This window comes from Castanea sativa, chromosome 5 (assembly GCF_040712315.1).
Source record: "Castanea sativa cultivar Marrone di Chiusa Pesio chromosome 5, ASM4071231v1".
NCBI lineage: Eukaryota > Viridiplantae > Streptophyta > Magnoliopsida > Fagales > Fagaceae > Castanea > Castanea sativa.
This window is the reverse complement of record NC_134017.1, coordinates 22,058,662-22,130,750: the sequence shown is the minus strand read 5'-3', so window position 1 is coordinate 22,130,750 and position 72,089 is coordinate 22,058,662. Positions and strand designations below refer to the sequence as shown.

Here is a 72,089-nt window from a genome sequence, read left to right as displayed (position 1 = left end):
GAGATTTTTTAGGATCTAAACAAGCAAAGACATTATGAGCAAAATGTTATTATAGAACCAAATAGTGCAAGGAAAATTAAGATAGTGTGAGAGAGAATGGGAGAATAAAATAAAATCTAACATGGTAATGAATGCCCTAAAGGCTGCTATATCCAGTCTCCCATTACCTTCTATAACATTTCATTGTTAGGTAACTAATTTGTTAGAAAATTTCAAAAGAAAACAAAACCCCATACATAGGAAGTATAAACACACCCTTAAATAACATCCAAGCACCAATGTTTGTGGAAAGTGGATGTAAATATCAAGGAAAGAAAGATAATAAATTTAACCACCCCCACAAGGAAGGCATTTGAGGAAAAGCAATGAAGTTCCCCTAACACATTTCAGAAGGAACCAACAAACACCTAAAGACAAATCATATTATAAAGCCAAATTGATTCCCCTACTCACTAGAACTGCAAATCCAAATTGTACATCCTAGTTAATGGTGCATTTATCCTGTAGATAAAGATTTCACATGTTATCAGATTATGAAGCAGTAGACCACAGCCAAATCATATCATTACTTCAACACATTAAACTTTCAGCAATATATTATTGTAGTGCTAAATGATCTCAACAAGCCCAGCAAAAAAAATCGAAAAAAAAAATTACCTGAAGAATGTCCAAGCAAATATTTCCATAGACATCCACATTGGGAAGGAAGCAGCTGGTTTCGAACTTGACCTTCAGGGGCTTAAATGGATAGTCATTTGAAAATGAAAAACCCACCTCTTACTTTTTAAATAACAACAACTATTCTAGTAGTCTCTCATTTTAATTCATGCCTGGGATTCCATAAAAGGCCATAGATAAACTGGGGCTCTATCTGTATCATATGCTATACAAGGATCTTATGAGAATTGGGCAGTTCCTTAGCAAGGCCTAAGCTTTGTGGCTCTTGGTTCTGCATAGATTTTTTTCAGGCCTTTGGCTCACTGGGGTCACATGGAGCCCTTGGGCCTTCTCAGTTTATCTAGTCTATCCAGTTCAACTATCCCTAAAAAACTGCCAACAATATCAACAAAATTATAAGGTAAAATAAGACATGTTTTAACATTAATTTTTCAAAAAGAAAAGAAGCAGCAAATAATTGTCAACCAAATCTGCAATGCCCTCCAAAAGCAAGATAGTTCATTCTAATAAATCACTATTGAGATGTGGCATCACAAAATCACAATTTACCAAAGAATGGATATTTCTTAAGTGAAAGCAATATAAACAAGACAATATGAATACCTGTTGCATATCAAATCCACAATTATCTGCAAAACACAGGAGGAACATCACTATTTCCAATTAACATCAATTAATTAGACTATTAGACAGAAGGAATAGTCTACCAAGAAAATGTAGGACCAAACGCATCAAGCAAACCCTTCAACACTTGTTTGCCCCAAACGCATCATAATTTGGTACATTTGAACCAGATGCTTCCATATCAGTAACCCCTCACAGCAAAAGAGGGGACAAAACAATTTAAAACCAGGATTTTATAATGTAAAAATCCAGAAGGCAAAATTATGCTTTGATACATTATGTTTGAACTGGTAGTAAACTTGCACTAAAACATAAACCACAGTTGAAATGTTCACATAGAAGCTCTAAATAGAAAAAGTAATATTAAAAAAAAAAAACAACAAAACAAAAGCTGCGTCAATAACTCACACACAAAGCTAACTGCTCAAAGCAACAGACAACATGGTGACCTTTCTTTCACTTTGATATAATCTTGATTTTTATCAAGTAACAAATAGAAAAATATAGAATGATCCAAAGGGCATATATTCATGTGGACTGGAAATAGGAGCCTAAAATAATGAAATGAAAGAAAGTAACCAAAGATTGGACAGTGAACAATAACAACAACAAAAAATAAAAACATAGCCTTAAGATTCTTATGTACAAATTTTCAAATCCTCACTTTTCACCAAATAAGTTATAAATCCTATACAGACACAGACACAATCCAAAAATTTCAGAGTCAGCTATAAATCCTAAACAACCTAATCAGGGCTGGCCACACGTATTCAAATTTATCATTGCGCTTCATTTTTGCATTTATTTCATTTAAGTAATCAAGCATTGTAAATGAACCTTAGCAGAAAGCAACCAATTAGGTCTAAAAGAAACATTGACAGCAAAGAGCACATAATTTTTTTATTTTTAAGAAAAAAAATTCAAATATTGGGTTATAAAAGAAACATTATGATGAGGGACGAAGACGCTGACCATCCCTGGACGATCATCACCTCGGCAGCCGTCCAGGAGTTATCCTCAGAACAAGGGTAACGGGCAAGGCCGTCCTGAGGATGATGGCGAAGCTCCATCCCTCGTCCATGGGATGCGCACAGCTTATCCCGGGAGGGCTCGTCCACATAAAGACTTGTGGACGAGGATGCTATTGAGATTATCAGGCACACTCAACGAAGGAATTCCAGGACGAGGATATCATACTTAGGAAAATCTCCGAATATAATATGATAATCCCTTATCCTACGCATAACTGTCATATATCCGTTGTGAAATATAAATGTAACTCCTAAACGGTTATGGCAGTTACATTTAATCCTTTTGCCTCCTCGAATCTAGGGGAGGTTCCAGTATTCAATAACCGTTTATGAGAACGCTATATAAACACTGATTCTGACAAAACAAAGGTACGTGAAACTTACTCCAAAAAAGTTGGAACTTCAAGAATAATAGAGAGAACAACTAACTTTGCCATCGGAGGGTTTTTGGCCGGCAGCCCCGGTCGCCTTTTGATTCGCTTTTCTTTTTCTTTAGGCCGCAGAGGGAGCAAGTGGTTCTTTCAAGTCCAAAGCATCCAGCCCACTGATCTTTTTTATATCATCACATTATAAAAATGAACATATTTGCACTAAAACCCAAACTGCAAATGAGAAGCAAAATGTGGCAAAACAAGGAATAAAGTTAATACAATAGTTATCAAATCCAAACTACCTAATCTTCACTCACAGGAATCAAATTGTGAGTTCAAAGATAGCGTTTGGTTGCACAAATTTTTTTTTTGAAAAACCTTACGTTCTTTCCCAACAACAAAAGAAAAACCCATCTCAATTATAGAAAAATTTAGGTTAAGTCACTAGGTTCTTACCATTAAGGCCATCAAGTCAGATTGCAACCTGTTTCATAAGACAATAACGAAGGAAACAGCATTAGAAACCCTACAAACCCCATAAAAATAAAATAAAAAGGCAATTCAAACATCCAAGTTTTCAAAATCTAAATTCTCTGAGATTCAAAAATAAACAAAAAGCCAATACCCTCAAAAACCCCATTTAGCTTTCTAAGCAACCCTTTTACAAACAAACTCAGAAACAAAAACCCAATAACCCATAACAAATGGACAAACCCAGACCCCAAAATAACCCATTAATCCTCTAAGAAACCTTTCAACAAACAGCTTGCCCACATACATTCAATAATCATCAACATATAATTGGAAAAAAAAAAAAACCCAAATTCTTGACAAACCCAAATAAACCTTTTGAGAACAGACTGAGTACCAACGGTCAGGAGGGTTTGGTCGCCATATGTATAGATGCACCGGTGAAGAAGAAAGAGAAGAAGCAGCGGAGGAAGAAAGAAAGAGAAAAGAAAGAAAGAAAGAAAGAAAGAGATGAAAGGAGAAAAGGAAAAAGAGCCGTTGGGTGTTGTGCTCGGCTATGACGTTTAAATAACTAGTGCAGGGGCTTAGCTGGGCTGGGCTTTGTTTTTTTGAATTTTCAATAAAGGGGTCCTATATAAAAATAAAAAAAATAAAAAAAAAATAAAAAATAAAAAAAACTAATGGGCCGGATAGTATAACCCAGCCCAACCGTCTCCTTTCTACTGTTTGGTTATGGGTTTGTATAAAAGTTTAGACATGCTTAGTATAAATGTTATTCCTATTGTTTACACTTGGTTATAATTTCATTTTATCATCTCGCTTCTTTTATCACCGTTAGTCTCATTATATAATTTAGCTTTAGGCCACCATGCCATTAAATTTACCACTTATTTAAATTGATGTAAAGAATTCGGTTAATAATTCGAGTGATGATGGGTTATTTAATTTGTACTATAAGTTAATAATGATGACGGGGTTGTTTAGACCCCAAAAACACAGGTTAATTAATTTTTTGTGGTCAAGTTGTTAAGTACACCAATTATGCAAGCCTTTTAGTCAAGTAGTAGAACTTTGAAGTACTAGTTGAAACTTTAAAAAACCTTTGGTCATTATCAGTGAGCAGTTGGTTAAACTTTAAAAAGCCTTTGGTCGTTATTAGTTGCTCAAATTATTAATTTTTTAAATGTCAAGTACCACCAAAGATTTCTTTCAAATTTATTAATTTTTATAGTACACCTATAAATGGCAACACAAATTCTTTCCCCCCTGTATTTAAGACTACGGTTATAAAAGGCTATGCTTTTTGTTGTTGTTATTTATCTGACTGTTGGATCATGTTAAATTTTAGACCATCTTGTAGGTCGTATTTTTCCCTTCGAAACGATAGTTTATAGGCCAAAATTAGAGTTAAAATGGATAGGATATCTCAAAAATATACCGAAAACCCAATTAAAATCTTCACTATTTTTCAAAGAAAAACTGGCAATTTTTTACCCAACTTCGCACAATAAACTGTACCGATTGGGCAAGAACTGGAAGGAGTGGGCTGAACCATCTTGAAGAACAAGGCCTTGGCTAATTTTCACCAAAAGGGCTCGATGATATCTGCTTTGGATTGGAAGATATGAAATTATCAAAAAAAAACGTTCTTAATTTTTTAGTTTTGCATCACCTTCCTTCTGAGCGTGATATCTCGACAATCGTAATCCAAATCAAACGAGGATAGGACTGTTGGAAACTAGACATTCAAAGATTTTCATGCATATAAAATTTAAAGAAAACAGAACTCGGAAAGGCCGCCAAACAGCCGCGTGAATATCGGGCCAGAAATCAGAAAAAGACGAAAAAATGGCTGATGAAGTGGCAAAAGTAGGAGACTAGCATTGGTGTATCCTGATACACTAATGCTAGCCCCCCATTTTCCACCTTCCCCTATAAATTACCCCCCATTTTTGAGAGAGAAAAAAAATGTATATATATATATATAGAGAGAGAGAGAGAGTTTTAGGGAGAAAAATAGTGGAAACAAATAGAGAAATAGAGAAGAAAAGTGAGGGAAATTTTAAAAAAAAATTTTAAAAAAAAGGAATGAGGAAATTCTATAAAAAAAAAAAAGCCTTAGAAAATCAAAAAAAAAAAATCTCTCTCCTCTCTCTCTCTAGGAAACCCTCTACACAAAAAAGACTTATCATTTTTTTTTGTAAGCTTTGTGGGTAAGGCTATAGGGATGGGTTAGTTCCTTAATAACTAAACCCATCCCACCCCTTTTATTATATTGTAATAATCATTTCCATATATATAAAATCATTTCTTTTTTGCTTGTTGTTCATAGTTGCTTTATTTTTACTATGTCACTGTACTTATTGTGTATATATCTATCTCTTTATTTCAATGTTCATATTATCGTTGTTGGTTTATATTATTGTGTTGGTATCCCTACATGGGTATTAGACAATCTTCTAGGCTATGTATGGGAAGTACCCTTAGGGGGAAGAAATCTCATCTTACCTATTTATTATTGTTTTTTAATTTCATGTCATCCCGTGTACTTTCAATTAATTCTCATCCCATTCTATTTTATGTCATCCCATTTACTTTCAAGCAATCCCCATCCCTTTTTTATTTTATTGTCATTCCATTTAATTTCTTGCACATCCCCTCTCCCCCTTTATTTTATTGCACTCATATATATATAGGATATATATATATAGACACCTAAAAAAAAGATTTTACATCTTCACTCTTGAATGGTTTTTAAATCTCCGTTAGAGCACAATATGAGTATGTCTCATAAGAATGACGATGGCTTAGAACTCCCATTTCTTTATGTTGAAGAGTCCATAAAGCTTGAAAGAGATTAAAATCCGTTTACGAGAGAGAAAAAAAAAATCAATACTTCAAGCTCTTTACTTTTATGTCATTTAAATTCCAAACTCTTTACTTTTATGTCAATTAAATTTCAAACTCATTATTTTCCTTGCAATTTATTTTTGTTGTTCGTCTACATTCCTCGTCAATAACTATCTTTAAAAAAAAAAAAAAAATCTATTTTCAAAAAATATATATATAAATCAAAATCTGTTTTTTTAAGGGAAACCCGAAACCTTAAAAAAAAAAAAGTGATAACACAAATGTTTTCAAAAACGTTTTTCCAATCTGTTTTCAAAAAGGCTTTTTTTAATAAATGTTTTCAAAAGTGCCTTTCAAAATGTGTCAAGAATATTTTTTTTTATCAAAAAAACGTTTAGAAAAAAAGGGGGAATGATTCTTGATACATGTTTTCTTTGTTATTCCTAAGGAAGCCGAAAGAAATGTTTTCCAAGATAAATATGATTTACCACGTTGGAGTTTTCTTTAAAAAATATGTTTTTTTTCCTCTTCCAGCACCTTGAGTACTGGTTTTTCCCTTTCCAACCAATGCACCTTTATATTTATTTGACTCCAAACGAGATTCGGCTTCTCCAGATTCATTAGAATTTATTGAAAGAGCTGTTTTGGTGGGGAGGAAGATTGAGAACCACTACAAGGCCGCTGGCTTAACTACTGTGCAGGAGGTTGACCTCTACTTTGAACAGGACCTTTCTGAACAGAATGGAGTTGTGTTGAAGAAGAAACTCTATTGACTTGATTATGAGATGGGCCCTGTTGATAATTCATTTGTCCTAGGATAGAAAAACCCCTTCCCTGAGCCATAAGTGGAAGAGATTGTGTAGGATTGACTAATGAGGATCCAGAAAGTGGCATTTGCATATTAGACAAAGGCTTCCCAGCACCAGTGTTGATGGAATCATCAATGTAAAGATTGTCCATGCCAACAGATTCAGCTATATTCTTCCCCTGCAGCAATGAATTGGTTTGTTGGACAGAAGAACCGTCATCCATCACAGTTGGGTGAAGATCTCTGTAGGAACTACCTGAGTTCGAGCTTGAGAACACTTGTCTCCTCTTAGGAACAGGATCAGATTCCACATTTGAGGTGGACGAGAAAGCTCTAGCAGAGTTAGTGTAAGAAGTACTCTAAGAGGCTACCCAGATCTGAAACATCAGCAAACAGTAAATTTTAAGCCTAACCTGTTGAACATAGGGGAATTTTTTTACTGAAAGCCATTAAGCTCAAAGTTTAATTTCACTGTCTGTTTTCAGTTTGAGGTGCCTGACTTCTGTTTCTATAGGCAGGTTCATAGCGTCTGGGCCCTCTCACCCTCACACCCTTAGGTGCCTGGATCTGATTATTATTTTTAAATGCTTTAGACCTATTCCCTCTTAAAAACCCTCCATCAATACTCGACTTTTACCACAGCCTCGATAATGACCCTTGGAATTCTCTGACCCTAAAATCATCATATCATATATTGTATATGTTGATTCCTACAATATAGTATATGATATGTCAATTTGTCAAAAAGAGTTGGAATTTGTCAATTTGTCATGTAATTACTGCTATAATTATTGCTTCTTTGTGTATTATTGTTATTTCCTTTTATGCATGTTTTGATCTCATGTTGGATCGATAAAGAGTTGCAATTGTCAATTAACCATCTTCTATTTCATTTATTGTTAAATAAATTTCTTTTTCGTTTGTTACTGCCTGATTAGCGATTACTAAACCAAAAAAAAAAAAAATCAGAGAACAGAGTCAGTATTAGGCAGACTTCCCAATAATGACAATCCTCCCACCATCATCATGTCAGAATCGCTACCTGTAAGTTTCTCTCTTCATTTTTCAATTTGATCATTAAATATGATCATAATTTGATATTTTATTTGGAGTGGTTTTGATTTAGGTCTTTTCAGTTTGTGCATTAAATATGATCAAGTTATTTTATATTTGTTTGGATTGGTTTCAGTTTAGGTCTTTGTGTCTCTCTCACCAATGGCTGCCATATTTTTAAAGAAGAAAAGGAAGAATGGAGTCTTCAATTGAGATAATGAACCTGTTAAGAATGTTACACTATTTAGACATAGAAGAAAAACAAAGATTGAAAGAGAGATAAATCTCAGGGCAGCCACCATCGTCATAAAGCTGGAACTATTACTGGTAAAGGTTTTTTTTATTCTTTTTAAAATAATGTGGTAACTATGATTTATGTTTGGGTGTTTGGTACTATAGGTTCGATTTAGGCATTTGGGCTAGATTTGATTTTGATTAAGTTTATTGGATTAGATTTGGTTTATGGTTAGGGTATTTGTGTTGCTTTGGTTTGGTTTGGTTTTGGATTTTCAAGTTAAAATTGTTTTGGGTAATTTTTCAATCGCATAGAGAGCAGAGTATTTTTGATCTTTTCAATTTCTTTTATGCTTCTTGAATGAGTATTCCTGGCGAAGAGTTTCGAATCGTTCCACTCAGCGTTTATTTATTTAACTCTCTCTTGGATTCAATTGTAAATTTCATTTGTCATTGATTAATTTCTACGTTGCTGGATATTGCTTATGAGTTATTCTTTTACACATTTCTTATATGAGTTATTCTGCTATTTTTTCTATTCGTTTATAGGACTTCTTCTAGATGTTCTTTACATATATCTTATTTGAATTTTCTTCAACAATATATTCCCAAGGCCATAACATAATTTTTTCCCTTCTTCAAATATTGTTTCTACCAGTAGTTTAACTTTTCCCACAATTGCTTTTCCTATTCAAATACTGTTACTTTGATTGCATGGTTAATTGATGGGGTTATGCTCCTCCTTTGGATGCTTTCCTTTGGCGTATATAACCTTTGGCTTTCTATTTGTTTTCTAATTTATTTTGTGGTTTTTTTTAATGTTTAACTGAAATGTCTTTCGTTAATGTTTCCTTTACCTTTCTGCTTTCTCTATTTCTTATTGTGTTGATTATAGGGTTTAATCAAGATCATCAAAATTCCTTGAGAGAGAGAGAGAGAGAGAGAGAGAGAGAGAGAGAGAGAGAGAGAGAGAGAAATCTAAGGAAATTTACCACTGTCAAACCAGTGCCACCCTGTTTTACAACTTAAAGCCACCATCTTAACTTTCAAAATATTATTATTAAAGTTTTAAATTTTATTTCCAAATTTACTGCTAACATATGGCTTTGGTTTTGAATTGGATGCAAAATATAATTAAGGCTTTGGTCATTAATTTCCTTTGAAGCACTATTTGTGTGTGATTTGTTTGGAGGAAAACAAGGGGTTGGTTATTAATTTGAGTATGAGTGTGGGTTTATTTTTGCAAATCTGAATGTATATGTCAATTGCAAATATGATTGCATTTTATCTTTGAGAAAATTATTGTTGATGAGAAATGGTGATTTTAAAGAGTTGGGAGTTTGGTCCTGCCAAACTAAAGAACCAAAAAGATACAGTTACATGGTACTATACTTAACCTCCATCTCTCTCTCTCTCTCTCCCTCTCTCTCTCTCTCTCTCTCTCTCTCTCTCAAATATCTCTCTATAATTTCATTCATTTTGTGCTTTTCAATATTAAAGTTTTGTTCATCTTCTTATGCAAAAACTAATAACAAAAGCCCTTCATTCCAGGTTGATATGAAAGGTTTGGATGGAATACTAGGAGCTAGCTATGTTGGGATAGAAATCATTCTATAATTATGATGCTCCTAAAGCTAAGAAGCCAATAACCGGGACAACCAACTATTTGCAAAGGTGGTGATGTTGATGTTGTAGATAGAGGAAAAGGAAGGTTATAAGAAGCCTATATATGAGATAAAGAAAGGGTATTTCTTTTTCCATTGTTAGAGCAATCACATCAATGAGTGTAAAATAGAAAAATGTGTAAAATTTACACAGTTTTGCACAAAAATGACCCACATTAATCCATATATAATCGTGTAAAATTATAGGTTTGCTATATAGTGACCGTGTAAATTTATAGCAAACCTTTAAATTCACACTAACACTATTTATTTTATTTTATTTTTCTTTATGTATCTTGAAGATGAAGGAAGAAAGTAGATGATGGTTGTTGTGAATGAAGAAAGAGAAATAATTAAAAAAATCAAGAAAATTTGATATTTTAATAAAATGTAATGTCACTAGAAAACACATCAGACTTGAATTGGGTTGAATAGAAAGTATTGACTTTTTTTATAAAAAAAAAAAAAGAAAGAAAGAAAAAAAAAAGCGACCCCAAAAAAAAAAGCCTCTATAATAGAAGTTGCTTTGTTAGGAATACCCCGCGCATTGTGCGGGTTAAAGGCTAGTTATAATAATGTTTATGCATCAGAAAGGCAGGTGAGAGAGAGAAAGAGAGGGAACAGTTAAAACAATAATCATCACACAGATTGCACATTTCTAAAACCATCACCTTGTCATAATGCTTTTCCTGCAAATTCATCTCTTCAAACTTGTCATGCCCCACTTACGATCTTTGGACTCCCGCAAAAATTGTTAAAAAGTGTTGTTTTTTGTCAACCCGTTAGGGTGAAGTCCAGCGGTTGCAGACTTGGGATGAACTAAAGTCTCAAGCATTCTTGGTTTGATCCCCACTAGGAGTTTCTCTGGATTACTTGACACACAATTCTTGCAAGTGGGGTCATGTATCCGCGGTTTAATCCCTAGGGGTGGGTCCAAAGGCCCTGCCTTGGTTCACTTCATAAAAATAAAAAATAAAAAGCGTTTTTTTTTATTCTATCACCAGATACTTGGATAAATTTGGTATTAAATGAAAAGGAGAAAAAATAAAAAGAATATTAATACTTGAGATTTGACAGTAGGTGTGATAGATGAGCAACTATGAGGGCAGCAGTGATGTGAAAGAACAGATGAGATAAGTGTGAGTAAGGGGGGATCCGGATCCTCTCCATTTCCCTTTGAAATGGAGAGGCTCCAGTACACAGTGGGGATTTCGTCCAAAATGATCCACGCTCAAAAACTGGACATGTCATTTAAAATGTTAACACCACACTTACCTGGAGTTCAACGCACTTAACTGGGGTTTAACTCAACCGGACAAAAAAAAAACTTTTTGGAGGGAAATTGAGAAACAGAGGTAGATACATCAGTGCACTGGAAAACAAAAAAAAAAACATTTTAGAGGGAAAAGTGAAACAAAGTTAGTCCATAGCTTCACAGATTTTAACCAAAAAAAAAAAAAGCTTCACTGGATCCTCATAGAAGTATATCCGTGCACTGGAAATGGAGAAACAAAGGTAGATACATCAGTGCACTGGGAAAAAGAAAAAAAAACCTTTTAGAGGGAAAAGTGAAACAGAGTTAGCCCACGTTCAAAGCTTCACAAATTTTAACCCAAAAAAAAAAAGCTTCACCGGATCCTCACAGAAGTATATTCGTGCACTGGAAAACCAAAAAAAAAAAAAAACCTTTTAGAGGGAAAAGTGAAACAGAGGTAGCCCACGTTCAAAGCTTCACAGATTTTAACCAAAAAAAAAAAGCTTCACAAAAGGTTTAGAGAAGACATCTCTGTTTCTATGTTGCCAAACAGAGGTACATCAGTAAAACTTGTTTATTCTTATCTTATTTGATGTTTGATAATTTTTTTGCATTTATATTGTTGTCTTGGTGAGTTTATATGGTTGTTTTGGTGGCTGGATGCAAGTTAGAGTCTATCTGAATTTTTATTTTTAATTTTTTGAGATAATGATTGAATCTTTATAATGGCTAGATGATTCTAGGAGTATTTTTAATTTTTTGAGATAAAGATTGAATCTTTTTTTTTTTTTGAGATAAAGATTGAATCTTTTTTTTTTTTGAGATAAAGATTTAATCTTTATTAGTACACACAGAGAAACAAGCTTACGTGGGCCTAACATAAGAAAATGAACATTGAAAATTTCTTGAATATATTGTTGTTTTGATGGCCACCAATAAAAGCTACACACAGAGAAACAAGCTCACGAGTTTATATTGTTGTTTTGATGGCTGAACGCAAGTTAGAGTCTTCCTTAAAAATTTCATATAATTAAATAAGATTGAACATTGAAATTTCTGTTTAGACCCCAATGTGAATTAATGAGCAAAATTATCAAATTATATTGGTGAAGTGATCCACTCAGACAATTAATTTTTCACTATAGTTAAGCAATTAACAAATCAATAAGTAATATAAAAAGCACAATTAAGCATGACATAACATTTGGTGACGAAGTGGAAAATCAAAGAAGAATATCTTTAATGGAGAAACCACTTTGGAAAGTAGATTAGGAAAGTATAAACTAAAAAACTAACTAGATTTTCAAACGGATAAAATTACATCAATAAATTTGAATTTATTACCATAAAATGTTATGGAATGGATCAACACTAAAATCCTTACACACATGAATCCTTACACACATGATCCTAATTCATAGTGTAATCAATAAGTTTAGTGGCACAATTTTTTTTTAAAAAAAAAAAAATATATATATATATATATATATATATTTCCACAGCTGTTAATATAGTCTATTATAATCGGTTCATAAGAAAATAGTATCAATGATGAGTTTATGTGAAATTAAAAATTGATTACTTGTACGCTTAATGTGGATTATGGACATATATAGAGAGGTGATCAAAAGGATACTGTTGTGGTGTTGATCACAAGGTATAGATATTTCAATTAATAAATTTCTCTTTTGAAAAAAAAAATCTCATAATAAATAAGTTCTTTAATCATAATAAGAAGATTGCTTTATAATGATTCTTGATGGCATATTATGGATGCAAGATTTCAAAGAACATGTTTATTACTGTCATGTTTAAATTGATTGGCCTTTGAGTGAGTTGAGTTGAAATCATGCTTGGTCATCTTGAATTTTTATGTTTAGTAACAAAGATATATAACATTTCTCTCATATGAGGTACATCCTCATTAGTATGTTGATCATTCATTACATCCTCATTTTTTTTACATCATCTCTGTTTTGAAAACAAATGATAGGTGAAAGTTATAATAAATTTATGTTCAATTTTTTCTAGGGATAATGATGGGAATACATGTTCCTTCTAATGTGCCCATGGAATCTACCACATTTAAAGGGATGGAGTTTGAAGCGGATGAGATTGCATATGGTTTTTATAATGAATATGGTAGAAAGGCTGGTTTTAGTATTAGAAAAGAGTATGTAAATAAATGTAAAAAGACTGGAGGGGTTACTTCAAGGAGATTTGTGTGCGTGAAGGAGGGAGTTCGAGGCAAAAACAAGAGAGATCAGAATGTAAAGAATTTACGAGCAGAAACAAGATGTGGTTGTGAAACACGTTTGGTTATTGTACTTAATCGAGATAGTAAAAAATATGTGAAGAGTGAATTCATAGCTGAGCATAACCACTATCTCCACCTTCCATCAACTATGCACATGATGCCATCACAACTGAAAGTGGCTGCAACTCATGCTATTGAAATTGATTTGGCACATGAATCGGGATTAAGATTAAAGCAATCTTATGAGCTTCTTAGTAAGCAAGTTGGTGGATATGATAATCTTGGTTTTACCAAGCAAGATCATAAAAACTACTTACGCACTAAGCGACAGAGAGACATGGAGCATGGGGCAGCTGCTAGCTTGGGAAGATATTTCAGTTGTCAGCTTAAGAAAAATCCTTCATATTATTTCGCTACTCAATTGGACTGTGAAGAGTTGATTACTAATATCTTTTGGGCCGATGCAAGAATGATCATTGACTATAGCCACTTCGGTGATGTAATAATGTTTGATACAACGTATAGCACAAATAGAGATGCAAGGCCACTTGGAGTATTTTTGGGTCTCAATCACCATAGAGAAACTGTTGTATTTGGAGGAGCACTTTTATATGATGAAACGATTGAATCTTTTGTATGGTTATTTGAGACATTCTTAGAAGCAATGTCTGAAAAGAAGCCAATCACTATTTTCACAGATCAAGATGCAGCAATGTCAGCTGCAATAAAAGTAGTCATGCCTAAGACATATCATGCATTGTGTAGTTGGCATATGTGGCAGAATGCTAAGAAACACTTGAGTCATTTACTAAAAACTGAGCCTCAATTTAACGCTGATTTCTTAGCATGTATCTATAAGTATGACGGTGAAGATGAGTTTCTTATAGCTTGGAATGAAATGCCAGATAAGTACGATGATCGTGAAAATAAATGGCTAATTGATCTATTTAAATTGAAGGAAAAATGGGCCTAAGCATATATTAAGAGAACTTTCACTGCAGGAATGAAGACAACCAAGCTTAGTGAGAGTTTCAATGCTGACTTGAAGGATTGCTTGCGTACTGATCTTAATATAGTAGAGTGTTTCACTCATTTTGAAACAATTGTCAATCAAAAGCAAAATAAGGAGTTAGAAGTAGAATACAACTCTAGACAGAAATTTCCAAGATTAAAGCTCAAAAGCTCTCCTATGCTTAACCAAGTAGCAACAGTGTACACGCCTAAGTTGTTTGATTTATTTCAGACAGAAGTTGAAGAGGTAGTGGCACTTTCCATCCTAGAACGCAATGTGAGTCAAACACATAGTTATGTGGTTGGAGTTTTCAATCAAAATGGAAAATATGAGGTCATGTGGAATCCATTAGATGAGACTCTATCTTGTAGTTGCAGAAAGTTTGAGTCATTTGGTATTTTATGTAGGCATGGTTTGAAAGTTCTTGATGTATTGGATATCAAGTTGATTCCTAATAGATATATCATGAAGAGGTGGAGAAGAGATGCAAAAGATCGAAGCGGAAAAAATTGCACAACACATAACATTAAGCTGGATACTCAACTGGAATATGTAGATTGGTATCAAGATTTATGTCCAAAATATATTCAATTGGTGAATGAGGCATGTGAAACTAAAGAAGGCCATAATATTCTAAGGTTAGCAATTGCAGATTTGAAAAAAGAAAAACTTTGTGACCTTAGGAATTGCAAAGCTAATGTACAAGAAGACATCATTAGGCCTTCTACCGATTTTGCAGACAAAGAAGATCAATTATGTGCTTCGATTACGATTGTACCAAAAGGGATAAAGAAAAGAGAGGTTTATCGTAATAAAAAGCGTAGGACGGAATCATGGATAGAAAAGATGAGGAAACCAAAGGAAGGCACATCAAAGAAGCAAACAAAGAAAAGAGAAGTGCAGGAGGTAATCTTCAATTATCCTTATTTTCACCATTCTATTTTATTTTTACACATTAATATAGTATACTATTATTGTTGCTAAACTAGTACAATTTTTACAGGAAATATATGCACATGACATCATGGCACAAAAGAAAACTGAGGATATATCTTCTGGAAATATTACTAGTTTTACACAACTTTTAATGGTAAAGATATTTACAATTATATATTTTATTTTGATATTAATAATAGTTTAGATGCATGATTTGATAATTTTAATGCTAAGCTTGTGATATGTGTAATGTGTAATTGGATTTTTTGTAGTCGGTTTCTACAAGTTCTGCAGCACATCAGGGAGCCTCATCAGCAAGTGTTGCATTAGCATCACATTTAAAGAGTACATCAAGTGTTGTAGGCTCCAACGACAAAATTAATGGTGCAGGAGGTCTCTTGACTCAAGGAAGTGTTGCATGTGGAGGTCCCTTGACTCAAGAAAGTATTACAAGTGGATGGAATCCGATGATTCATAAAGTCAAGCCATTTTTCTAGTTTAGGATCATGTTTTATAATCTATGACACATGTTGAGATTAAGTGCTCTTGTTTAGTAATTTTCCTAGTTTAGGACTAGAGTTTTGATGGTCCAAAACTTAGTCACATTCAAATGTTTAGATTTTTTATTATTTGGAAAGAATACTTAATCTGCATGTCTGATGTATCTCTGCAAGGTATTAATTTCTGCATAATTATTGTTACTGTTACTGCATAATTACTATTACTATTACTACATAATTAATGTTACTGTTACTGCATAATTAGTTAAGCATAATTAGTTAGTTCATAATTACTGTTACTGCATAGGTCTGGTATTGCACATTCTGCATAATTATGTTTTTCTGCATAATTGTTATGCTAGGCAAGAGTTTTTTTTATATATAAGTGTTGCTGTTTGGGGAAAAAACTTATATAAATAAGCCAAGTTTTGAGTTGTATGCATATTAATTGGTGTGTCAATTTTTCTTTTGCATGAGTTTTAGAATCCTTATCTGCATGAGTTTTACAATCCTTTTCCTCTCCTTATAAGCACTCCACGTAACCAACTAACTACACACCTTGGCCCAACCAACTAACAACCCACAATAGCAGTACAATTTATCTAGACTGTATACTCCCACGCACCCACATGCAGGCACACACGCACACCCCAGCAGCTATACCCGCACCACCTGTGCACACCCACACGCAGAGTCCCCTACACACCCTTACACACACAGCAGCTTTACCCGCACCACCTGTGCACACCCTTACACACACAGTTGTCACACCTACACACACACCCCAGCAGCTTTACCCGCACCACTTGTGCAGCACACCCTTACACCTACTTAAAAATATCTACAAATATCAATAGCCCACAACTGTCACAATCCTTATTTACAAATATCTGTAAATATCCACATTCCACCTGTCACAATCCTTACAATCAAAATTCAATCCTTACAATCCTTACAATCAAAATTCAATCCAACAGAGTAGGCAATAAGAGAATTTAATAAAAAAAATGAACAAATTTTATTAAAATGTACACTTTGATCCCATAACAAAAATTCCATTAAAATAAACACTTCGATTAAAATAACGTGAAACTTCTACAATTGGTGTGCTTATTGCTTGACTATACATTCCACCTCTTGCTTCTTAATTAGTGGTGGGTACTTATTATGAGGCCACAAGAAAGCTGAAGTGCATGTCACAGGGGAGAACTTGAGTTTACCAACCAACCCAAACATGTATTTTCCTTTGGCTTTGGACTTGAATACTACTTTTGAAGACTCTAGGCCATTATGTGCAGGGCATGGTGCAGCTGATGCACTGTGAAGCTGTGCATAACATTCTTCATTCAATTTGCCATCTTTTACAATCTTATGATGAATAGACACTTTGAACTTTCCTTCTTCATCGAGTTTCCCTACCCCTCTTGTCTTTAAGTGTCCATTTTCTGGCTTGCAATCAATTGTTACTCGAAGCCCTGCACCATGATACACAAAATTATTGTTACTTGTTTTTCAATATTGTTTGTATATGGCATCATTAATCATATGCAAGAAAAAAGAACAATGCACCCATCACTTTGTCCATATTGTCCATAATTTTTACCCTAAACAGAATATGGGACCAAGATTAGCAAATAGTAGCATTTCAAGTCAAAGCATGCCAACATTGCACTTTTACAAGGCAAACTTGACATTGACATTAAAAAGAAAAATGCACCCATCACAAGTAGAATAAAAAAGAAACAATGCATCAACCATGAACAATTCAGTATTTATGACAGTTCCAAAAAAGAAAACCATACCTGTAAAGGCATATTTAATCTTAATGTTACTCTGCTCACAGTCTACATAAGCAGCTAGACTATAAACACTTAAATTCATCATACTGTCATACACATGAAAAAAAAAAAAAAAAAAGATCAAGAAATACTCCAATTTGGACCAAAAAAAAAAATTCCTAACTTTTGAGGAATTCAATTCAAAGGTCTGTTAGAGCAAATACTCGCTCACTATTAAGCAATTAAAAAAATCATTATTTGAAGTAATTTTCAGTTTATAGCTAATCAAGAAAAACATGGAACATGAATTAGAAAAATTCATGAATTAGTTTGACAATGGTAAAACACATTCATCAACTTAAAGATTATGATGAATATATAACAACTTTAAATCAGCAAAGCGAAACTTCGCAAAAGTTTGGGATTTAGTCCTCTCATGGTGAAAAATGACAAAAGATATATGCTTGTTTATTTAAAAGGAAAACAAGTAGGTAAACCACCATTTATACATACAGATTTTGTTATTTTTGTTGTCTTTTCACTTGAACACAATCTGTATCCAATAACACAAATTCCACATTATTGTTTTCCTAAGTACATCAGGGAATTCAATTTCTTTATCAAAAGAAAACGAAATCCTAATACAATACTAAAAATTAAAAAATCTTTTTTTTTTTGTTGAGAAAATTAAAAGGAAAAATCAAAGAGGGAGATAGAGGAACTTTACCGGAACCACGGCCGGAATTGGTGGAGCGGAACACGGTGGCTGCTAGCGGTAGCCATGGAGATTGAGCATCAACTTCTCTCTTTCTCGATTTTCCCCAAACCCAAACCCAAACCTTCGCTGATTTGGGTCTGAACCAAATCGGCAAGGTTGGCTCATCGCAACCACCACCTCAGATGGTGGCTTCTTCTCTCCTTTGACCAAAATCTCTTTCTTTGTCTCTCAATCTCATTTCCCTCCATAGATCAAACCTGAAAGATCATCAACTTCTCTCTTTCCCGATTTTCTCCAAACCCAAACCCTAACCTTCTCTGATTTGGGTCTAAAAAGCATCAATGTCTCTCTCTACACCCGATTCTCTCCAAACCCCAACCCTTACTCTCTCTCTGATTTGGGTCTAAAAAGGATGCGTGTATGGGTGTTGGGATCTCTGGTGAGCTAAGGTTTTTTCTTTGTTTTTGCTGATGGGTTTGAGTTGAGTATGCTAGAAGTGGAGGTTGAGAGAGTTTGAACTTTGAAATTTGAGAGAGAGAGTTTGAACGGCTGGTGAGAGTTAAGAGTTTGACTTGAGTTTTTTTTGTCCGGTTGAGTTAAACCCCAGTTAAGTGCGTTGAACTCCAGTTAAGTGTGGTGTTAACATTTTAAATGACGTGTCCAGCTTTTGAGCGTGGATCATTTTGGACGAAATCCCCACCGTGTACTAGAGCCTCTATAATAGAAGTTGCTTTGTTAGGAATACCCCGTGCATTGTGCGGGTTAAAGGCTAGTTATAATAATGTTTATGCATCAGAAAGGCAGGTGAGAGAGAGAGAAAGAGAGGGAACAGTTAAAACTATAATCATCACACAGATTGCACATTTCTAAAACCATCACCTTGTCATAATGCTTTTCCTGCAAATTCATCTCTTCAAACTTGTCATGCCCCACTTACGATCTTTGGACTCCCACAAAAATTGTTAAAAAGTGTTGTTTTTTGTCAACCCGTTAGGGTGAAGTCTAGTGGTTGCAGACTTGGGATGAACTAAAGTCTCAAACATTCTTGGTTTGATCCCCACTAGGAGTTTCTCTGGATTACTTGACACACAATTCTTGCAAGTGGGGTCATGTATCCGCAATTTAATCCCTAGGGGTGGGTCCAAAGGCCCTGCCTTGGTTCACTTCATAAAAATAAAAAATAAAAAGCGTTTTTTTTTCTATCACCAAATACTTGGATAAATTTGGTATTAAATGAAAAGGAGAGAGAAAAAAAAAAGAATATTAATACTTGAGATTTGACAGTATGTGTGATAGATGAGCAACTATGAGGGCAGCAGTGATGTGAAAGAACAGATGAGATAAGTGTGAGTAAGGGGAGGGTTTTTGTCTAATATTTTGGTCACCAAGCCAAAACTTGAGGGTAATTTGGGTATTGAGAGCCTACAAAAGTGCTGTGGAAAAACTTGAGTTGAGGTTTAAAATTGGCATTTTTGAAAAAGCTGCTTGGTATGTGCAGATTCTAAACACGGTTTTCAACGTTTTTTTTAACAACACAACTTCATCAAAAATTTTAAGACGAACAGACATAGTCTTGTGTTTTTAACAAAAATAGGAGTTTGCCCCTAAGAAATAGTGGTGCCAAACGGACACTTCAATACAAAGAAATAATAGATAATAAACCATATGAAATGGAAAGAAACATATAACAAAGAAGAGATCCTTATGAGGGAATTGCATTGAAACTTTTAAATCCACAATAACAAAAACAAATGTTGCAGCAAGAAAATTTTGCAATAAAAAACAAAATAATAGTGCATGAGAACTGTAGAGTAGAGTCTCACTTTGATCTGTCCAACACCATTGGTTAAAATTCAGCAGAATGGGGAGGAAAGTAGGGCGTGGATTAAGTGGATTTTCAGAAGTATGCCCACGTAATCTAATGCTGACGAAAAAAAGGACTTTATACTAAAGTACACTGTAAACACAAAGAAGCACCTCAAAAACAAAGTCATCACCAAAGGGACAAGGGAGCGCCTAGCTCACCCAAAATATACAACTGAATTAAGTTCATGTCCTACAAACAAGCTATAATTGCGATTGGTGTTGTTTAGCACTACTGAAAAGTGTGGCACTCAAAATCCTCAAACTACACCTCATTCATAAAATTAATCTACACATAATTCACCTCACAACAAATCTGGCAGCATTAAACTTCTAAAGATAATGCAAATTATAGCTACATTTTAAACAAATTCCACATATTATAAATAACGGGTACCTGGGTCGACCACCAGCATTGTCTGTACATCGATCATCATGCATATAGAAAGCCTTGACAGTGGGCACCTTCTTCTCCTCCACCTCTTCCTCCTCATCCTCCACTCATCCTCCACCCATCCTAACCCTCCACTTGCCCCTCTGCCAAATCATTGGCTGCCCGCTTTTCCTCACCATGCACTTTGCTTTTATTCACCACAGCAACTGCTGAATTCTCAACCCCAACATGTGCCTCTCCTTCACCGCTGCCTCTTTCCTCATACGCCCCCTCCTCTTCTTCCTCAACAAGTCCTTCATCTTTCCCTTCCATAATTCCTCTTCCTCTAATAACTCTTCTTCATCCAATTCTTCTTCATCATGATCATACTCCACAACCCCACCCTGACCGTCCGATTCATTGGAATGAATCACAGCCCACGGATTCACCCTCGTTTTCTCTCTCCCGTCTTCTTCAGTTTCCTCATCATCACTCGCTTCTTTCCTCCGCATCGCTTCATTTCCTCTGGATTGCTCTCATACTTCAACTCTTCCTCACCCGCCGAAGCCATCAATTCCCTCCTAAAAAAAAACCAATACAAAACCCTAAACTCCCAAACTTTCTCGAGAACCAAATGCCAATCCAAAGACAAAAATTCCACTCAATCAAGCCCCCAAAACCCAAATTTCCTCTGCCACAGAACGCCAATTTTATAAATCCAGAACCAAAAACACCGAATAATAAATCAATCTCAGTCAATCTGAACCAGCAAAAAAGCCCTAAAAGCGCAAACTTTTTAATAGGTTGCCTACATATCCAAGATGGAATCAGGTCTGTCGTAGTTCAAAGGAGAATTAGGAAAGATCACCAAATTTAGTTTCAAAGATATTTGCATTTTCTTCTATTTATTCTTCTTTGTTTTAATATTTCTTTTTGATTTTTAAGTGGTGAGAAACTAAGTTAAAAGATGCTACATTTAGAAGGCCCCACCCAAGGTGAACAAGGGATAGTGGGCATTGGAGAAAAGAGTTTATTGTGGAGGTTCAAATGACTAAATGGAGATGATTCAAAGAGATGAAATGTGTGAGTATGGACTCAAAACAATGAATGCCACCTATTATTGGTTAAAAATTCAAGCAAAATACTTTTTTAGCTTAGGTGAAGCAGTTGACCCAAAGAATTGAATGTCACTTACCATATCAATCATATTATGATCCCAAGGCCTAAATTCCTAGTAGTGAATGAAATCCATTAAATAGTCAAAATCTCAACTCTTCAAATCCCTCACTTGGCTCTCAATCAACTAGACTACCATATCCCCCTTCTAGCTTGATCAACTAGGAAAGGAAAAGTTGAGGAAAGAAAGGTGACTTTAAGCAATATTGAAGACCAATTTGAGGATGTTCTCATAAAATCAAGTGAAAACATTTTGGTCATTTGGATAACGCAAATATATCAATGACGTTAAATTCCATCATGATGAGTTAGGCATAACAATCCTAAAAGCAAATGTGGTTCCAAGTCATTTAAAATTTAAAGTATGTCACCTCAAAAACACTATTTAGTTTAAATCCAAATGGTATAAAGATGATGACAAATATACAAGGAGAATGAAAAACTTTCAAAAAAAGATTGACAATTTGCCAAGCTTATTTTGGAAATGTCTATCTTTCTTTTTCTTTTCTTTTTTTGGAAAAAAAAACTTGTTTTGGAAAATACCCTCTTATTGTTTTTTTTTTTTTAATTTATCAAGATAATTTTGAAAATGTCTTTTATATATATAACGATTTATCAATCTTATTTTGAAAAATATCATTTTTTAGCTGTACCTATTTTATTTTATTTATTTGAATTTCTCATTTTTTTCAACAAATTTATCAAGATTGTTTTGAAAATGCCTCCATCTTCTTTTCTTTCTTTTTTTTTCCTAAAAAATTATCAAACTTGTTGCTTAGAATTGATTAAGAGAAATGAGAGTTGCTGAGAACAACGAACAAGTTGTGACAAAATCTTCTTAATAGAAATCCATCTCTTGAAAATAGCACTAGGCTAATCTATGTAATTGCATTAAAAAACTAATCACAAAGTAACGACAAAGTGGTACTTATACTATTTGTTCCAGTGATGTAACAGTTACTAAAGCAAAGAGCCATCCTGAAGCTAGGCATAAAACCATGTATAAAAATTATATTGATATCCGTAACCGTTAAGGCATAAACTACATCTTCTTATATAAATTAATAAGTAGCAGCAAGTAAAGACATAAAAAGATGAAATCATACTAATTGAAAAGGAAAAAAATAAAGTCCATAGTTTATCCAGATTAATCCAGCATCATTCAAAGCAAGAAACGTCAATCAAGAATCAAATTCGATGAAAAACTTCAATTAGGTAGCCACAATTCTATGGGGAGTAGAAAATCTCAACTACAAATGAAAAGAAAAATGGCCTCAACACAAAAAACAAAATTCCTCTATCAAAACCAATCCACCCACAATACCCAAATCTAAATCACATTTCACTCTCAATAAAAAAGTGAAAAGAAAAAACATTACCAGTAGCGGTTCCAGCCATCTCACCGGGGAAGAATGGAACTCTAAATCAAGTCAATTGAAATACCAAGGCAGAGCATAAAGTTCGGTTTGCATTTTTTCCCTTCAATGTATTTTTCTCTACAAAAAGACACAGAGACTACAAAGGGATACAATGGTTAAATGTTTATAAAGTGTGAGAAGAATGTCATTGGAAAATTTTATTATCCTGGTAGGAAATCCTTTTTATGTGAACATGTATAATCAACCTAAGCGTTGACATGTAGAATACATAAACATAGGGGCAAGTGAGAACATATGATTTATGAATGCATGGGCATGTGAGGTGCATGAACATGCAAGCATTGAATATAATCTATCCTAAGTGATGACAAATGAATGTATTGATATGTGAGAATGTGACCACATATAGTCTACCCAATGAGATAACATGTGAAATGCATGGGCATTTGAGCAATTTATCTTAGAAAATAACACTAAAGAGTATAGTTGTGCATGTGATTGTGTGGCATTGGTTCGGAAAGTAAATTGCATTCTTAAATTAAATACAACTAACCTCATTCCAAAGCATAGCATAACAAGTTCATTTGCACTTTTTCCCATCAATGCATTTTTCTCGTGCAAAAACGTACAAAGAGACAACAAAGGGATATAATGGTTTAATGCTGACAAATGGATGACTTAAAATTTTGACATTTGAAAAATTTTAGAAGCATGTGAACATGTACAATCAACCTAAGGGATGACAAGTAAAATGCACAAACATATGAGCAAGTGAGGACATATGATATATGAAAGCATGGGCATGTGAGGTGCACGAACATGTGAGCATAAAATATAATCTATCCTACGTGATGACAAATGAATGCATGGATATGTGAGCATGTAACCACATATAGTTTACCCTATGAGATGACAAGTGAAATGCATTGGTATGTGAACAATTTATTTTAGAAAATGACATTAAAAAGTATGTATATCTAGGCATGTGATTGCATGGCAATGGTTAGGAAACTAAATTGCAATTTTTCCAAAGCATAGAATAACATATTATATATGAATGCATGGGCATGTGAGGTGCATGAACATGTGAACAAAAAATATAATCTATCTAAAGTGATGACAAATGAATGCATAGGTCTATGGATCTAAAACCTTGAAGCCTAAAACCCTAAACTCTTGACCCAAAACCTTAAATCCTAAACCCAAAATCCTTAAATCTTGAACCATAAACCCTACATCTAATACCCTAAACCCTAAAACTTTTTTTTTTTTTTTTGATAGTTAATATGAGAACTATTATTGATGAAAAAATAAAAAAAGAAACATACAATTTGTTCATGAGGATGAACAACAGCAAAACCAAAAACATATAGAACAATAATCAGGAAACTAAACTAAGAGAAGAGAAAAACTGTAGAAGAGAAAGAACAATTTGTAAAACCCCGACACCAAGACCAATTAAAAAGGCTACGCTGACACAAGCCTTTTAACTCAACCAAAGACTTCTCAGAATCTTCAAAGGAATGACGGTTTCGTTCCGTCCAAATAGTCCACATCAAACAATCTGCAAATATCTGTATTATACTTCCCAAGCCAATGACTCCAACAAAATAATACTTCTACCACAAAGCTAGGCAAGACCCATTAAATACCAAAAGCCTGGAGCATAAAAACCCATAAAGAATGCGCTACATGACAGTGAAGAAGGAGGTGATTCACAAATTTCCCATTGCATCGAAACATGCAGCAGTGATTTTCCAAAGAGCGACCCCTTAGCATGAGATTATCCAAAGTAAGGATGCGATCATGAGTTGCTATCCACACCAAAACAAAAAAAAAAACAAAAAAAAAAGCCACCCTTTTTAGAACCTTTGCTTTCCAAATACCCTTCCAAGAAAAGATACTCATTATAAAAGGAATGAGTATTAAATTTGCCACTTCCATTAAGGCCCTAATACAAAGAATCGCTGCCTACTCCTTGTGGAAGATGAGCTTGAACAAATTCAAGTAGAGACAAAGATGGAGCAAGCTCCTAGTCTTTAAAATCCCTATAAAACCTCATGTTCCAATATCTAACATTATCCCCCTCCTAGCTTCCTTATCAACCAAAATCACATATAGCTCAGGTTATAGGGTTTTAATGGAATCAACCCCAACCCATCCATCATGCCAGAATAGGATTTGGGTACCATCACCCACAACAGAAGAAAAATGCATAGAAAAGCTCTCCCACCCTTCACTAGTACAACGCCACAAACCACACCCATGAGTCTTCCTACAAACTTTAGTACTCCAACCCCCTTTACGCTCCCCATATTTAATGGATATAAACCTCCCCATATTTAGTGGATATAACCCTCCACCAAAGATGAGTAACTTCATGACCATATCTCCACAACCACTTCCCTAATAAAACTTGATTAAAAGACACCACATTCCTTATCCCTAAACCACCCACTTCAATAGGTAAGCAAACTTTGTCATAAGCTACCAAAGGTTATTTGAAACTCCCCTCAGAAGAACCCCATAAAAAATTTCTCTAGATTCTTTCTAGTCTATTAGCTGCAACTTTAGGAATAGTAAATAAAGATAAAAAAATAAGTAGGAAGGGTAAAAAGAGTATTCTTTGATAAAGTGAGTCGACCACCCTTTGATAAATAAAGGCGCTTTCATCCCAATAATTTCTTCTCCATCTTCTCCAGAATGGGATTCCAAATAGAAACTGTCTTAAAAGAAGTACCAAGTGGCATCCCTAAGTATTTTATAGGCAAACTTCCTACTTTGCAACTAAGAATATCAGCCAAAGCAATCAGATTATTCACCGCCCTAGTAGGGACAATCTCCCCCTTCCCCACATTAACCTTCAAACCCGTAAAAGCTTGAAAACACGACAAGGCCAACCTTATAGACAACAATTGCTCCCTAGAAGCATCACAGAATAATATAGTGTCATCCGCAAACAATAAATGAGAAATGCGAACACCAATAGAGTTCACTAGTCCCACTTGAAAACCATGAATCTAACCACAATTCTCAGTCTTTCTCAGAATCCTGCTTAAGACTTCCATAATCAAAAGGAAAAGGAGAGGGGATAAAGGATCACCTTGTCTTAAACCCCCTAAGCTTCCAAAAACAGCTTCAGGGGATCCATTCACTAGGATAGAAAACTGGATAGAAGTGACACATGCCTTAATCCACCCACTCCATTTCACCCTAAAACCCATTCTATCCAACAAGTAGAAGAAGGCATCCCAATTAACATGATCGTAGGTTTTTTCAATGTTAAGCTTGCAAACCACTCTCGATAAATGAATCTACAACCTGCTATCTAGGCATTCATTGGCAATGAGCACAAAATCCAAAATTTGCCTCTCACCAACAAAGGAATTTTGAGACTCAGAAATAAGATTATCCAAAATTGCCCCCAATCTATTAGCCAACACCTTAGATAATAGCTTGTACATGCTACCCACCAAACTAATAGGCCTAAAATCTTTAATATTTAAAGAAATACTCTTATGAGGAATTAAAGTAATAAAGGAGGCATTCATAGACCGTTCAAACACAAAGTGATGGTGAAAGTGTTCAAAAAAAGCCATAACTTCCTTTTCTACAACACTGACATTTATGGAAAAAAGGCATAGTGAATCCATCGGGACCAGGGGTTTTATCCTCTCCATTTCATTCAAAACCTGGATGACTTCCTCCTTAGAGAACACTTTGTCTAAGGACAACCTCTCTTCCTCCTTAATACAAGAAAAATACAACCCATCCATAAAGGGGCGCCTTGTTTCAGTCTCCTGATACACAACCTGATAGAACTAAACCACCTGAGAACGCACATCCATCTCATCCTCATATATAACTCCATCCACCAAATATTGTTAATCTGATTAGATCTTCTATGGGAATTTGCTAATCTATGAAAGGAACAAGTATTGTTGTCCCCTTCCTTCACAAACAAGACACGGGATTTGTCTCCAAAAAAATCTCCTACAAAGAAGCTTAATATTCAATATCCCCTCTAATCTATATATGGTGGGACTGTTCCTCATTGAAGAAACACCGCACCACTTTGATAGCATCAAGCCCTAGCAATTCAAACAGCAAACTTATTTTCCTAAAGGCCAGGTCTCCAAATTCCTCCCTATTCCACTTCTTGAGATCAAGTTTGAGAGCCTTTAGTTTTTTATCTAAAATAAACTAGGAGAACCCACAAAGCAGTACCCGTTCCACCATTGTTGAACTCTCTCTCAACAAAACCCTTAGCTTTCAACCACATGTTCTCAAATTTAAAGGCACACCAGCGCTTACAAAAACCACCAGCTTCCAACAAGGATGGCCAACAACAATGGACAGTGAACTGAAATAACCCAGGGAAGCACCGTTTGAGATACATTCCCAAAATGATCCTCCCAATCCAATTATACCAAAGCCCTGTCAATTCTAGACATAGGTGTCACTATTTCTTAAACCGGGTAAAAGAAGCCCCCTCTAATGGTAAATCGACAAGATAATTATCCTCAATAAAATCAGAAAAAGCAAACATAGCTAGACTGAAAGAATCACATCCAAGTCTCTCACTTGGATATCTAATAATGTTAAAATCACCGATTAAGCACCATGCTATGGTCAACCAAGCGCGCACACGTGCCAACTCCTCCCATAAAGCAGCCCTTCGTCTATCGTCATTAGGGCTATATACCCCTGTACAGGTCCATACAAAACCATCCATAACCCCCCCTTCACTAAAACATTAATAGAAAAGTTTCATACAATAACGTCAACTTTTTCAAACACCCTTTTATCCCAAACCAGTAAAACTCCTCCTTAAGTCTAAACTGCATCCAAAACCGCCCAATCAATGAAAGGACTACCCTAGAGACTTCAAACAACATTCCAGGAAGCAGAAAATATTACACTTCCATTCCTTCAAAAGATTCCTACAAACTTCTCGCCTTCGAGGGTTGTTTAAGTCTTCTAACATTCCATGATAAGAGTCGTAAATTCGCTTATAAACACTTATGGCCCTTGAACATTCAAAGAACCTCTGTTTCTCCCACTAGAAGATAACTCATCATAGTTGATAACAGAAGCCAACCCTCTAAGCTCTCTGAGACCTTTCTTCCCGAAATTTGCAGGACAATTAGACCTTTCTTCCCGAAATTTTCTGTCTCTACTGCCCAAGGACCCCTAAGCTCTCTAGGACCTTTCTTCCCTTAATTTGCAGGACGTTTAGGCACCCCTCCCTTCCTTTCTTGTAGCAAGACATTCCTGTTCAAGAAGGCAAAACAGAGCCACACATTGAGCTTCATGTTTCACAATCGGAAAGTTTACAAAAACTCTTTAACTATTGGGAAACCCATTTCGAATTTTTTGTCTCTGCCACCCCAAATTCACCCTCTGCAATTTCCTGAGCCAATAACAACTCACTAGAATCATTAGGATCCCAAAGAGACAACGGAGGACATTCCAAAATACGATTCTCATTCTCCAAACTGCCACACCCACTACTGACACCACCATTGTGAACAATGAAAGAAGAAATAGCTCTGAGTCAAGTTGTTGTAATCCAAAAATAACCCCAGAGTTCGGCAACACCTCATCAGCTTATTGAGTAACCTACTGTTGATCACACTCACTGAAAAGCTCCTCTAAAACTCCCCCCTCCTTAAACTAAAAACCCACCTTGTTACCCAAGTTGGTCAGAGGCACGAATCTATTCTAATCCACCCAAGAATGCTAATAAAGTACTTTTGCATCATCGTTGTTCGAGCATCTGATCAATGCCTCCATCCCCGCTAAAACCGAGATCACCTCACTATTGAAACCGTGAATATCGGCTATGAGATTGGGCTCGCTATCAATGCCAGCGGAAGATTGAGTCGTGATGGAGTCAGGTAGCATCTTGGACGTATTGCGCCTCGTCTCAATCCATTTATCAGCCACTGAATCATCCATAGCAACCATCAACACCCTCTCAGCAACCCTTGAGCACTCACCCACCAATTTGTCTCTTGAAGCGAACCCCAGAGAAACATCTGATGGACACAAGGCTGAAAGGCCTTTGCCCTTCGGGTCCTTAGAGATCGTGAAATGGGCTTTCCCAATTACAGAATTAGGAATAGGCCTAACTTCCTTATCAAGCCCATGGTTATTAGGCCCCATCCAAGAAACATTGCAAGCCCTATCGGGCCCTTAAGATTCATTAAGAACAATGCAAGCCCCAAGCCCACCTTCGTTATTAAGCCCACGGTCATTAGGCCCCATCCAAGAAATACATCGTTTGCCTCCCTCAAGTTTGAAAATTCTTAACGCCAAAGTTGCAGTAGTCAACTTATAACTAAATGCACATGTGGGTCTAGCATTTATAATAGAATTATTAACGGCAGAATCTCCTAGGATCACGTTCATTTTCAAACTAACTCCCAACTTTTCAAAAATCCTAGTATTTTGTAGATTCCCATAATTATGAATTTTTTGCCCATTCCAGCCACCTCCATTTGACGGACTAGCACCTCCAAAAATGACTAGAGTCATCCTTCCCCGCCTTGGCTTCTCACCGGTGAGGAAAACCCCCAATTCTTTCTGAAACGAAGACCACCCAGAACAATTGATGCTTTCTAGGATCATGATACAACCTCGCCTAGCTCCCCCATAGAAAATTGCTATAACCATAAAAAGACTAGCCTTATTTGATCTACCACAAAATTCCAGCAACTTATTATTTTCCCAAAATCTCTTATAGAAGAATTCCTTCCCTGGAACCCAATCACGTATATCGGCAAAGCAAGAAAGAATCCATTCCATGCCTTTGCGTCCTACCTAAATAGAACTCTTGACATTCCAATGACTCTCATGGATAGCATATGAGTCAGACCGGCTTCGTCCCCAATGCGTAGGGCCGATCCCCATGTGCTAGAGGGAGGACTTGAAAGTTTGTGTTAAGCATATAGTAGGTTTTTGTCTTGTTTAGGCATTTGGCGTCCTCTTCGCCGGCCTGCTTAGCGATAGAGCCATCTTCTTTGTGGTCAGTGAGGAGGACAGGACAATCCCCCGCTCTGGCCTGGCGATTTCTTTCTTTATAACCTGATTATACCCCGTCTGGTCCTATTTCAAACAAAAGAAGCAAAGAAGGGAAATCTTTGTAAAGGCAGCAAGGGGTGTCGCCTTTGAATTGAGTAGTGAGTCTTCTTTTTGCTCTGCTCTATTTATGAAGGTTATGAAAGAATTCGTTCGCAGAATGCTTTTTGATTGCATTACTTGTTGAAAACAACCGTATGGGATAGACCCGACGGAGGAGATTGTACCAAAGGAGACCCTTTTTACCTACCTTTTGGTTGGGTGTGCCCTTAGTCGCCCCAGTGAAGCCATACCCTTAGGAAGCTTACCCAAATCATCGCTTAACTCCCAAGAAAGGAGGACAACCCCAGTAAATCGTGCATAATTGAAGAGGAAAGATTCTCTAAAAGCTAGCTATTTCTTTATGCTAAGAATGGATACTTCTTGGTGTTTGCCGGAATTCCTACTTGGGAATACCTTTAACCGATTGCCTGCCCCTTCATTATGATTAGTAAGATGGGGAAAAGAGGAAGAATAACCTTTCAGAATAGGTTCCCTTACTCAAAACTAAGAGGGTTTTCTATCAAAATCCCTGAAGTAATAGGACAAGTCATGGTGATCAATGGGGAAGGCGCATTGCCCTCGAGCTCGGTGAATAATGCACCTGAAGAACCACAAAAGGAGGAACATACTTCGGAATACTTGGAGTAGAGAGAAATGATGTCAAGCAGATCGAAAGAAGCCTGAAGAATAAAACAAATAATTCATGAAATAAGGTGCAGGAGTTCTTTGCATCCGTAAAGGAGGCTCATCCATGATTAGTAATCGGACTATGGGTACTTGACTGGATGCCCATCCATTGATCTTGGCTTGCTTCATTCAGGAGACTAGCTACTTGAGGCAAGTAGCTAGTTCACTGTAGGTTTAGAGCACGCTAGGATAGATTTTAACTAATTCTCTCTCTCTCGTCTTGCTCTTCCTCTTGCTAGGCTAAGAGCTGAGTAGAGAGAAGAGATCCTAGTGTAAGGACTTACCTTGATCCTTACCTCACTATAAGTTTTTTCCAATAGAGAGAAAAGATTCCCATATCTACTCATAGTATTGGTTCCTCATTTATCCTAGTGTGGAAAGATTCTTCCAGTTGTTTGATGTTGTTGATGGTTTAGAGCTGGGCTACGAAAGAAGTAGGGACCATCCATCGGGTAGAAGAGGAGGCATTCAACAAATAGCCTTTCTGTTCAGTTTGGTACAAGAAGTATTCATCAAATATCCTTTCCTTCGAGTTATGTCAAGTTACGCCTACCCTCCTTCTTCCTGATTGAATGAATTCATGAGCGAATCCTTCTCCGTCTCACACTCACTACGGGACAGATAACTTATTTAGATAAAGGAAATGACCTAAGAATCTCTAGCCATAAGTTAGCTCTTCCTTCTACTAGCTTGGGCCTTCTCTTAAGATGAGAACAAGACGGATGAGCTTCCCCTAAAATCATTTCTTGGGCCTGGTTGATTGGCTTGTTAAAGGCAAGGTACCAAATGAGAAGCAACACTTCCACTACAAGGACTCTTCACACAAGACACTCGGGACGACCAAAGGGATCAATCAACTGGGACTTCTCCCTCTCGCTCTCTTCTTATTGGATTCCTCTCATTCCATTTTGAAATAGGAACAAGAAGAAGAAGAAGAAGAAGAAGATGGCGCACGTGGGTGCTAGTATAAATGTTGCACATAAGTAGAACATTTCTCACCTAGAGTATCCCTACCTACAATCCATGCTAGAGAGTAAACACAATGCATTAAATCACTCACCCTTAGGTCCCCATGCTTGACCTGCTAGATGGGGGAGCTCAGAATCCTTCCCAGGTTGAAAGCCTGTGGCATACCTTCATATTTGAGACTCAAAACCCATTTATGGACCCGTTGGAATCCCAGCTCGAGCAAGCTTTAGAGCTAAACCTGCTCAATAGCCATTAACTCACTTAGTGTCCCTTCCAATTCGATAACCAATGCAATATCCCGTACATATTTCCCGAGTGGAAGGAATTCTGAAATTTTCAATCTTTTAGTAGCCGAGTTAGTTGATTTTGTTGTTTAATATAAAGTTCTATCTCCTTAGCCACTATCTCGCTAGTTAGCATCTCTCCCTTTTCCTATTCGACATTCTAGAGTTGGTTAGAAAGCTAGAATAAGGATTTTATGTAGTGAAGGCAGCAGCAAGAAAGGTAGTAACAAAGGGGAAAGTACTCTGCCTAGCATTCCTTCCATCTTGAGAATAATAGCCTATTTAAACTTTATCCACGGTTCCAAAGTTAGGTTGTGATGCCAGTAAGCTTGTTGACAACTAAGGTAGCGGATCTCATTGGAAAGCTATCAGCATCTCTATCCTTATATAAAGCATGAGCAACTCCAGGACAAGAGAGGCGTAGGTAGTGTAGGCAAAACAGAAGGTAGTAGGAGCATAGCAAACAACAGTAGATCTAAAGCTCATAGCTAAGGAAAAGGAAAGATAGGGCAAGACCGCAAGGAAAGCAGAGGCATAGTAATAAGCAATAGATAGAGTAGCGGAGGTATCGGATTGCGAGTCATTCCCAGATAAAAATCCATTTCTAGGGGATTCAATTTCACTAACATTCGTAGAGGTTGCATTTGATCGAGCAAAAGCAGAGGCATTTCATTGAAGTTGCCCAATTCCAGCTACTATAAGGCATTATCTCTTCACTTAGGTCCAGATTCACCAGAAGCAAAAAAGCATGCAACTATAGGGGCAGCGGTCCTTCACTTTGATTCTAGGTCTCCAACTTTAGACCCTCCATTTATTGCAGAGTTTATTCCTTCTTTAGTCCCACCACTCTCTACATCATTATAATAGGCTCGGATTCCCCAATCATAGGTAAAGTTCTGTCTCTTCAACAACTATTATCCAAGGCACTCATGTAGGCACTTCCTATAAGTAACTCTTAAGCCAATCTACATATGGCTGAGAATTGGACCCTTTATCTAGGCGCTTGCTTAAGGTATCTCCGGAAGTAATTGATAGAAACTCTAGTTACACAGCTCATGGAGGAATATCTGATCCAGGCACAGTAGTTAGCTTCGGCGATAAGGCTTATTTTCCTTAATAGTTGTTTAAGGGGCGGAGCTTGGCGATTGGGTTTTTTAGTGACCGAAATAAGGTTAGTATGAAGTAAAACACTCGCAACACCAAGTCTTTGCAGAGCATTTCCCTCTTCCGTTGGTCGAGACTGTTTACATACCCTTCTGTAAAACCAAAGCAGTTCGCTAGGCATGTGATTTTCCCTTCTATAGAACCATCATCGCAGTTGAGCCGTTCAAACCAATATCTGGTACGAAGCTTGCCAGCGGGCTGGTGGTCTTGCTGTCGGGAATGGCTGGCTTGATCCTCGCTACCTTGATCTTGCTTAGCTGGTACAATCATTACTTGGTTGGTCCTATGTCCATCATGTAGCCACAGGTATATTACAACATCCACTAATGCACAAGTATAAAATGAATGATATATTCGAAATCGTGACTTATAGCTATCTACATTGGAAGCTATTGGCATTCCAAAAGCACGATGTAATGAAAGCACGAACTACGCATGCTTTTGACGCTCAGACACTGTAGCAATCAAAAAGAAAAGGTTGTTCTAAAGAAGGTCCAAACTGGAAAGAAAGGGGAGCAAACCGCCCATTTATATGGCCCGCAGAGCTTCAGACAGTGCATCCACATTGCACCGACCATCCACTTTCTTGTCTCGATTCTCATACCCATCATACACAACAATCATTAGATAGATGTTATTTGGCGAATTTTTGAACTAAAGGAAATATCGGAGCCTCAATAGTAGGAACACTAACTAATCCTGGAACATGAACTGGAACACGTGCAAATGTCATCATTTTCGGTAAATCTATCTCTACTGAATTGCTTCCTGTGCTCTTGTTGAGGTTGTTCCTATTCGAGCGGATCAAGTTATTTATAAATCCATATTTAGAGATCCATATGATGCCAGATCATCCAGTCGTAGACGCAGTTCCAAATCCAATTGTATATCCACCAACAGAGTCATTCTGGGTGTGGTTCACCTTGAACCAGAAACTGTGCCAGTGAAAGCAAACGCTTCTTCAACAATAGGGTCAAAGCAAGCAAGAGCAAAAGAGACAGGGGTTGTGGGCGCGACGTCCCTTTCATCTTGAGAATCACCACCTCGCTCAATAGCATCCCTTCTAGTTCGAGAGGCAGATAGAAAGAGCTCCTTCTCGAACCCCAAGGTTGAGAGGAATAAGAGTAAGGAGTGCGTACAAGAGCAATTAGCTATTAACTCAAGTTATCCAATAACATCAACATCTGGGCCAACATCATAAGATCTTGAGTAAGCACCACCAGCAAGGGCAAAGGTGATAGAGACATGGGTGGGGTAAATCTTATAGTTTAAGCTCTCAGGCTCACAAAGCAGTTCCAAGCGGGGTCACAGCTAGAAGTACGAGTCACTAATTGATCTAGCTCAGCTAGTAAGTTCGGTCCGTTGCTCCGACTTGAGCTCCACAGCTCGCGGCCTTGGTTTAATATCCTCCAAGGGCAATCCCAGACACATTAGTAGAAGCAGATCCTACAGAGGCAAAGGTAAAAGCAGCTGTTTCACCCCTACCTCATAGCAGCAGCACTAATGGAGCTGCCAAAAGTCCAATAGGCGATCTTGAGCAAATAGCTAGAACCATTGGAACGAGCAACACCCCCCGCAAATACCCACATAGTTACAACCACCTAGGTTACAACTATGACTTGGTAATTGAAGGAACCCTAAGCAGTAGAAAACAAGCTAAGCGACCCGCCCAAGAGCGCAGAATGAAAAGAAAGGCACAGCTGCAGGATAAGTAGGGATCATAGCAGATGCACAACCCCGCCGAGATCTAAATCAATATCCTTATAAGGTACTTGTAGCATATATAACTAGATCTTCAATTAAAGCTGCTAAAATGGCGACTGAATAAACTAGAGCTTAATCTCGATCTCAACAATATATAACTAGTGGTTTTGTACCTGCTACCTCTTATGCGGCCTTCCCAACTTTTGCCTTCGATGCTACCTCTCAACTTGGAAAGGATGCCACTGTCTTTGCCATTGGTGGTTATGGATCCACTCGGTCAATTGAAACTCCTGCCCGATCCTTTGCCACTGGCTTCGCTGCATGCTCTGTTACCGGCTTTCTAAATGAAATTAGTCGTGCTGCGGGGTTTACTCAATCTGGGTTTGTCCCTAATAGTGCTTAAACAAGTGGTGCTGTGGGAACTCGGTCAACCGCTACAAGTCTTGAGTCAAAAAGGTAAGCTTAGTTTCAATACCCTTCCTGTGTGCTTTGTTCCCTATACTCTTGCCTTTTTTTCTCCTGCAGGCGATGAATCAAGAGGATATGGATCTCCAATGAATGGCTCTCAATTTGGCTTAGATGTTGATTCGAATGCTGAGTCAATTGTTGGTGTTACAACCTATGCTACCTTCTCTCTTGCTACCGGTGCTTATTTGACTGGGACTGGAAGTAATGCTACTGACTCTCGATCTTGATCTAAATCTCCAACTGGAGCTCACATCTTAAAAAGGATTTGGAACCTTATCTTTATCCGCCTTAGCCGATGGTTATACTACTTCTCAGTAAACAAGGTCCACTGGGTCAAGGTCAACAACAAGACATGAAACCTCGTAAAATTAGCATAAATAGATTTTTTGTTCATAAGAGGTCAATAAAAAGTCGAATAGTTTAGAAAGCCTGTCTTTTTTTAAAAAAAAGGAGCTCTTTAAGCCTTCACAAACCATAAGCTATGAGGATCTTGTGCTTGAACTTGAAGGATTTTTTAAACTGCCTAACCCTATAAAGGCATAAATCTAGTCAAGTCATTCCTCTCCTAGCAAGTAGGGTCTGGAATATAACTATATAGTTGGGGCACCGAATATGCCTTCATTTTTCTCAGTCCTATAATGGTCTATCTCCGAGACTGGAGGTCTACTACAGGGTAGTGGTTCATTCTTTGACATAAGGCAGTTTCGCATAAAAAGCCGCTTCGGGAATCAGGGTCAAAAATAAGCCCTTGATTTTCAGCTATCTCGAATTGGCTTATATGATGATCAGAGATCATTGATGTGATAAGGATCCCTCCCTGGTTCATCAAGTAACATAACCTCTAGCCTTCCTGTCCCCTCTTATCCATCTTAGTGATTGGGTAAAGACAAGGGTTGCACTACATTATGGAGAACTCTGCCACTTCTCCCTCTTGTCCTGTACGTAGCTCTTTGTCCTATGAGAGTGGTTATTCAGAGTGAGGGCTAGGCTTGATTCGAAGACCCTACAACTCTCTCTCCCAGCAAATCCTTGACTCCTCGAATATAATGGGATTTCACACCTGGCAAATCTTTCACTCTACCTCCTCTTATTAAGACCATAGAATGTTCCTGCAAATTATGACGTTCACCTGGAATGTGAGCAAATATATCATGTCGATTGCTCAACCGTACCTTGGCTATCTTACGTGGAGCTAAATTAGGTTTTTTCAGTGTCTCGTTGAAACACGCGGGCATACTCCTTGCTTCTGAGGACATTGATTCGAGGCTCAAGTACGGTCCGTGTGCCGTTTTTCTTCTCTACCATGACGAATCAATTGATTTAATGTAGGCATTGCTCTTTCCTTTTTCCTTCCTCCCGATTTTTGCTCTATCACTAGTGATTACTCCCGTCTGAAGCACCCCTTTCCATTTATATATAGATCCAATTGTCAAAATCAATAAAAAGGCCATCATGGACCAAAATCCAAACAAATCAATCTTGTTGAGAGATACTGCCCAAAGAAAGGAAAAGATGACTTCTGGATCAAAAATAATAAATAAAATAAAAATTGAAACAAGATAAAATTGTATATTGAAACGACTTTTGGATCACCGAAAGGATTGAAACCGCATTCGTAGGCCGACCATTTTTCTGGGTAGGTCGAACTATTGGAAGCAAATGGAAAAGGAACACTGAGTGGGATCAAAGAAACTAGCAGACTAATCACTAAATAGATACAAATAGGTGCAAATTCTGACATCACCATAGCCCACTTGGTTCTCTTGCTCCTTGCTCGCGGGGCAACATATCGAAAAAAAATCAAGAAGAAAAAGCCCATTCTTCAAGAAAGTGGTTGATTTCTTGAAGAATGGGCCGTTTCGCCCCTAAGTAAAGACTTCGTGATGTAAGTCTAGCAGCTACTTCCAATATGTTCCATCATTTTGGGATACTTCCCGGATTGCCCAGGACCAACGTTGAAGGGCTTCAGGAGGTAATTCATTCGCAAGCTCCATTATCTCTTTTATTAGAGCTCACCTTATTTGCTCACAAAGCTTCTTATCCCTTTTTGTTTTTTCTTGGTCGTTGGGATCCTCGACATTTATGCTAGGGTGGTTTTCTAGGGATTTATGCTTCAAGCACCTACCATTCTAATCCATCGAAAAAATAAGGAAGAATGAAATCGCACTACACACACATAGAAAGAGTTCTAGAGGATAGACAAGCCTCATGGGTACCTACTTTGTTTTTATCTATAAAAGAGTAATTCAAAAGATAAATGATTCAGGATTTACTCTTTTAAGGTTAAGAAAAAGATGGAAGGGGCAGCGCAGCATATGGTAGGAGGATTACAACAAGAGGAAAGCGCCTATGTGGTAAGCATCGTAAATGTCGTGTTTTCATTCTTTAATAACTTTCCATCTTTCAAAAAGGAGAAAGGATCTTTCCGTGATGGCGAAAGAGGTCTCCGCCCACTTCTTTATTTATGCTTTTTAAAAAAAATTCATCTGTTTTTTTTTAATTAAGCTTTCTTGCCCCTGAGTTAAAGGAAAGAGTTGTTATCCCCTGTCTCCTTCAAACCGAGTGTAGGGTTTCGGGGAGTTATTGCAGGGATGTTTCCGAAAGTGAAGCAAAGGTACTCTCCTCGGTGAGAGACCCAACTTTACATAGGTAGTGCGAGCCTTAAGGGGGGAGGCAGGAACGGAGCAACAATGCGACTCATTGAGTATATGGTAGCACAATAGTTGTTTTTGCAAGCTGTTCCACTCCTGAGTTTCGAGTTAGAGATTACCTTCTCTTCTATAGTGCAATCAAGGTAAGCTTGGTTCCCTTAACTTAACTCTCCGAGGGCGGAATCAAAGAGGAAAGCTAGACTCCTTGAAGCGCATTTCCGCTTTTCTAGCCACTAAGAATGCCAGCCCGCGGGCCCTACCTCTCTGAATACCCCCGAGAGGGAAAGAGGAGGGCAAAGTACCGAGCAACCAATCCTCCGATCGATGAATCAGCTACTAATTGGATATAGAGGATGTAACCTCTCCCCCGATCTTCGATCAGGAACTGCGCCCTTCTCCCTTCTCGCTTTCCTTTCATTAACAACTGGCCCCCTATCTCGTACCTCTCCTTTGGCTTGGGAATGATAAAAGAAGGAATGGAATGAAGCCGATAGAGGAATCTGTTGAGTAAAGCCCACCCTTGATTGAATAATTGCTGGAACAAACTTTTCCCCCAGGTGCCACCAGATGGGATCGATAGTTGGAGATCGGTCTTTAACTCCTTCCTGAATCCATCGGTAATGAAACAAATTGAACTTATCGAGATCTTGACCTCTTGCTCCCACTCTCTAGATATCCACATTGAAGGGGCGATTTAGCAGCGGCAATATGAAGCACTCGTCCCTCTACCCACGATGTATGCACTCGATGAACGAATCAATCCCAAGCTGGGCCATTAAGCTAAGATGTCAGGACCTGGGATCAGAAAGGCCCCTATCGGTGGTTGGAGAAAGCATAAGTCCAGGCAATCCACCTTCCTCCCTTCTTGCTTCATACCTTCCGAAGCCCAGCTAAGCCACTGAGCCATCTATTCCAATCATTATTTCTCCAGATCAGAGCCAGCCCCAGGCCAAGAGGCGGCTTCAATTCATTCACGGCTAACTGGAGGAAGAGAGACAAGCAATTCCTCTCCCTCTCCCTTCTGTGCATCCCCTTCTCTCGTTTTCGCTCTCACTCCTTTGAAATGAATGCATGTTCCTAGAGGCAAGTGTCTCTCGTATCACTAGACCTCTCCATCTGCAGTTCCATCCCAACGGGCCATTATTAATCAAGAGGAGCATGTAATAAACCCTGTTGTCGGGGAATAAGGTAAGGGGTGAGCAAGCCACTCCGAAGATGGTGGACCTCGCAATCTTCAACGGATCAAAAAATGTATCATCCGGGGCCTTGGATCATTACTAGGGCTTAGGATTGCAGGTAGGCTCTATCAATGAGTAGTGGTGAGAGGTTAGAAAGGAGGTGGCCAACTACTTGAAAATCTGTATGACAAGGTAAGTACTCGATTCGCATTCTCTTTCTTCTGCTCCCCCTTGCCTCTCACTGGTACAAACCTGCCAATCTAATTCTTTCTCTTCTTGAATCCGCTGCGGGCTAACAACAGAGAAATACCAAACACAACTCACTCCCTTGCCTCGTACCGGGAATAAGGGCATCATGATGGAAATCAAGATCAATTGATTGAGAACTAGAACTAGAATTGCATTAAAATTAAGAATTAAAGCTGGAATTACAGAGAAACTGGAGAAACAAGTTTTTGTCCAAGTCTAAAATTAAATTATATTCACATCAAAAACTGATTGTACTCTTACATAGCTAGCCTATTTATGATCTTTAACTATTAGGAATAAAGTAGCTAATAGTTACATAAGTCAAAACTGTAATTAAAGAGGATACATGGCAGAAATGAGAAGTCAAAATAAGGGGCTACTGGCTGTCCTAAGAGGTCAGAAAGGTTGGCTGGCTTTTGGCTTTTAAAGGGTGGCTGGTTGTCAGTCCTAATGGTAGAGGGGGGGTTGATTGGCTTTTTGTCAGTCCTAATGGTAGAGGGGGGGTTGGTTGGCTGGCCTAAGGATAGAGAGTGGTTGCATCATACTCCCCTCCATAAAGGAAACTTGCCCTCAAGTTTTAGTTGGAAAATAAGGCTTCAAATGCTTCACATTGAAGGCAGTAGAAATGTTTAAGTGAGGGGGTAGTTGGACTGTGTAGGCATTGTCATTGATTTTAGTCAATACTTTGCATGGACCTACTTTCCTTACTCCCAACTTGGAATAGCAGCCATGGGGACACCTTTCTTTAGTCAAAATCACCCATACAAGGTCCCCTTCCTTGAAAATTAATCTCCTTTGGTGAATATCAGCAGCAGCCTTGTAGTTTGCATTGGAATGTTCAATTCTCTCCTTGACTTGTGCATGGACAGATTGCATAAAATCTGTCATTTCTATTGCTCTTACATTCTCCTTCTTAGAAAGTGGCAATGGTGCCAAATCTAAGACACTCAAAGGTTTATTCCCATACACAACTTCAAAAGGAGATGTGTTAATAGTCCGATTAAGAGAAGAGTTGTAAGCAAATTCAGCCAAGGGAAGGATACTTTCCCAATTCCTAGGATTTTCTCCAATCAAGCATCTCAAGAGATTTCCAAGACTCCGGTTGACAATTTCAGTTTGACCATCCGTTTGAGCGTGGAAAGAAGTGTTAAAGCTCAATTCAGTTCCTATCTTGCGCCATAGAGTTTGCCAAAAATGAGCAAGAAATTTAGCATCCTTGTCGGAATCAATAGATAGGGGTACACCATGAAGCTTGTAGACTTCTTTGAAAAATAAAGCAGCCACATTGGAAGCATCCGAAGTCTTCTTGCATAGGATGAAGTAAGCCATCTTGGAGAAACGATCCACTACCACCATGATTGAATCACTCTTTCATTGTGTTGGTGGAAGGCCAAGAACAAAATCCATACTAATATATTCCCATGGTTTATTAGGCACTAGAAGGGGTAAATACAGACCTGTATTAGTGGTTGTACCCTTTCCTTTTTGACAAACTTGGCACCTTTGAACATTCCGCTCAACATCTTTAGTCATTCCCGGCCAAAAGTAGTATTGTTTAAGGAATTCTAGGGTCTTTGATTTGCCAAAATGCCCTGAATTATGTTGTTCAGCAATCATCAACTCCCTTAGAGAACATTTAGGCACACATAATTTCAGCCCTTTGAAAAGAAATCCATCCTTCAACCAAAAGTCAGACTTGGTAGGTTGCTGTCCCTGCTGCAATTGTTGGTATAAATCACCAAAATGTGGGTCAGCTTGGTAATTCTCCTTGAAAGCTTCAAAACCAGCAAACTTAGCTTGATCAAGAAATTAGTCCTCCTACTCAACCCATCAGCCACTTTGTTGAGAATTCCTGACTGATGTTTCAATGAGAAAGCGAATCCTACTCAAATATCTTGTCAAAATTGGGCAAGGCAAGGATAGGAGCTTCAGTTAACTTTCTCTTCAAAAGTTGGAAGCTTTCTTGGGCTTCATCAGTCCAAACAAAGGATTTTTGTTTGAGACAATTGGTGAGAGGTGCTGCAATGGTGCTAAAATTGCTAATAAACCTTCTATAAAAGGTAGCAAGACCATGGAAACTCCTCACCTCATGCACACTAGAAGGTGTAGGCCAATCAACAATTGCCTTAACCTTGTTTTCATCCATGAACACTCCTTTGGAAGACACAACATACCCCAAGAACACCACTTGATCCATCCCAAAGCTACACTTTTTCATGTTACCATAAAACTTTTCTCTCCTCAAAATGTCAAGCACAAGCTGTAAATGCACCAAGTGATCCTCCAAACAGCGACTATACACCAAAATATCATCAAAATACACCACAATACAGACCCCCAATAGTGGTTGCAACATTTGTGTCATCACCCTCATGAAAGTGCTAGGTGCATTTGTCAAACCAAATGGCATAACATGCCATTCAAATAATCCATGATGTCTTGAAGGCAGTCTTCCCTTCATCTCCTGGGCAAATTCTAATTTGATGATACCCACTTCGCAAATCAATCTTGGAAAACACCTTTGCACCCGCCAAGCAATCTATCATGTCATCCAATCTAGGAATTGGAAAACGATACTTGATTGTGATCTTGTTGATAGCTCTACTATCCACACACTTCCTCCAAGACCCATCCTTCTTAGGAGTTAAGAGAGCGGGTACCGCACAAGGGCTAATACTAGCCCGAATGTAGCCTCTATCAAGAAGCTCTTGAACTTGTTTTTGCAACTCTTCCTTCTCCTTTGGAGCCATACGATATGCTGCCTTATTTGGAAGGGGTGCACCCGGTACCAAATCAATGGCATGTTGAATGTCTCGCGTAGGAGGCAAGTCAAGGGGTAACTCATGGGGAAAAACATCACCATATTGTTGTAATAACTTAGTGACAGCACTAGGAACATCAGTTCTAGCCATTGTGTTGATTGGAATTAATGCCAAAATGTAGCCACTATCTTGACTTTCTTGAATGAAGCTTTTAGAAGCGAGTAAAGAGATTGTAGAGGATTTAGAAGTCACCTTTTCCTTCATTGGCAGCAAAGTAAATTGATGATTCTCTTTGCTTAAGGTATAAGGGTTCTTCTTCCCATCATGCATCGTTTGGCGATCATATTGCCAAGGTCTTCCAAGAAGGATATGACACGCATCCATTGGTACTACATCACACTAAACTTCATCAAAATATTTTTTCTGGATTGAAAATGGCAACAAGCAACGCTTCGTTACTTTCACCTCATTACCCTTCTTGAACCAAGAAAGTTTGTAGGGATGTGGGTGATCTTGAGTGGCAAGCCTCAACTTATCAACCACCTCCTGAGAGACCACATTTTCATAACTTCCCCCATCGATGATCATACTACAAACTCTTCCTCCAATGCTGCAAGTTGTATAAAAAATATTGGTTCTCAACCAATCTTCTTCAGAATTGAATTTAGGAGCAATAAGAGTCTTTCTCAACACAAGTGTCAAGCCCTCTTCTTCTTCAAAATCACCACCAACCTCATTTGAAGGTTGATCAAAGATAGGTTCTCCTCCATCTTCATGTTCAAGCTCTTTTACTTCCTCCAACATAAGAGCCTTCTTCCTACAATTCGAAGATCGATGCCCTGGCTCTCCACACTTGAAACATTTGAAAGTACCCACCTGTTGCTGTCTACCCCCGCCAACAGTGGTTGTTTGGGACTGTTTTGGGGCTGCAATAGCAGATTTAGAACCTGCTGGTTGCTGTTCAACCCCAGAAGTTTCTCCTCTCCCATTTGTACTTGAATTCCCAACCTTATATTGGCTAGAAATCCCCTGCCCAGACCTGGAACCCCACTGTCCAGACCTTAAAGCTGGCCTAGTTTGTTGCTTCTCTACCAATAAAGTCCGGTTGTAGGCTTCCGACACGTTCCACAATGATTGAAGACTAAGGACATCTTGGATGGATGGCTTCAATCCACTCAAGTACCTTGCAACCATTTGTTCTTCATTTTCATTCAAATCTACCCTTACTACAAGTTGGTGAAACGCCTCCGTATAATCCTCTACACTTCCCTCTTACTTAAGGTTGTGTAGGTCTTTGTAGAGTGATTGGGTGTAGTTGAAAGGAAGAAATTTCTCACGGAGCTTTTTCTTCATCTTCTCCCAACTCTTGATCTTGACTTTGCCACTTCTTTGGCGAGAAATTTGCAATTGTTCCCACCAAGTGGAAGCTCTCCCTTTAAGGCGAATTGCGACTAGCTTCACTTTCTTTTCATCTATAACTTCATAATAATCAAACACCATTTCAACGGTGTTAAGCCAATCTACAAAGTCTTCCGGTTTGAGACTCCCTTGAAATTTTGGAATTTCAACCTTGAAGTTGTAGTCAAGCCTTGGCTCATTTCTTTCCACATAAGGCCTACCCCTAGGAGGAGCTCCAAAAGGGTTCTCAAAATGAGAATGAGAGTCATCGGACTCATCGGTAGTCTCATAAGGAGGCTGCATACGCTACACCACCTCTGTAAGTACCGCAACTTGTCTCCTTAATTCAGCAATCATGTCTTCTCTCTCTATGTTTTGATTCCGTCCAACATTCCTCCCCATTGGAGGGTTGGCTTCAACTCCTTCCCCAACATCCATTTGATTCCCCCTTATTCCACCTCTCCTTCCTCTCCTTCTTTGAGCCATTAGAAGCTTCACACTCTTTGAAAAAAATTGTAAATAGAAGTAATAGCACAAGTGATCAAATCTGTGATATTTGCAACAGCCACAAACTTGATTGTCACAAGGAACCTAGATCTAATTCTAGGATCTTGAATGGAGGGAGAAAAAAAAAAAAAACACAAGGAAATCTAGGGCTCAAATGATCAAAGTGGTAAGGACAAAAAGAGGACCAAATCTGTGCTCTGATACCAAATGACAGAAATCAAGATCAATTGATTGAGAACTTGAACTAGAATTGCATTAAAATTAAGAATTAAAACTGGAATTACAGAGAAACTGGAGAAACAAGTTTCTGTCCAGGTCTGAAACTAAATTATATTCACATCAAAAACTTATTGTACTCTTACATAGCTAGCCTATTTATAATCTTTAACTATTAGGAAATAAAGTAGCTAATAGTTACATAAGTCAAAGCTGTAATTAAAGAGGATACACGACAGAAATGAGAAGTCAAAATAAGGGGCTGCTGGCTGTCCTAAGAGGTCAGCAAGGTTGGCTGGTTGTTTGGCTTGTAGAGGGTGGCTGGTTATCAGTCCTAATGGTAGAGGGGGGGTTGATTGGCTGTTTGTTAGTCCTAATGGTAGAGGGGGGTTGGTTGGCTGGCCTAAGGATAGAGAGTGGCTGCATCACATCAAAAGTTGGTTCTCTCAATCTGTAGCTCTCAAGACACCATATGAGTCAGACCGCTCATCATCAAAAGAAAATAGTTTTGCATCAATGCGAACAGAAGCCTTGCTGCCCCCATGATTTGAGAATGAGATAGTTAGGGAGGGTGATTTGGTGGATAAAGTTGGTAAGGGTAGTGGGGCAGCAGGTGGAGAAAGAGCTTTCGGTACAAGGGGATGTTGTGGAATATTAGGCAACTGAGGTGGTGGGAAAGGGAAGGAGGGGGAAAATTATGGATAAGGGAGAAAACTAAAGGGTGATGGAAACTGTGGTGGGAAACAAAAAGGAGAGGTGGGAGGAATAAGAGAAGATGGGAAGGTTGATGTCGATTGGGGGTGGAGGAGTGGGTGGGACAGGGGAGGGGGTGGGGTAAGGGAGGCAGCGCAGGATTCATTTTTCACACCTCAAAAAATAAATAATTCATATATTCCATCATCTGAGCTTAAACCCTAAAGCATGGACATCTGAGCATGTGAGCATAGAATATAATTAGTCCTAAGTGAGAACATATGATATATGAATTCATGGGCATGTGAGGTCCATGAACAAAGGAGCATAGAATATAATCTATCCTAAGTGATGACAATTGTATGTATGGATATTGAGCATGTGACCACATATAGCCTACCCTATGAGATGACATGTGAAATGCATGGTATGTGAGCAATTTATATTAGAAAATAACATTAAAGAGTATAGCTAAGCATGTGATTGCATGGCAATGGCTAGGAAAGTAAATTGCATTCTTGATTTAAATACAACTAACCTCATTCCAAAGCATAGAATCACAAGTTTGATTAGCATTTTTCTCATACAAAAAGACAAAGAGACAACAATAGTATGAAGGTTATATGCTTACAAATGGACAACTTAAGAATTTGACATTTGACAAATTTTAGAAACATGTGAACATGTATAATGAACCTAGTAGAGAGAGGCATATAAAATAGGAGAGGGATAGATACTTCCCACCTTTGAGTTTTCTCTCATTGGAGGTCTTCTTCTCTCTCATGAGGATAATCCTTGGAGGCCCGACTACCTCAAATTAGCCAGATAATTAGTGGTTTTCTTTTTTTGATCTATCTATTATGGGTGGTTCTTGTAGTTTTTTTATTGAATCCAAATTTATTCAGCTGGTGGTTGAGGATTCAATAAAGTATTGAATCCAAATACTTTATGAAATCGGTCTTCATAGGTAAGAATGCGGCACAATGACTGATGAAGAGTATAGAACAGGTCGCAGTTGGGATTAATCCCAAGCATTTTTATACTTTCAGGGAGTTCCAACTCTTTTGGCTTGTTTTTACTACTGATTGAATTCAAAGTTGGCGGGTCTCGAAGGTCAGTTATTATTCTAGAGGGCAGAGCAATGAATGGATGGAGGGTTTTTGGATTAGAATTAAGGAGGATGTTGGAACCTGATCACTATGTGAAATTTTTTGCTCAGACTTATAAGGATAATTTAGGGACTCAACCGTTTAAGACTTTTGCGAATATAGTGTGTGGGCATCAGGTGCAAGCCAGGGGCAGAAATCAGCCACATCTGTTAAGCATTCATGATAAGGGGAAATTACAATTAGGGGAGAATAAGGGGGGTGAAGCAGAACCCAGTAGTAGAACAGTTGGTGCTGAGTGAACTGCCGGCGAGCAAACTAGGTCCGACGGTTGTAGGAGGAGGAGATGTGGGTTCTCGGTGCATTAATGTGGACTTTAATTTGGGAGAGAAAAATCCGGTAGGAAATAAAAAGAGATTCCCGTTGAAATTTGTTCAAATTCGAATGAAACTATATATGGGAAAGAACGTAAATTAAGGAATTCTTACTGGATAGGGGAAGGCCTGATTGTGGAGGTGACTGGGGAAGGAATGAGGTGTGCTGTATGGAATCACAATAAAGGTGGATTAAAGAGTTTTAAATGGGTCATAAGGGGTCAAAGGGAGCACGTGATGGGTTATGAGACCTTTAATGACACACGGGCTCAAATAAAAACAGGTGTGGGCTTAGACAGAAACTGTGACCAACAGGTGGGCTTTCCAAATTTCCCTAACTCAAAGCTCACAAGCCCAATTAGGATGGAAGTGGGTGAGAGCTCCTTGTTGGCTGACCCAAGCCCACCAACGCTAGAAGCCCACATGTCAGCGATGGCGGTGAGTTCCAATACTCTTCACGAAGCTTGTGTGAGTCAGAATGAGGAGCTAGGTCAACATGGTGAGCTTCCAAGGGTGGTCGATGTCAGAGCTGATGGTGGATTTCACGCCGAGAAGTCATCGGCGCCAGTGATTCAAGTGCAAAGTCAATCATCGGCGATGACGACGGGTGTTGATGATTGCAAGATCGTGGTTGGTCAATTAGAGACGATGGGTAGTCTTGCGAAGCCCTTGGTGGTGGCTAAGTGTACTATTTCCGATGGGTTTAGTGTTGAGGAGTCATTGACGATACAGGACAAACTCGATGCAGATTTAACCCACTCCATGAGGACGATGATGAACCCTGATGGTGATCATGAGAAGTCTGCTCCTCAATCCGAGACGATGGGTTGCCTTGTGAAGTCATCGGTGGAGGTTGAGTGTCCTGTTTCCGATGAGTCTCACGCCGATAAGCCTTTAATCACACTAGGTAAGGCGAGAAAGAGAGGACGTCGGGGCATCAAGTGGGCTTTTGTTGTCCAATTCTGTTTAGAGTCTATCGAGAGTTGGGATTATGGGTTTGGGTGTTCAGGATGGAGACAAAGGTGGTCGGGCTGGTTGTGCAAATGATATTTAGGGGATAGATACTTCCCATCAGGTTAGGCAGTTATCGATGCTGGCAGACCATGGTTATTCTGTGTCGGGAGTATTGACAGAGGTAGAAGCAGTTAGTGCAAACCTGGACTTGGGTGATGTGGATAGCTTCTCCCCTTTAATGACTATCAATCCGATGGGGTTGGTTGAGTCGATGGAGTTGCATAATAATACTGAGGTGATGGGGGTTGAAAATCCACTAAATATTTCTAACTAGGTGAAACATAGAATCCCTGGTTTTAGTAAAATGATGGGGCTTTCTTTGGGACAACATAAGGAGATGTGCATCATGCTTTTACAAAGGCTTAAGAGGGAGATTGAGACTGCTAATTTGCTGCATAGGAAAGATGCAGCCCACTGGAAAACTGTGTCCAAGGATAAAGGGAAGAGGGAGTTGATGAATTTGATTTCCTCGATTAATTATGATGGTAGATAGTCTTCGTTGACTGCAACACTGATATTGGAGTAGGGAGTTACCAGTTTTTATGAAGTTGAAAATTGTGTCATGCAATATTCGAGGATTGAATTACTCATGGAAACGTTTGGTAGTTAGAAATTTACTAAGAGAGTGAAATTGTGATGTAATTTGCCTTCAAGAAACTAAGCTTGCTGGTATGGATAGACAGTTGGTTTACAGTTTGTGGAGTTGCCTTTATGTAGATTGGGTGGCTTTGGATACGAATCAGACAGCTAGTGGGATTTTGATGATGTGGGATAGGAGGGTTTTAGAAAATTTGGAGGTAATGGTGGGTTACTTTTCTGTATCAGTTCGGTGGCAGGGTGTGGGGGATGATTTTATTTGGGCATGTTCTCGGGTTTATGGCCCGAATGATAACTTAAGGGGGTAGATGTGGGATGAGCTGATTTGAATTCAGCAACTTTGAGATATTCCAGGGTGTTACATAGGGGACTTCAATATCATTTGCTTCCCAAGTGAACGGTTGGGGGGATAGCGCCTTAGAATTTTTTTGAATTCATTGAGGAGCTTAATTTGATAGATTTGTCGTTGGAGGGAGGGAGTTATACTTGGTCTAGTGGTTCGAATCAGCCTTCGATGTCCAGAATAGACAGGGATCTGGTTTCTTATGATTGGGAGGACCATTATCCGGATGTGATCCACCGAGTTTTACCTTGTCCTATTTCAGACCACTTCTCCATATTAGTGGAGGCAGGGAGGATATTGAGGGGAAAAAGTCCTTTTAGGTTTAAGAACATGTGGTTAAAGACAGATGGGTTCACAGAGAGGGTTCATTCTTGGTGGAATCAATACCCTTTCTCAGGTACTCCCAGTTTTGTGCTTGCCAAGAAGTTGAAGGCTCTGAAACGAGACATTATTCAATGGAACCGTAGTAAGTTTGGAAATGTAGGTCGTCAAAAGAAAGAATTGTTGGAGGCCCTGAAATTATTGGATGCTAAGGAAGGGGAGTATGGCCTTTCTGAAGTGGCGATAAGTGAAAGGGTTGTGATGAGATCTCAAATATGGAACCTTCTTTCTTTGGAAAAAGTTTCGTGGAGACAGAAATCGAGGATACTTTGCATTAAGGAAGGAGACAACAATACCAAATTCTTCCATAAGGTGGCTAATTCCCAGAGAATGTATAATCATATTAGTATGCTGGAGGTGGATGGGGTTATTTATAAGGACAAATCAGAGATGGCGAACCAAATTAGTGGAGGCCTTTTGTGGAAGGTTTGGAGTTTGATCAAATTGAGGGGCTGGCTTGAACGGAGGTTTGAAAAGGAGGAGATTCTTCGAGTTGTCAAAGAATTGGAAGGAGATAGAGCTCCAAGTCCTGATAGTTTTTCTATGGCCTTCTATCACCATTGTTGGGGAGTTGTGGAAAGAGATGTTTTAGCTGTGTTTGAAGAGTTTTATCAACATAGTAAGTTTGAAAAATCTCTTAATGCAACTTTCATAGCCTTAATCCCTAAGAAGAATGGGGCCTCCAATATTCAAGATTTTAGACCTATTAGCTTGGTGGGGAGTGCATACAAGATTTTAGCTAAGGTTCTAGCAAACCGCTTGAAAGAGGTTTTGGAGCAGCTGATATCTGAGTCTCAGAACAGTTTTGTGGGTGGTAGACAGATACTTGATTCAATTCTTATTGTTAATGAGTATGTTGATAGTAGGGTGAAGAGTAAGATTCCGGAGGTTGGACATTGCGAAAGCCTATGATCATGTGAATTGGGAGGCTCTTTTAGATTTGTTGAAGAGAATAGGATTTGGGGTGAGGTGGTGTAGGTGGATCCGTACATGTATATCTACAGTCCAGTTCTCTATCTTAGTTAATGGGTCTCCAGCTAATTTTTTTGGGAGTTCGAGGGGATTGAGACAAGGGGGCCCGCTATCTCCTATATTGTTTTTGGTTATGATGAAGATTTTCAATAAGATGATGAAAAGAGTTGAAGGTGCTGGTATACTTCGAGGTTTCAAGGCTGATGGTAAACAGGGTGGAGGGGTATGTGTCTCGCATCTTTTGTTTGCGGATGATGCAATTCTATTTTGTGATGCTGATGAGGAGCAGATTCTACATGTTCAGATGCTTCTTCTTTGTTTCCAGGCTGTGATAGGATTAAAGGTTAATGCCTTGAAGAGTGAGATGGTTCCCATTGGGGAGGTTCCTAATATCCATGTCTTGGCAGAGATTTTGAGTTGCCGGATTGGGTCTTTGCCTATGACCTATCTTGGTATGCCACTGGGGGCATCCCACAAGTCCCCTACTATTTGGAATCCTTTCTTTGAGAAAATTGAGCATAAGTTGACTAGGTGGAAGAAGATGTATTTGTCAAAAGGTGGAAGAATGGCATTGCTTAAAAGTACATTATCTAGACTTTCGACTTACTTTTTATCTCTTTTTACTATCCCTACTTTTATCCCTACGCATGTGGCCAATAAAATTGAGAGGTTGCAAAGAAATTTCTTATGGGGGGATTCCAAGACACATTTGGTGGGATGGGATAAGGTGTGTGCCCCTCTGGAAAATGGTGGGTTAGGAGTAAGGAAATTAACTACTTTTAACAAAGCCTTACTAGGGAAATGGTTATGGCGGTTTGGGGTTGAGGAGACAAGGCTTTGGAGAAAGGTTGTAGCTCTAAAGTTTGGGGAAGAATGGGGGGATGAACCTCCAAGCTAGATAGAGGGGTACAAATATTCGGTTTGAGGGGTAGGGGTGGGGGATAGAGTGAAGCTTTGGACGGATCAATGGTGTGGGGATTCTCCACTTCAATTGACCATTTCGGTTGTGTATGGGATTGCCTCCAATAAAGAGGCATCAGTGGCCAGCCTCTTCTCTTAAACCGTTGGGGATAGGATAATAGAGAAGCTAGGATCTTCCTTTCATTCGGAAACAAAATGATTAGGAAATGGGTGATGTTGATGAATTTCTCTGTGCTTTGGGTTCTAATTTACCTCCAACTGAGAATGGAAACCGTATGCAATGGAAGTTGACGAAGAATGGGGATTTTGATATCCGATCATTTTATAATAAGTTAAGAGATCCCTTGCCCATTATCTTTCCCTGGAAAGGTGTTTGGAAGGTTAAGGCCCCTCGGCGTGTTTCTTTTTTTGTGTGGACTGCTATATGGGATAAGATACTCACATGTGACAATTTGAGGGGTAGAGGGATGGACTTTGTTGACTGGTGCATTATGTGTTATTGTAATGGAGAGACAGTAGATCATTTGCTACTGCATTGTGGTAAGGCTTACCGGTTATGGAATTTGGTGTTTAGATCTTTTGGGATTTCATGGGTCTTGCCAAGATCAATTGCGGATACTCCTCTCTTTGGTTTGTGGAATTCGCCTGGAAAGCATTCGTCTAGCATTTGGAATTTAGCTCCACTGTTCTTAATGTGGTGTCTTTGGAGGGAGCGAAATTGGAGGACATTTAAGGATATGGAAAGGTTTGATGACCAACTAGCTATTGGCTTCGTTTAGTGGCTCTCTTTTTGACTGGTCTAGGGCTTGGGGACTCACCTCTAGTGATTCTCTACCTATGTTCTTTAGTTCTCTTCTTTGTAATTAGGATCTTTTCTTTCTGTTTTTTATCTTTTTTCTTGGTAATTTTTTAACTCTGCCTTATGACTTTCTATATGAGGTAGTGTTCTTGAATATACATTTTTATTACTTATCAAAAAAAAAATGTATAATGAACCTAAGGGATGAGAAGTAGAATGCATAAACATATGGGAAAATGAGAGCATATGATATATGAATTCATGGGCATGTGAGGTGCATGAAAATGTGAGCGTAGAATATAATATATCCTAATGAATGGGAATATGGATCTAAAACTGTCAACCCTAAACCCTACACCCTAAACCCTAAACCCTATACACTATACCCTAAACTCTAAACCCTAAACCTAAAACCTAAACCCTAAACCCAAACCCCAAACCCTAAAGCATGGACATGTATCCATGTAATATAATCGGTCCTAAGTGAGGACATATGATATCTGAATGCCTGGGCATGTGAGGTGTATGAACATGTGAGCATGAAATAAAATATTTCTTAAGTGATGACAAATAAATGCATGAATATGTGAGCATGTGAGTACAAATAGTCTACCATGGGAGATGACATGTGAAATGCATGGGCATCTTAGCAATTTATGGTAGAAAATAACATTAAAGGGTATAGCTATGCATGTGATTGCATGACATTGGCTAGGAAAGTAAATTGCATTCTTGAATTAAATTCAACTAACCTCATTCCAAACCATAGCATAACAAGTTCAATTGGCACTTTTTCCTTTCAACTCATTTTTCTCATGCAAAAAGACAAAAACAGCAAAGGGATATAAAGGTTAAATGCTTATAAAGTGTGAGAAGAAAGTCATTTGACAATTTTATTGTGCTTTAAGGAAATCTCCTTTTATTTTGAAATATAGTATTGGAATGGTGATTCTTATAACTTGTGGACTTCTATGCAAATTTTGAACTTTTGGGGGGTTTTGTAATTTTATGAATTTATTTACAACACAATAAAGATATGACAATTAATTTAATTTATATACGTGTGTGCATGTTTGTGTATCTATATATAGGTAGTTTATCTAGGTAGCACCTACACTTCATTTGGGATGTTTTATCCATGCTTCCTAGGTAAGTTCTAATTTTTCAAAAATTGTTGTGTATCGTACCCGTACCTATTCCCATTCCCATAACCGTGCTTCCTAGTATTTTATACTTATGTTGTGTATAAGCATATATTTTTTATCATTTTAAGTTTTCAAAATAAATAACTATCAAATTAAAAACATAATCTCAAACACCCAAGAAGGTAACTAGGCCTCTTGTATAAGCCATGACTCTAGCATTTCTATATTAATGACCTAAACTCACCAGCAAGATATTGACGGGCAGCTGAAACACGGAATATTGATGGAATTGTGGATAGATCCCTGGAACCAGCTCTTGCAGTCAATAAAGCTGCACTCTTTCTGCAGCAACAGCGTCAGGTCCAGTAGATTCATTAGCCCCCATGGACTCCAAGATTGCCTGAAGCAATTAATAGATAAGTCCAACAGCTCATGGATTCATGCTTTTACAGAAAATTTCAGGGGCTCAAAATCATAAAGAAAATTTGAATCCCATAAATATATGAGATCATAATTAGTTACTAGTAATCAATTATAGGAATCCCATTAGGCCATGACAACATTTATCAACATCCAACTTGAATGTCAATGTATCACAGAATTGACAAGATATTATCAATGGTTATTTTATAAGTGACAGAACGAAATCTATGGTATTTGGGCCACACAAAACTTTACAGCTCAAGCCAATCAATGATAGGTATCAGGTCCCACAAAAGATGAAAACTGCTTCGTTGCAGGCAATGGTTAAGAAAAAGGTTCATGAATTTTACAAATTGTATCTCAAGAGCCATAAGGACCCTAACAAGGGCAATCCATCACCAATTTCAGAACAAAGGAATCTTTCTCTAGTTTAGGATGTTCAATTGTTCCATGAGTTCAAGGAAAAATAATAATTTCTCACACTGAGGGAAATATTATTCAATAAGCATAAGTTTATATGCAAAGAAAAGAATCCAACTTTAGACATGTGTACAGCAAGGTAGCATTAGCAATTCCAATTCATCACTAGCACTGGGCATGGCTTAGAATCATGACACCAAAGACATGTAACCCTTCCTTAGAATGCTGCACCTCTTGATGCATATTATTTTCTTTACAAAAACTTTCTAAAATTATTTTATTATAGATTTTTTCATTCATTTCTGACTTAGGCACAATGAGCAAACCTTAGTTTGATCCACTATTACTTTGTGACCATAAAATGATTCTCATCTAACTCTATTACATATTCATAACCTAAACTTCTCTACTTCAACAGATTTGAACAATTGAGTCTCACCTAAAAAAAAGAAAAGAAAGGATCTAAAACTACTACAAAAATCAATGACTGTTAATTAGTAATCGTAGTTACCGATAAAAAAATAAGTCAGATTATAATATGGCATAGTTGATTACCAGCAATATCCATAGGCCATACTCAATGAGAATAATATACAGATTACCTGTGGGATTGATGGAAGCATGTAGAGGCTATTATCAGGACTTCGAAAGAAAGCAGAAACTTCTTTATCAATAAGAACTTTTGCACCATTGGAAATTTCCACGACAAATAAGCAAGCAGGAATTATAGTGCTGGATGCATACTCCCTCACAGCTTATGGCTGCTGATTCCAAAATGCAGCGGCATCCTACAAGATTAATGAAATTACCAGAAAATCATTCACAACAAATAAAAAAGCTATACACTGTTGGAATTATGTTGCTTAACTAAAAAAACAACAGCCAAAAACGCAAAAATGAATCCATGTTTTAATATAGATATATCGCCTCAAGACAAAAATGAATTGATGAATAAGATACAAAACATCAATGGAAGAATGAATATAAAAGCTCAGATAGCTATTGTGAGCCCCCTGGCTGTATATAGAAAACAAACTAAAAAGATGTTCCCTGTTTGTTTTTGGTTGGTAAGCTAATGTTGTGCCTGAACGAGGAATTTTGAAATGGAATTTTACTTAAAGTTCTTATTTGGGAATTTCTAATGTTCATTTACTTTCTTTGGGTTAACAAGAGAGTAATACAAAAAAAAAAATCCATGGATTTTCCAAACATCTAAATCCAAAGCCTAAAATCCATGCAGAGAGGTACCCTTAAAAAAATTATAATTTAAATTGTGGTGAGTCCATGTGTGCGGTAGTTGGCTAATTTGTGAAATTTTGTTGTGTGCCTAGCTTTACTGAATTTCTCAATGCTATACAAAATAAATAAGATCATCCAATTTCTACAGAACAACAAAATATGCCCTAACAATGCCTCCAAACAGTAAAGTTGAGATATCATACCATGTTAGCCTTAAGAAGAGCAATATATACTGTTTCAAGTTCAGATCTGCAGGCATCAAACTCTTCAATCTTCTTCCATTTCTTTTTTAAATAATCTTCAGCTTTTTTCCTCTCTGCACATAGTTCATTCAAACGTTGTACTTCAACCATCAGTGCGTTCAAGCTAGTCCTCAACCTTGCAACTTCTCACTCCTTGGCCCTGACCACCAACTGCACCAACAAAGAAGCATCCCAACTAAAACCACTCAATAAATCAAAAAACAACAGTCCTCCCCCCCATTGACATTCCCTCCATTCTTTGCATATAAAATTTGAAATAATTTACAGCCCATCAAAAACTTTATAAAAATTTAAAGCTAAAAAAGGTACTTATTATATTATTACCTCATATCTTGCATACTTTCTGTATTAACTTCACAAAATAAATTTAATGTGAGTCTACAATGGTTCCTTTACACATCAAGTGCCATTTGATTGGATTTAACTAAGGTGTAGAAAGTAAGGTAAAGACAATTCATCAAGACAATATTCAACAATCAAGAAATGCACCTCAAGGTAATGTGCAACAAATGAGCATCAAGAATTGGTCTTTTCACACGTAGCAAGTGAATCAAGATACAATCTTTTACCATGTTTTACAGCGTTAAGATTTGAGTAAAAAGAATTCCATATCCAAGAATCAATCTCTTGTAGTCGGTTCCATCTTTCTTGTTGTTGTTCTCCCTTATTTCCAACATCAAGAACAACAGCCCCTGATGAAGGCAAAGAATCTTTTATAGTCTCAGTCAGGCTTAAGTTATCTACATCAGATACTGGAGGACAACTGTCCTCTCTGACCATATCGAGCCCAGATTGATCAGACTGTGTCAAATGTCTGGCTCCAGTACTCTTTACTATTTTATTTGACATTGCTTGACAAAGAAATGCTTGTCACTTCTCCAAAGATTCAATAAGGATAGCCTCCCACTTACCTCTGTCATCTAAAACTGACAACAAGGCACACAAATCTATACCTACAGAGAATAATTAAAATCAATAGATTGTGTGGAAATTGAAATACTATGTGATTAATGTAAAGGCACTTATTTTGTGTACTACTTATAAACCTGTCAACAACAGAGTAAGGGAAGACCCAGTAAATTGATGATGAAACCACAATTGTTGAATGTCCCTAACTCATCATATTGGTAAGATGCAAGAAGAATGTCCCTAACTCATCATATTTCATTTTGGTTTCACCAAATATCATAAGTAACGTAGAAACATTCACTATTGAACAGAGTTATAGCATGTAGGGCTGCAGATCTTTCATTAAGAGGTCACTTGCCACACAGAGAGAGGAAAAAAAAAAGCACTTCAAAATTAAGAATATTGCTAAATGGTCTATAGATTACCTATGCTCTGATACTAGATCCAGCAAGAAGAAGATAAGTTAGAGCCACTAACGCATTCAACTTTTATTCTATGCTTAAATCAGAATATTCACCTTCCATCAATCCTAACAAAGATACTTCTCCTGGATGGCTTTCATTGATTTCGTTGTGCACACTCAGCATGTTATTTCATGGTTCATATACTAAAGTTTTCTTGAATTGGAATTTCCTGATTCACAACCCAAATCATTGTTGTCGCTACATGGACCAAAATCATTAGGGTCATCATCAACACTTCCAGAGTCCTCAGTGTCAGATTGAAATTCTTCAACCTCCTTTGCAACAGAACTAATACACAGACGATAGGCAGATTATGAAATCATTTCGAATAAAGTAAGATGGATGAGGTTTATTAGGATCTAAACAAACAAAGACATTATGACCAAAATGGGAGAGAATGGGAGAATAAAATAAAATCTAACAGGGTAATGAATGCCCAAAAGGCTGCCATATCAGTCTTCCATTACCTTATGTACCATTTCATTGTTAGGTAACTAATTTGGAAGAAAATTACAAAAGAAAATAAAACCCCATATATAGGAAGTATAAACATACCCCTAAATAACTTCCAAGCACCAGTGTTTGTGAAAAGTAGATCTAAATATCAAGAAAAGAAAAGGTCATAAATTTAACCACCCCACAAGGAAGGCGTTTGAGGAAAAGCAATGAAGTTCCCCTAACACATTTCAGAAGGAACCAGGAAACACCTAAAGACAAATCATATTAGGAAGCCAAATTGATTCCCCTATTCACTAGAACTGCAAATCCAAATTGTATATCCCAGTTAATGGTGCATTTATCCTGTAGATAAAGATTTCACATGTTATCAGATTATGAAGCAGCAGACCAGAGCCAAATCATATCATTACTTCGACACATTAAACTTTCAGCAATATATTATTGTAGTGCTAAATGCTCTCAACAAGTCCAGCAAAAAAAAAATTGAAAAAAAAGAGTACCCAAAGAATGTCCAAGCAAATATTTCCATAGACATCCACATTGGGAAGGAAGCAGCCAGTTTCGAACTTGACCTTCGGGGGCTTAAATGGGTAGTCATTCGAAAACGAAAACCTTACTTTTTAAATAACAACTAGTCTAGTAGTCTCTCATATTAATTCATGCCTGGGATTCCATAAAAGGCCATAGATAAACTGGGGCTCTATCTGTATCATATGCTATACAAGGATCTTGGTTCTGCATAGATTTTTTTCAGCCCTTTGGCTCACTGGGGCCACCATGGAGCCCTCGGACCTTCTAGGTTTATCTAGTCTATCCAGTTCAACTATCCTTAAACCGCCAACAATATCAACAAAATTATAAGGTAAAATAAGACATGTTTTAACATTAATTTTTCAAAGATGAAAGAAGCAGCAAATAATTGTCAACCAACTCTATAAAGCCCTCCAAAAGCAAGATGGTTCATTCTAATAAATCGTTATTGAGATGTGGCATCACAGAATCACAATTTACCAAAGAATGGATATTTCTTAAGTGAAAGCAATATAAACAGGACAATATGCATACCTGTTACATATCAAATCCACAATTATCTGCAAAACACAGTAGGAACATCACTATTTCCAATTAACATCAATTAATTAGACTATTAGACAGAATGAATAGTCTAATAGTCTAATTATATTGTAATTGAATCCAAACTACCAAATCTTCATTCACTGGAATCAAATTGTTAGTTCAAAGATAGCGTTTGGTTGCACAAATTTTTTTTTTTTTTTTGAAAAACCTTATGTTCTTTCCCAATAACAAAAGAAAAACCCATCTCAATTATAGACAGATTTAGGTTAAGTCACAAGGTTCTTACCATTAAGGTCAAGTCAGATTGCAACCTGTTTCATAAGACAATAACAAAGGAAACAGCATTAGAAACCCTGCAGACCACATAAAAAAAATATTTAAAAAAAAGCCAATTCAAGTTTTCAAAATCTACATTCTCAGAGATTCAAAAATAAACAAAAAGCCAATACCCTAAAAAACCCCATCTAGCTTTCTAAGTAACCCTTTTACATACAAACTCAAAAGAAACAAAAAACCCAATAACCCATAACAAATAGACAAACCCAGACCCCAAAACAACCCATTAATCCTCTAAGAAACCTTTAAACAAACAGCTTGTCTACATACATTCAATAATCATACTGACTGAAGAGGAAAAATTAAAGTCCATGGGTAGTCAACCAAGAAGCAAATTCGATGAAAAACATCAATTGGGTAGTCACAATTATATGGGGAGTACAGTAGAAAATCTCAACCACAAATGAAAAGAAAAACGGCCTCAACTTAAAAAACAAAATTCCTATATCAAAACCAATCCACCCACAATACCCAAACCAAATCACATTTAACGCACAATAAAAAAAGAGACAAGAAAAAACATTACCGGTAGCGATTCCAGCCATCTCACAGGGGAAGAATGAAACTATAAATCAAGTCAATTGAAATACCAAAGCATAGCATAACAAGTTCGATTTGCACTTTTTCCCTTCAATGCATTTTTCTCATGCAAAAAGACACAAAGAGACTACAAATGGACACAATGGTTAAATGTTTATAAAGTGTGAGAAGAATGTCATTTAAAAATTTTATTGCCCTAGTTCGAAATTCTTTTTATGTGAACATGTAAGATCAATCTAAGCACTGATATGTAGAATGCATAAACATAGGGGCAAGTACGAACATATAATATATGAATGCATGGGCATGGGCATGTGAGGTGCATGAACATGCAAGCATAGAATATAATCTATCCTAAGTGATACCAAATGAATGTATTGACATATGAGAATATGACCATATATAGTCTACCCAAGCATGTGATTACATGGCAATGGTTAGGAAACTAAATTGCAATTTTTCCAAAGCATAGAATACATGTCAGCCCTTAGCTTAAACCCTAAAGCATGGACATCTGAGCATGTGAGCATAGAATATAATTAGTCCTAAGTGGGAAAATATGATATATGAACGCATGGGCATGTGAGGTTCATGAACAGAGGAGCATAGAATATAATCCATCCTAAGTGATGACAAATGAACGCATGGATATGTAAGCATGGGACATTATCAGATGACAAGTGAAATGCATGGGCATTTGAGCAATTTATACTAAAAAATAACATTAAAGAGTATAGCTAAGCATGTGATTGCGTGGCATTGGCTAGGAAAGTAAATTACATTCTTGAATTAAACACAACCAAGCTCATTCCAAAGCATAGCATAATAAGTTCGATTTGCAATTTTTCCCTTCAACGCATTTTTCTCATGCAAAAAAGACACAGAGACAACAAAGGGATGCAATAGTTAAATGCTTATAAAGTGTGAGAAGAATATCATTTGACAATTTTATTGTCCTTGTAGAAAATCTTTTTTATGTGAATATGTACAATCAACCTAAGTGCTGACATGTAGAATGCAAAAACATAGGGGCTAGTGAGAACATATGATATATGAATGCAAAGGCATGTGAGGCGCATGAACATGTGAGCATAGAATATAATATATCCTAAGTGATGACAAATGAATGTATGGATATGTGAGCATGTGACCACATATAGTCTACCCTATGAGATGACATATGAAGTGCATAGACATGTGAGAAATTTATGATAGAAAATAACATTAAAAAGTACACATAAGCATGACAATGTCTATGAATGTAAATTTCATTCTTGAATTAAATACAACCAACCTCATTCGAAAGTGTATCATAACATGTTCAGTTTGCAGTTTTTCCCTTCAACGTATTTTTCTCATGTAAAAAGACACAAAGAGACAATATAGGGATACTATGGTTAAATGTTTATAAACTGTGAGAAAAATGTGATTTGACAATTTTTGTTTCCTTGTGGGAAATCTTTTTTATGTGATCATGTACAATCAACCTAAGGACTGACATGTAAAATGAATAAACATAGGGGCAAGGAAGAATGTATGATATATGAATGCATGAGCATGTGAGGTGCATGAACATTTGAGCATAGAATATAATCAATCCTAAGTGATGACAAATGAATCCAAGGATATGTGAGAATTTGAGATGACAAGTGAAATGCATGGGCATTTAAGCAATTTATGCTAGAAAATAACATTAAAGAGTATAGCTAAGCATGTGATTGCATGACAATGGCTAAGAAAGTAAATTGCACTCTTGAATTAAATACAACTAACCTAATTCCAAAGCATAGCATAACAAGTGCCATTAGCACTTTTTCCTTTCAACACATTTTTCTCAAACAAAGAGACACATAGAGACAACAAAGGGATATAAAGGTTAATTGCTCACAAATGGATATTTTTAGAATTTGACATTTGAAAAATTTTAGAAGCATGTGAACATGTACAATCAACCTAAGGGATGACAAGTAGAATGCATAAACATATGGGCAAGTGAGAATCTATAATATACGAATGCATTGGTATGTAAATTGACTGGATATATGGATCTAAAACACTAAACCCTAAACATCTTAAACCCCAAATGTTGAACCCTATACCCTAAAGCATGAAACCCAAAACCCTAAACCCTAAAGCATGGTCATGTGAGCATATGAGCATATAATATAATCAGTCCTAAATGACAATGTATAATATATGAAAGGATGGGCTTGTGAGGTGCATTAACGTGTGATCTATCCTAAGTGATTGCAAATGGATGCATAAATATGGGAGAATGTGAAAGCATATAATCAGTCCTAAATGAGAACGTATAATATATGAAAGGATGGGCTTGTGAGGTGCATTAACGTGTGATCTATCCTAAGTGATTGCAAATGGATGCATGAATATGGGAGAATGTGAGCACATATAGTCTACCCAAGGAGATGACATGTGAAATGAATGGACAAGTTAGCAATTTATGCTAGAAAGTAAAATTAAAAAGTTTAGCTATACATGTAATTGTGTGGCATTGGCTAGGAAAGTAAATTGCATTATTGAATTAAATACAACCAACCTCATTCAAACCATAGCATAACAAGTTCAGTTTGTACCTACCAAAAAAAAAAGTTTAGTTTGCATTTTTTCCCTTCAACATATTTTTCTCAAGCAAAAAGACACAAAGAGACAACAAATGGATACAATGGTTAAATGTTTATAAAGTGTGAGGAGAATGTCATTTGACAAATTTATTTTCTTGTAGGAAATCCTTTTTATTTGAACATGTACAATCAACATAAGGTCCGACATGTAGAATGCATAACCATAGGGACTAGGAAGACCATATGATATATGAATGCATGAGCATGTGTGGTGCTTGAACAGAGAATAACATATAATTTATACTATGTGACAACAAATGAATGCATAGATATGCTAGTGATCACATATAGTCTACCCTATTAGATGACATGTGAAATGTACAAGTAATTGAGCAATTTGCAATTGCAGGGCAATGGCTATAAGTGTGGGCCCCACACGTGAGGATGCGTGTGCTCATAAGGGGGGTGGACCATACTTCACCATGAGGCTCATTTCCTTGACAACAGAAACATGGAAGATTAAAATTAAAAAATTAAATATTACTATATCCACTGGACAACAAAAGATTTTTACAAGGGATACTCAATGTGAATTAGATGGTAATTAAGCAAAGTTCTTGAAGCCTATTCTTTACAAGGGCATCAAGCCATAGCTTACGAAGGAGGAAACATCTAGTTAACCAAATTTTCTTGTCATGTGTAACACATTTTTTCCCTGGTGGGAATGAGGAACAAGAACTCTATTCATCAAACCTAAGAGCAATAACTTTGTCTCCATAAGTGCATGGAAAGATTTTCAACATAGTTTGGGGTTTAATCGATGTCAAAAATCAATATTGATTTTGAAAACATACTTTTTTAGAGATTAAGTATGTAACTCATTTACTTAATAAACCTATTAATTTGTGTATCATACTTTTTTAGAGATTATGTAACCCATTTACTTAATAAACCTATGAATTAGTGTATGGGTATAAAGTCTTTTCTTTTTTGGCTAACAAGGTGTCCAAAACTCATGAGCACATAACCAATTCCCAAATATGTACAACCTCTCATGTACTAATGGATAAAGATGAACTCAAGACTTTATGGTGAGAAATCATGAGTTCAAGGAACCAGTAGACCCACCCTATGGAGTTGTATGAGTATAATGCCAAGATTGTCTGACTTTCTAAACCCGAGGTCCCAAAGTAGAGTTTGAGTTAGACTGAATAGATGTCCAAAACCACACTTTGGCAGCAAAGAGTACGAAATTAAAATTTCAACCAAAACTTTCTTCTTGTTGCCATTAAAAGACTTTCTTTTCTTTTTTGCACATGTTCAAATCTTTTGAAATAAAAAATAATCTTATTTCTCATTAGTGATCAAATTCATATGATAAGAAACCAATTAAGGCAACTTATTGCTCATTTTTCCTACTATTTGTGGGTTCCATGTGAGTCACCTACTTATTTTATTTAACTTTTACCTTTTATCTATAGTACTTTCAACAAAAGGTTTTAAACAAAAACAAGAAAAACTGTTTCCAAACGGACACTTAAATTAGGTGCAAAACCAAGAGTTAATAATTTTAATACCTTGTTAAGATCTTCACTCTGCATTGCACCTTGCTTTGAACCAAAACTAGCAGCAACCAATGCTTGACGCAGTATTTCTGTCCATGTTAGAGGGTTTAGAGCTCTCTTCCAAAACTCTAGAGCAACTTTTTGGTTTTCAGCCTGCCAAAATCAACAATAAAAGTACACAAGTATGAAAACCTTCCATTTAGTTTTATTTTAATAAAAGAATTAAGAAATAATCCCTTGAGAATTAAGCAAAAATCCACATTGTACTACCATAAAATACCTCCAACTTCCAAAATCTACTGAATCAACATCATAGAGAAATTCATTAAAAAAGAAAGAGCACGTGGGACTTTAAAAAGTGTTTGGAGGGGCAGCTAATAGTCAGGATACATATTTATAAAGAATATTCCTAGAAAGGCGGAAACATTAGGCTCTTTATTCTGCTTTTAGAGTGTGAGACTTTTTATGTAATCTGAGCAATGAACTCTTCTATTATGAGTCATTCTCTTTTTACCATTACTTTATTATTCAACTTGCTGAGATCTATATAGTTCTATTTGAGAAGAAGGCAGTTCTATTTGAGAAGAAGGCAGTTCAATTGTCACCCAATTTTTTCTAGTGATAAGTTACACATGCACCCTATAAGATTACAGTGATGGTCACACTTATCTACGATAATGATTTTGAAAACAACCTCAACCGCACGTTCATCTTTGAACCAAAAAAAAAAGCATCCTCTGGCTAGAGACCAAACTCAAATTGCAAAGCAGTTTCTAGAAACTATAACATGACAACGAAAAATATTTTGCCAGAGCCCGAAAAGCATGCAATCACCTAATGTATTGACAGTATTGTGTGTGTTTAACAGTGGAGAATGCATCCGCAGTAGTACGAGGACTGTAGTGAATTAGATTTGGATTTATCAATAATATGCTAAAGATATAAACTATTCATATAAGATAAAAAGAAGAACCATAAATTCAAGTCCTCCAGTATTATTTTTATATTAAACGGTAAAAAATTATGATAGCACACCACAACTTTATATGTACTGCTAGAGTATCAGCCCACATTAATGGGTAAACTTTCAGAACCCAAACACTATATGGCAAAATACATAGCAAGAAAAAATAACATTCTTAAAACTAACATAACCAAACTATATCTATCATGTTGCTTTCTACTTACGCCTCTACTGCATTGCGATGCCCTTGTGCAAATAGATTTTATATATTTTGGTTTACTTCCATAAATCTGTCTACCAGAAGAAAGAGACAACTCAAACATGTCCTTTTTTTTTCCCCTATAGTGTATATTGATAAAAAAGTACATTTGACGAAAGAAATTAAGAAAACTACAAATTTTTAGCTGCAACTTGCAAGCAGACTTCTAATCACAGTCATAGTAAGTATGGTATATCTAAGACCTATAAGATAAAATCTTCAAAATATAAAGAAGGAAGAGGCATTAAAAAAATTAAAAATTAAAAAGAAGAGACCTACCCAAACTCAAATCCAAACAACCAAATCTTCACTTACCGGAATCAAATTGTGAGTTCAAAGATACCGTTTGGTTGCACAATTTTTTTTTTTTTTTTGAAAAACCTTATGTTCTTTCCCAACAACAAAAGAAAAACCCATCTCAATTATGGACAAATTTAGGTTAAGTCACAAGGTTCTTACCTTTAAGGCCATCAAGTCAGATTGCAACCTGTTTCATAAGACAATAACAAAGGGAACAGCATTAGAAACCCTACAAACCCCATAAAAAGAAAATAAAAAGCCAATTCAAACATCCAAGTTTTCAAAATCTATATTCTCAGAGATTCAAAGATAAACAAAAGGCCAATACCCTAAAAAACCCCATCTAGCTTTCTAAGCAACGCTTTTACATACAAACTCAGAAACAAAAAACCAATAACCCATGACAAATGGACAAACCCAGACCCCAAAACAACCCATTAATCCTCTAAGAAACCTTTCAACAAACAGCTTGCCTACATACATTCAATAATCATCAACAAATAATTAAAGAAAAAACCCAAATTCTTGACAAACCCAAATCAACCTTTTGAGAACAGACTGAGTATCAACGGTCAGGAGGGTTTGGTCGCCATATGTATAAAAAGACCCTTCTTTGAGAACAAAAAAATGGGCTTTGACACCGGTGAAGAAGAAAGAGAAGAAGCAGCGGAGGAAGAAAGAAAGAGAAAAGAGAGAAAAGAAAGAAAGAAAGAGACGAAAGGAGGAAAGGAAAAAGAGCCGTTGGGTGTTGTGCTTGGGTATGATGTTTAAATAACTAGCGCAGGGGCTTAGCTGGGCTGGGCTTTTTTTTTTTTAATTTTGAATAAAGGGGTCCTAAATAAATAAAATAAAATAAAAACTAATGGGCCGGATAGCATAACCCAGCCGAACCTTCTCCTTTTCTGCTGTTTGGTTATGGGTTTGTATAGCAGGTGATGTGAAAATAAGAGTTAAGTTTAGACATGCTTTACATAGTATAATTGTTATTCTTATTGCTTACACTTGTTTATAATTTCATTTTTTATCATCTCGTTTCTTTTGTCATCGTTGGTCTCATTATATAATTTAGCTTTAGGTCATCACGCCATTAAATTTACCACTTGTTTGAATTTTTTTTTTTTTTTTTGAGAAGGACCACTTGTTTGAATTGATATAATGAATTCAATTAATAATTCGAATGATGATAAGTTGTTTAGACAATACCCTAAGCTATCATTAGGATTATTTAATTTGTACTATAAGTTAATAATGATGATGGGGGTTGTTTAGACCCCAAAAACACAGGTTAATTAATTTTTTGTGGTCAAGTTATTAAGTATACCAATTATGGAAGCCTTTTGGTCAAGTAGTAGAACTTTGAAGTACTAGTTGACACTTTAAAAAACCTTTGGTCATTATCAGTGAGCAATTGGTTAAACTTCAAAAAGCCTTTGGTCGTTATCAGTTGCTCAAGTTATTAATTTTTTAAAATTCAAGTACCACCAATGATTTCTTTCAAATTTATTGCTTTTTATAGTAAACCTATAAATGACAACACAAATTCTTTCCCCCCTGTATTCAAGACTTGGGCCACTTAGCCTTTCTCCATGTGAACTGACGAACCTCACAATTCCTATCCAGGAAATATTCTTGATCGCTTCCTTCGAATTGTAGGTATTTGTCTTTGTCTGATCTAATTACCAGACAACATTGAATTTTGTGGTCATGTATCGAAGCATCCTCCCTATATGCTGGATTAGTATACCTAGGGTGTTGGATGTATGACACATTTTATATGAAAAATAAAACTAGTATCCCTCAAGTATTAGAAAAATATAACAAAATAAAAGATACAAATAACTATTTGATATATAAAAAATGAAACACATTTTGTTTGTATCGTTAGATTCATATATGATTAATTTTGTACTAAGACTTAGACTTTTTTTTTTTTTTTGCTAAACTTTAGTATTAGATCTTGAGTAAGCCAATTGCCAGAATCTCATATGAAACACAGTTATAATTCATACATATTTTGCATTTTTTTTCTTAGCAGAAAAAATTAAAAATTTTTTATAGGATTTGTTTTGTTTTATCAATAAAAAGTTATTTTTACTTTTATTGTGGTAGGGGGCCACATGGCATTTATACCAACTAGTTAACCACTTAATTTTTGGGTTTTTCAAAGACGAGTTTTCAATTTTAGGAGGGGGTGAGTATGAAAATTTTCAAAAGGTTGGGGAATGGGTGTCGATACCGTATTTTTTCTGACCCCAATTCACACGTAAAAAAAAAGACCAAAAAATCAAAAAATTAAAAAGGGGGTGCCAAATCATGAATTTTATATCCAAAAAGGGTAAAAATAAGTACAACATATTTGAATGGTGAATCAAAAAGCCACAACATTTGAAAAACCCATTTTATAGCAATTAAGACCAAAACCTTAATCGGGCATGGTCAAAAGGTAGACTTTTTTATCCAACTATTGGATCGTGTTGAATTTTAGACCATCTCGTAGGGCATATTTTTCCGTTCGAAATGATAGTTTACGGACCAAAATCAAAGTTAAAATGGATAGGATATCACAAAAATATATCGAAAACCCTAATAAAATCTTCACTGTTTTTTAGGAAAAACTAGCAGTTTTTTCACCCAATTTTGCGCAATAAACTGTACCAATTGGGCAAGAATTGGAACGAGCAGGCTAGAACATCTTGCAAAAGAAGGTCGTAGCTAATTTTCACCAAAAGGGCTTGATGATATTTGCTTTGGATTGGAAGATAGGAATTTATCAAGAAAAAAGGTCAAGAATTTTTCAGTTTTGCGTCACTATCTTTCTGAATGCAATATCTCAACGACCGTAACTCCAAATCAAACAAGGCTAGGACTATTGGAAACTAGACATTCAAATATTTATGTGCATATAAAATTCAAAGAAAACAAAGCCCGGAAAGGCCTCCAAACAACCGCGTGAAAATCGGGCTAGAAATCAGAAAAGACAAACAAAAAAAAAAATGGCTGATGAAGTGGCAAAAGTGGGAGACTAGCATTGGTGTATCAGGATACATCAATGCTAGCCACCCCTTGCTACGAGCGGCTAGCACTAGTGTATCCTGATACACTAATGCTAGGCCCCCATTTTTCACCTTCCCCCGTAAATATCCCCCATTTATGAGAAGAAAATATATATATATATATATATGTATATAGTTTTAGGAGAAAAATAGTGGAAAAAATAGAGAAATAGGGAAGAAAAGTGAGGAAATTTTGAAAAAAATAGCCTTAGAAAAAAAAAATCTCTCTCTCTCTCTTCTCTCTCTCTAGGAAACCCTACACAAAAAGCCTCATCCTTTTTTTGTTGTAATCTTTGTGGGTACGGCTATAGGGATGGGTTAGCTCCTTAATAACTAAACCCATCCCACCCCTTTTATTATATTGTAACCATCATTTCCATATATATAAAATCATTTCTTTTTTGCTTGTTGTTCATAGTTGCTTTACTTTTACCATGTTCGTGTACATATTGTGTATATATCTATCTGTTTATTTCAATGTTCATATTATTGTTGTTGGTTTATATTATTGTGTCGGTAATGGGTATCCCTACATGGGTATTGGACCATCTCCTAAGCTATGTATGAGAAGTACCCTTAGGAGGAAGAAATCTCATTCCACCTAGGCATCTAGGGATTTTATTATTATTGCCTTTTAATTTCATGTCATCCCGTGTACTTTCAAGTAATCCTCATCCCCTTTTATTTTATGTCATCCTATTTACTTTCAAACAATCTCCATCCCCTTTTAATTTTATTGTCATTCAATTTAATTTCTTGCACATCCCCTCTCCCCCTTTATTTTATTGCACTCATATGTATATATAGACACCTAAAAAAAAGATTTTATATCATCTCTCTTAAATGGTTTTTAAACCTCCTTTAGAGCACAATATGAGTATGTCTCAAAAGAATGGTGATGGCTTAGAACTCCCATTTCTTTATGTTAAAGAATCCATAACGCTTGAAAGAGATTAAAATCTATATATTTACGAGAGAAAAAGAAAAGAAAAGAAGAAGCAATATTTACAATATTCAAAGCTCTTTACTTTTATGTCATTTAAATTCCAAGCTCTTTACTTTTATGTCATTTAAATTCCAATTACTTTACTTTTATGTCATTTAAATTTCAAGCTCTTTATTTTCTTTGCAATTTATTTTCTGCACTTTATTTTTGTTGTTGGTTTACATTCCTCATCAATAATGTGCCATAAAATAAATATGCTTGGGCAAAATATTTCTACTACACACTATTCTAAGAAAATGTTTTTTCTAAAATCTTTTCCTACCTCTTTCTTTAAAGATAAAGTCTTTTTCAAAATGACAAAACTTAGGTACAGTACTTTAGATGTTGTTCCTCATGTTCCCCTCTTAAGATTCAGCCATGTAGCTACTTAACTAAAAGATATACTTCCATTCCATGAGAAAAAAAATCCACATGGCTGAATCTTAAGAGGGGAAAATGTAGGGACTAAATTGACTGCAAGTTGAAAATAGCAGGGACTAAATTGACTGCCACGAAAATGTAGGGACTAAATTGACTGTAACCCTAAAATGTAGGGACCAAAATGGTATTTTCGCCTTTTGAAAACTAGAAACTGAAAACAACTTTTTGCATGTTTTCAATTTTCTTCACAAATTGAGTTTTGAAAACAGTTTTTGTTTTCTATCTATTTTGGGTTGCCAAATAAGTTTTTTAGTTTCAAAAATAAAAAATTGTTTTTGGAAACGGAATATAAGGGGAAAAAACAGTTACGAAACATATCCAAAACTATTACCAAACAGAATATAAGGGAAAAAACAGTTACTAAACAGAATATAAGGGGAAACAGGATAAAAATCTGTTTTCCCAAAACTCTTTTTTTTTTATTTAAAAAGAAATATAAAATTGTTTTCAAAAACTGTTTTTCAAAATAAAAATTTGTTTTCAAAACTAAAAATCTTTTTTTTTTCTTCGAAAACTGTCTTTAAAAACAAAATTCTATTTTCAAAAAAAGCATATAAATCAAAATCTGTTTTTTTTAAGGGAAACCTGAAACCTTAAAAAAAAGTGATAACACAAATGTTTTCAAAAACGTTTTTCTAAAGTGTTTTTGAAAAGGCTTTTTTTAATAAATGTTTTCAAAAGTGCCTTTCAAAATATGTCAAGAATTTTTTTTTTCAAAAAAACGTTTTTTTTTTTTAAAAGGGGAATGATTCTTCAATGATACATGTTTCCAAAAAAAGAAAAACTTTTGCCACTTTAATGAAAATTGTTTTTTTTAATTCGTTTTATAAATAAAAAAAAAAAAGTTTTCTTTGTTATTCCTAAGAAAGCCGAAAGAAATGTTTTCCAAGATAAATGTGCTTTATCACATTGGTGTTTCCTTTTAAAAATATGTTTTTTTTTTCTTACAACCTCACAATAAAATCTTTTCTAAGAAAAAAAATGTTTTTCCAAGACAATAAAAGTTAACATTGTAACTTTTTATTTCCAAGTCTTTTCTTGGAATAATTCTAGTTTGTGGATTTGTGTTCAAGGCTCATTCTCGTGAGTCCTTGAACACCCTATAAGCTTACATTGTCTCTAACATTTCTTGGCACTAATGAGTTTCTTTTTGTCATTTTTTTTTTTTTTGGCATGAATAAAATGAGAAAATGGTAGATGACAACAAGGTACTACTCCTCCAACCCTTTTTTTTATGTTGTGTTTGTTTTATATAATATTTAATATTCACATGCTAGCTATGTAGTAAATAATTACTCACATGTTATTGTATTATATACTTGTATGCTCTCTCACATGGTCCTTTTATATATTGTTTGCAAAAACTCTTAAAAAATAAATAAATAAAATGCCAAGTATTCTATTTTTTCATAAAAATTTAACAATTGAAATAAATTAAAATAAAGTACTATCTTTGGGTAGGTGTTGTGAGGTGCCTAACACCTTCCTCACATGTAATAAAACTTCCGAGTCCAAGATCTTTGGTTCAAAGACTTTTAGTTTACCTTAATTAATGAAACTTTAAAATTTAGTTTAATTAATTAGGTAACTTAAAATAAATTAGACATTTAAGTGACCAATCACACCTAATACAAAACTAATGGTTGGTAGCAACTCCTAAAATAAATAAATAAAAATTAAAAAAAAGGACTCACATACATACACCCCACCCTAGAGACACTATCACACAAGAGTCACATCGCCAAGAACCCAATGTGCGATAAAACTAGTAAAAAAATTGGCGTCCACAATGGGATCCTGATTTTCTTCAAAGTGTGTATTCATGAAATAATTATAATGTAGTCAAGAGATCAAGAGCTTTATACTTTGGTTATATTTTCAAGCCTCCTCTATGAAGAAAATCAAGGTTACGTTCAATCCCTCTCACCCACTTGAAGAAAAGCATACAAACTTTGTATTATTACTCCTCATTAAGCAACACCTAATAATCAACCATAATAATTTCAAGTTTTTTAACCATTAACATAAATCGTTAGATATGGTGGTTGAGAAAGAGGTATAAGTTTTTTCCGCCTAAATATTTTGTAAGATTTCTTATTTTCCTAGCGTAGAGTATTTTAAATTTTTAGTCAATGCGTTCTTTCCAAACATATATAATTACTTTCCCAATTTTGAGAAGAAATTTACAATTTTTAATTCTGAATAAGATGAATTCCTTCAATTACAAATCTAAATCAATCAAATTTAGGGTCCATTCATCATTCAAAGTTGTTGGCAGATATTGAAGTATAATTTGTAATGAACTGAAATTCATTCTCACCAACACTAATCGCCTGTTTGGATGTTTCAAAAAAGAGGGGGAGTAGAGTAGAGTAGAGGGAAGGGGAGTAATTCAATTACCTTGTTTGGGAGTTTTTTAAGGAAGGAGGGGGAGGGGTTTGGAGGGGTTTGAAGGGGTTTCAACTACTTCCAACCCCCTCATTTTTAATTCCCCCAAATTGGAGAGATTTGGAGGGAGAGTAGAACACATAAAATTATTGATAAAGTAAATTACCTAATTTACCCTTATTATATTTATAAAATTACAATGTTAAAAACAAGGGGAAGGGCTAATTACTCCCTTCCCCCTTACTAATTATAAAAACATCCAAACAAGGTGGAGGGTAATTATTCTCCTCTACTCTCCTCCCCACTACTCCCCTCCCCTCTACTCCCCTCTACTCTCCTCCTTCTCTAAACTCCCAAACAGGCCATAAGAGTCTTGTTCAACTAGTTGTGGTTGGCATCTCTTAGTCTTTTTAAGACATCCAAAATTCAATAGCCACCAAAGATCTGCTGCCATGCTACATGCAGCCATTGTCAATATTGATGAAACTAAATAACATAAGCTAGACTTCTAGTTTTTTTTTTTTTTTTTTGAGATAAAAATCATGATATATTAATCATCAAATTGTAATTGGATTACAATAGAGGGGGAAAAAAAAACAGCAATTACTGGGCCACTACATCAAATCTAACTAAATTAGTGATGACACTAGGGGGGAGAACTCCCTTCCAAATATGCATGGATTC

At 36.6% G+C, this 72,089-nt stretch overlaps 1 protein-coding gene and 3 long non-coding RNA genes across 4 annotated transcripts in view; 1 reads left to right on the top strand and 3 right to left on the bottom strand.

The window, feature by feature from the left end:
* LOC142636522 (uncharacterized) overlaps positions 1–3,624 on the bottom strand; it is a 4,425-nt gene extending 801 nt beyond the window's left edge. The window contains exons 1-6 of the long non-coding RNA XR_012844354.1: positions 3,551–3,624; positions 3,161–3,188; positions 1,386–1,475; positions 1,282–1,307; positions 658–1,050; positions 1–15 (exon numbers count right to left, since the gene is read on the bottom strand). The exon at positions 1–15 is cut by the window's left edge and continues 43 nt beyond it. This is a non-coding gene — a long non-coding RNA (uncharacterized LOC142636522). The remainder of the gene's footprint in view (positions 16–657; positions 1,051–1,281; positions 1,308–1,385; positions 1,476–3,160; positions 3,189–3,550) is intronic.
* Positions 3,625–13,078: 9,454 nt separating this feature from the next.
* On the top strand, positions 13,079–14,269 carry LOC142634931 (protein FAR1-RELATED SEQUENCE 5-like). The gene has a single exon (XM_075809164.1). The coding sequence runs from the start codon at positions 13,079–13,081 to the stop codon at positions 14,267–14,269; it is 1,191 nt and encodes a 396-aa protein (XP_075665279.1).
* An 8,603-nt stretch (positions 14,270–22,872) lies between these two features.
* On the bottom strand, positions 22,873–55,192 carry LOC142636521 (uncharacterized). Its single transcript, XR_012844353.1, has 4 exons — positions 55,024–55,192; positions 54,184–54,369; positions 52,983–53,138; positions 22,873–23,148 (listed from the first exon to the last, which is right to left on the bottom strand). It is a non-coding gene; the product is annotated as an uncharacterized LOC142636521 (long non-coding RNA).
* A 7,841-nt stretch (positions 55,193–63,033) lies between these two features.
* LOC142633969 (uncharacterized) lies at positions 63,034–65,221 on the bottom strand. Its single transcript, XR_012844008.1, has 3 exons — positions 65,083–65,221; positions 64,698–64,725; positions 63,034–63,168 (listed from the first exon to the last, which is right to left on the bottom strand). It is a non-coding gene; the product is annotated as an uncharacterized LOC142633969 (long non-coding RNA).
* Positions 65,222–72,089: the final 6,868 nt, after the last annotated feature.

Bases quoted from the DNA above. Each gene is read 5' to 3' on its own strand.
- LOC142634931 (XM_075809164.1), top strand. From the start codon at position 13,079: ATGGGAATACATGTTCCTTCTAATGTGCCCATGGAATCTACCACATTT.